The 60948-nt window shown below is 42.0% G+C and overlaps 4 protein-coding genes across 6 annotated transcripts in view; 2 read left to right on the top strand and 2 right to left on the bottom strand.

The window, feature by feature from the left end:
• Positions 1-608: 608 nt before the first annotated feature.
• Positions 609-42898, top strand: ppp2r5b (protein phosphatase 2, regulatory subunit B', beta). Its single transcript, XM_073474546.1, has 13 exons — positions 609-2098; positions 21817-22013; positions 23655-23756; positions 25074-25166; positions 25824-25954; positions 27455-27514; positions 30830-30938; positions 34805-34858; positions 35881-35931; positions 36141-36260; positions 36518-36645; positions 37616-37717; positions 38082-42898. Exons 1-13 carry the CDS (start codon positions 1906-1908, stop codon positions 38317-38319), a joined length of 1578 nt encoding a protein of 525 aa, XP_073330647.1. The 5' UTR covers positions 609-1905; the 3' UTR covers positions 38320-42898.
• A 73-nt stretch (positions 42899-42971) lies between these two features.
• On the top strand, positions 42972-46932 carry LOC141003250 (glycoprotein hormone beta-5-like). 2 transcript variants are annotated; one of them, XM_073474548.1, is made up of 3 exons: positions 42972-44933; positions 45782-45989; positions 46671-46932. In XM_073474548.1, the coding sequence occupies exons 2-3, from the start codon at positions 45783-45785 to the stop codon at positions 46857-46859; spliced, it is 396 nt and encodes a 131-aa protein (XP_073330649.1). In that variant the 5' UTR covers positions 42972-44933; position 45782; the 3' UTR covers positions 46860-46932. The 2 variants fall into 2 exon arrangements, with proteins under 2 accessions (XP_073330649.1, XP_073330648.1); XM_073474547.1 differs by having other exon boundaries at positions 42972-45989.
• A 2409-nt stretch (positions 46933-49341) lies between these two features.
• gpha2 (glycoprotein hormone subunit alpha 2) lies at positions 49342-50242 on the bottom strand. The gene is made up of 3 exons (XM_073474496.1): positions 50122-50242; positions 49535-49719; positions 49342-49446 (listed from the first exon to the last, which is right to left on the bottom strand). Exons 1-3 carry the CDS (start codon positions 50240-50242, stop codon positions 49342-49344), a joined length of 411 nt encoding a protein of 136 aa, XP_073330597.1.
• A 7151-nt stretch (positions 50243-57393) lies between these two features.
• Positions 57394-60948, bottom strand: part of LOC141003278 (membrane-anchored junction protein) — a 9197-nt gene continuing 5642 nt past the window's right edge. For both annotated transcript variants that reach the window (XM_073474588.1, XM_073474589.1), the window contains exons 8-10: positions 59841-59904; positions 58210-58376; positions 57394-57677 (exon numbers count right to left, since the gene is read on the bottom strand). In XM_073474588.1, coding sequence (XP_073330689.1) covers positions 57638-57677; positions 58210-58376; positions 59841-59904 — 271 coding nt within the window. In that variant the 3' untranslated portion in view covers positions 57394-57637. The remainder of the gene's footprint in view (positions 57678-58209; positions 58377-59840; positions 59905-60948) is intronic.

Below are 60948 nucleotides of genomic sequence, written 5' to 3'. Positions count from 1 at the left end.
GCCTCAGTGGCTCTTACTGGGCTCAGGGGCTGTGTGCTTTGTGCTAACTGGGTTAGCTTGGCTCAGGGGCTGTGTGGTTTTTGCCACTTGGCTAGCATCTGAACAGTAGCCTGGTTCCTTGGCTCAGGGGCTGTGTACTTAGTGCTACTAGGTTAGCAAGCTGCTGAATAACAGGCTCAGGGGCTTTATACTTCGAGTTCTGTGCATTGTTGTCATCGCTAACCATATTCAACTACCTCATGTCTCACTCACATATAAGAAAACACCAAACATTATCATAATGAACGTAAACAACAAACATGGCTATTGTTAGTAGCTACTCACCGATGTCAAGCCAGCATGTTAGCACTGGGAATTTCTGGCTGCACTTCTCCTTCATTCCTGTGAAACCATCTCACAAATAGCTTTAGCAATATATGTGAGATTTTCCACAAATATAACAAAACTGCTTCTAGAATAACCAACCTGAGCGTTTATGACTCAATATTCGCTCCTTGCCTCGTTTTATTTTGAAAGGCCGGATGCCTCACTTCCTGAATGCTCCTGACTCACAGCGTCCATCTTGACGCAGCTCGCTGAGGCGCTGTAGGACGACCGGATAACGGGATCCGAGAAGGGGGACAGGAGCAAAACGCGTCAGTCTGACAGACATAGACGGGGTGCTATTGTATAACACGGGCCTTCTTCAGTCTTTTTAAACTCCAGGCTGCTGCCAGGAAAGAGCGGCTCCTTTCTTTTTTGTTTCTCCATCTCTCTTCTGCCGCTGCTGCTCTCGCCGCGGAGGTAGAGACGGAGCGGAGCGGCGGGGCTCGGTGTTGCATCGGCCGCTGGCGGAGGACCTGCACATGTCGGCGCGGCGAGGGACCGTTTGTTTCCCCGCCCTGATAACGGTTTGAGGACGGCGGGAGGAGGACGTTGTGTGGAAGGAGGGGGTTCAGACAGCGAGCAGAGAGCAACATCATCCACCATTGAAGAAACATCATTTAAAAAAGCAGGTGCGGCCGTTTGAGCGGTCGAAAGAGGATCCGCTAAAAACCAGCGAGAAGGACAAGAGTGATGCGGCAGCCGAGGTGGGCCCAGATAGATGATTTTATGATATCATCATCCGCCGCCAGGACCGATCACTGATTTTATTGATAAGGAGCAACCATCGAGGAGAATACGCTGTAAACTGACCTGGGGTCCGTGTGTTTTGTTTTTGATCTGGATAAACAGGAGGAGCTTCAGTCGGTGCATTGATTGCATTGATCTGTCCACATAAGGAGCTGACCAGAAATACATACACAGATCTAGGCCCATGACTTAGTGTGCGCGTGTGTCTGTGTGTGTGACGCCAATAGCAGCAGAGAGGTGTGTGTGCCTGTGCGTGCGTGCGTGTGTGTGTGTGTGTGTGAGGAGACGCGCCTGTCTGAGCATCATCTGGTAGCTGTGCAGGCTACTCCTCCACGGGGATGATACACAAGCGATTTTTCATCTGCGCGTGAAACACGGAAGAGTCAGGGATGATGCTGCTGCTGCTGCCATTTCCCGTCCGGCTCTGATAGAGACCGCGAGGCGCACAGCACGGGACTGGACATCCAGAGATTCTCTCTCCTCACCTCTCCTCCGCCTTTGCACCTTCTCTTCCCCTCTTTATCTCCCCCTCCCCTCCTCCTCTTCCTCCTCCTCCTCCTCCTCCTCCTCCTCCACACCCCCCCGGGGAGCCTATTCATTCTGATCAATTGATAATCCATCTGTGATTCAGAAAAGCCACCCACTCCTCCATCCATCCATCCATCCTTCCATCCATCCCTCCTCTCCTCTCCTCCATTCACCCGTGCATCCTCTCTCAAGCACCGCTTTACGCACTCACACGCGCAAACGCACGCACGCACGCAAGCACCACCCGCCATCTATACAGCCATCATGGAGACGACCAAGCTGCCTCCGTCCAGCCCGTCCTCGCCGACCACCAGCTTCTCGGTGCCGTCCGCGGAGAAGGTGGACGGCTTCCCGAGGAGGTCGATGCGCAGAGCCCGGCAGAGGAGGTCCCACAGCTCGTCCCAGTTCCGCTACCAGAGCTCCCAGGTGGAGCTCACCCCGCTGCCCCTGCTCAAAGGTGAGACACTGCTCCACTGTGGCACACATATAGTCCAGTGACAGGACTGAAAGTTCAATAAAGTTTTCACTCTGTATATGATGAAACACCTCCAGATGAGAGTGATGCCATCTCATGACTCATAGGGCACTTATTGATCAGGACTGTGGAGATCTATTGATGATCTATTGATGTAGTCCCTGCCCTTGTACTTTTCTAACTGACAGAGGTGATGGCTTTGATTTATTGTCTGATAAGAGCATGTCTGCTTTTGGCAAAAGAAATGTTGCAGTATTTCTGATTTGGGGCTGCAACGAATCATTTTTGTCAATTAATTAGCACGCACACCCCAAGAAATTCAGTTCACAGTGATTTAAAACATCAAATCTTCATGTTAGAGAGCTGAAATCAGAACATTTATGGCACCTCTGTTAGAAAAATTAGTTCCATATACATTTTCTGTCACTGCTGTCAGATCTATTCTAATATTTAGGTAATATTAAAGGGGCACAATGTGGTTTTGGAGGATAAATTCAAACTCAGAATTTTAATATTTACAATATTAATGAGGTAATAATACAAACTTTTCCCATAACTGAATAAACAAGCTGTTCTCAGATTGAAATAAGGTCCCCAGAACTCTGTTTGAAGCTAGAAAGGTGGCAGGGTCCGCCACATATAAACACAATTGTGTTGTCCTTTAAGGTGAGTTTGTTTATTCACTTCATGCAGTCATGAAAACAATTTTTTAGGCATAAAAATAAATCAGTCAATGAATTTCTTCCCCCAAAATACATAGTGCATCCCTAAGATTTGATTCTTGGTGAAGCAGATGATCAAAGGGAGTTTAATTTGAAGATGACCCTGTAGGAGGGAAAAAGCCATGAGTAAGAAATTACAAATTGTCCTTCCAATTATCCTCAATTTCAGCAAAAATCATCAACTCTGCAACTTAATGTTCACTCCAACGCGTCTCAGAGTTCAGATTTCACAGAGGATGTAATCTATTTGATTATGAAAGTTAGAAAAGATGTTTTGTTTGTTGAAACGTTCAAGTTCACAGAGTCACTGAGCTGGATGTTGACCACTTACACACTCATCAAAACACAGTCCCATCAAACATCTGCCTGCCTCCTCGATTGGTTGATGGGGAAATGGGAGAAGCGTCTCTCCATTATGAGTCAGACAGAACAGTGTTGAGAAAAATAACTGCTTCTTAATTGCCTCGTTAGAGAAACCTCAAGCAAAAGCACATAAAATACAAGACATACTTGTACAAATTGTGGTCGTGTAAAGATCTTGACATTCAGGCTGGTGTCATAAAGGCAGTCAGAGCTGCGGTATTTGCAGATCTGTTGTTGCCATAGCTCTAACCCCAGAGCTGCTGTTAATACACCGTGGCCACTTTGATCTATGTGAGCCTGCTCTGTATCCTCACAGAATGCAAACACAGAGTTAGGCTTTTATTTTATACTGCTGTCTATGTTTCCCTTTGACCAACCGGCTCGGTGTGCAGACAGGTCTGGCTGAGGTTTAGTGTGATACATAGCCAGGAAAGGAAAAGCTAAATGATAAACAAGAACTGAAATGATTCATTAATTAATCAGTGAGTCACCTAAGAAAACTAATTGTTTCATTTATTAAGTCGAAAAAGCAATTTATTTGAGGTCCAGTGTGGAGGTTTTAGTGGCATCTAGTGGTAAGGTTGCGTATTGCGACCAACAAAATACCCCTCACCTCGTCTGATTCACCAATTAAGACTGTTGGTTACTTTTTTCAAAATCCCCATAGATACGGGAAACGACAACAGCTTTCAAGCAAGCGAAATACAGGCTTAAACTGCTCACGCTAACCTGGCGGCTAATGGTATGAACCTGAAGAAGCTAGCTTAACTTTTCTTTTGCCGGGATTTAGCCATTTTCACGCCGCGCCTTGCCTTCCCACATTCAAATCAAGTTCCTCCTGGCACTATTTTGCAGTGGCACGGTTGCTGCGTCCTGGAATTAGCGCCGCCCACGATGATTGTGACCCAGTCGCCAGAATAAACATTATCTAAGTACGTTTTTACAAAACCACAGATAAGCTAAAGCCAAATGTTTCTTAATGTTGCTACTTTACGTTTCTTTAGATTCAATTTCCCACTTCTCTCTATTCACAACGCTAGCATAAAAACCACTTGGTTAGGGTTAGGAAAACAACATGGTTTGGTTTAAAATACTTCGCCTGTTTCGGTTGCAACAAAAATGGCTGGAAATGTGGCTTGTAATAATAAATTGCATTTCTCTCTGTTCTCACTTTGTCATATCAGGTGGCGTTGGCTGCAACTTAACTCTGCTTAAAACAGATAAAAGCAGGAAAAGACGCAGAAGCTACTACCACAGTGTGTGTGGCTAAAATCATGTTGGAGTAGCTGATGGACGAGAGCTTAATGCTATACATATAGTGCGGGTAGATGTTTTGATAGCATCATTATTGTGAATGCTTTTGGCCATGATAATCGCGTATTGAAAATCTGATATCATGACAGCCCTCATACAACCATAGCAGACTTTGTGGAAGACGTCCCGCTCCCCTCGTAGACATAAAAAGCACATTCTAAAAATACAACACTTTTATATTCCTTTTTGCCAGCAGATCCTCTTAAATCCCTCTAAATCCTACACACTGGACTTTTAAGTAAAAAAGCCAAACATTTTTGGTTCCAGCTTCTCAAATATGAGGATTTAATAGCTGTAAATTGAATATCTTTGGGTTTTGGACAGTAAAACTTTAAGACACAACACGTTCTTGCTCCTACAAATGAAGAGTTTAATTCATTAGAAATATCGTGCACCCAAACTGAATTCAGTTCAGTGAGAGGTTTTGCTGCTGTCCTGTATGACCAGTAGCTTTCAGTGACTAATGTTGGCATACTCAAGCTTGATGTTCTTGAATGAGTTCACTGCCATTATGGCTCTTGTATACATGTGCTACTGTTAAGCTATGTTTCAGAATTCACCACACAGTTGCTTTAAGCCCTAAAAGATATTTTCATGCTAGACTTTATGTTTAGACAGCCAGCAAACATCAGAGATGTCCAAGTCAATATTTTTGTACCTTTTCTTTTGCTTCGCACAGTAAACAAGACCTGTGCCTTCACGTTCGTTCACCTTTTTTTATATTTGCTTTCTAAAGACCTATTCCATCTCTATCTATTTACCCGCGCCTCGTCCTCGCCTTGCATATCCTCTTTCTCTTTCTTTCTAACTCGTGTGTGCAGCACAAGGGCATGCTGTAAATCCTCATATATGCCTCTGACCTCTCTTTATAAGGTTACTCCCTCATTCATGTAGCCTGCAATCTCTTCCCATTAACCCTCTACAAGGAGAAGACCTTTCTGCTTAAAGATATGGTAGGAGGTGTGCGTGGCTGTGCGCTCTCATGTGTCTTTACACCTCATTTACCTGGCTTCCACTTCCTCTCAGGCACGTGAGCGAGGGGTGTGTGCAGCATGATGATGGAGACTTTTCATTGCATCTTTACAGCAAATTCAGTTCAGATCTCTGCGTGCAAATGTGCTGTAGGCGACAGCATGTATGCAGCCTTCATAGACTGAAGTCCCAGTTAGCACATTGCTGCTGCACCGCTGCGGCACTGTTTCTGGATCCCCAGGAGGAACTGATAGTAAGATCCTGCAGCACCGGTACAGGAGAAAAGCCTGGCGTGGGGAAGTCTGTAATGGGCAGTATGTAGGCCAAGTGTAGACAGACTTGTGGGTGTTTTGCCCTCCAGGGAATCACATTCCCATTGTTAATTTGAACTCCTCCTCCTGTTAACAATGGCACATCTCTTTCGTTTTAAGCCCTGAGCAAATCTTCATTCAGGCTCACAGTTTCAAGATGAATATTAGACACGATAGACGCGGAAATACATGGACTGTAACAATAAAGATGTGACTAAAGAACAAGCTGGAGCGTGGTATGAAAGGTAAAATCCCCCTTGAAACATTTGAACAATGTCAAGAAACAGCTTCAACATTGCTTTCTTTTGGATCAATTTTGTTGATGCTGTATTATAGACATAGCCCAAAAAATATACATTGTCAGCACAGCTACAAAGGTGTGACTGCAGGGAATGCCTAGAATTGCCACAAGTGAACATGGAGTTTGAAATATTGGTCTCAGATCAGGAGCCTCAATATTTTGGATCAATGTCAACAGTCAGAAAAGGAAGAAATCCGTCATAGAGGCAGCAGACATACTGATCCTCAAAAGATTATAATTCAGTGCAGCCACAGCTTGCATCTTTGCAGATCTGTCATCAGTGGTGTGAAACATTGTCCTTAAAAAAGATTTTTTCTTTTTAATTGGAGCACCAGAGGTTTTTCTCTGTTGGCTCTCATTCTTTTAGACCTCAAATACTACTAAAATTTTGGAAAGTTGTGACATGATGCAACATTTTATCACAGATTCTAGACTGGAACGCACTAAACATTATAAATTGTTATCTAACCAAGTATCTGAAGCTGGATTTACCTTCAATGTCACCAACTCAGGGCATGGCTGTTTTTTTTCAGTTGATCAGTTCTGGTCTAACCTTGCGAGGCAAGCTGAGAGATCACATGGTCACGTGATCCGTCTTGCCAAGCTTCAAGCTATGTGCTTGTGGCCGAAGACACTGGGGTTGAACCAATCAGCATCCCATGTGGATCCACTGGCAGCTAGAGACGACTTCTACGGGCATGGTTTTGATGTGTTGACCAGCGAGAGAAGCAAATGTTTATCTGAATACACCAATGGCGGCTCATGTAGCAGCTTCTCAAGAGGTTAGCCTAGTTGCTATAGCATCAGTTATATCAGAACTGGAGAGTGTATTTAATCGAAAGAAGGACAAAGAAAGGCTTTTCTCCATGTGTTCGCTCTTCTCGATTGCTCAAATTCGAACGGGCTCAGACAGTTTGGCTGAAATCTGCCAGTAATTAAAGGTGTAAGACAGATGTTTCATCCAATCACCTGCCAAGTATTTTTTGAAAGTGTCTCCCCTTTTCCAAGACAGTTTCTAGCTGCACCTTTCCAGGTGGTTCTTTGTAAACAACCATCTGGTGCGTCAGATTAATTCTGGGCTTGAAACAGGTCAATTCATTGGTCAGTTCCTCTGCAGAGGTTTTGTAAATGTATAACGGTGTTGTATTGTAAGATGTCAGTATAGTTCATCTAGTTGATGCCTGATCTATGAGATACTTATTTCCCCATCGACAGCGGCCTCAATTGATCGGCGTGCAATGCTGTCTCAGCTCGCATCCTTGCAGGTCTGTCATCAGCATGGTGTGAAGTGTATCAAAATATCTTTATTGGAATTGGAATGACAAGACATGTTGTAGTTTGAGTGTGTCAGGCAGGTTTATAGCAGTTTGGACGAACAAAAACAAGTCAATTCATCCAGTAAGGAACCATCTACCTTGCTCGTATGTCAGAGAACCAGGCAGTGACCTTCCTTCCAGTTTCTGGGCTGATGTTCTGTACCTGACCCTGACCTCTGAACCTCTCAAGAGTTTCTCTGAAGGGGGTTTAGTGTCACATCATAATAACATGAGTGTTTATAAGTTGATCTTAAGGTGAGATGACTACACTATGCTTGTGATGCTCCAGTAAACGGTGAACTGATCTGGAACACTAAGGCCACCAAGGCAGCCAATGAATCCAAAGGTGAAGGGTGAAGGATACAGGGTCCCTTTAATCCCTTTTACAGTGTATTCATGTTTGGCTACAGGCCTGCAGCAAACACATGCAGATGCACAGGCATTTCGGCCCCTTCCCGGACATTGTGTTCTTGGACCAGTGCTACACTTCAAATTGGTTGCCATGTGTTGCAGTGGATGGGTTCTGTCTATATACCAATGGATACTTGTTTTAACACAGAATTTATGGCGAGTTTTCCTTCAAGGTCTTTTAATGAAGTGTAGCTGCCTTCTAAAGGCTCTTTGAATGTGGAAACAGTCTTCTATCAACTGCCCGTCATACCTTGGCTTTAGGGATTTGTGTTCTTTACAGAACCACAAACTCTAAATTGAGATTGATCACTCTCTTTATCATTATAAGCAGTTAAGTGTTTTCTCTTTTTTAACGCTTTAAATGTGCCTGTTAAAAATGGAGCGGTAATGTAAGTAACGCTGCAATTGAAAATGAAACAGACAGGGCCCCAAATGAAGTGATGATTAAGTCACAGCGAGGCACCGGTTCTCAATCAACTTAGTGTTTCTGTGGGACCAAGGCAAATTAAAATCTTTAATATCTGCTATCACACTGATACAGAGTCACCAGATGGGCATCAAACATGTTTTCAGACATTTTCAGTCAAAGCATTGCCCTGGTTTCCTGTCTCTCTACACTTTAATCATCATATTAAATAATACAATACTTGAGAATGGTGTCCAGTAAAGATGGTGGTGGGAGTTAATGGTTCTGGAAACTAGCCCAGTAGAGCTAACTGGTTGCTATCCTTTGGCTACTGTTTCCATTTCTTCAGATGATGATGCTCACATCAGATTTTACAGTTCAAGCTAATTGTTTGCACAAGCAAGTAGATTATATTCAGTAAAACATGTATAAGTTGTGCTTTGGTAGTGTTGATAAAATTCAGCCATGATGTTAGCCTCACTTTCATAGTGGCACAAATTTGCCAAACAGATGTATTTATACATCTATAATGGGTCATAGCTTATAATATAAGATGTTCATTGTTGCAGATTTATCAGAGTTGATTATTGAGTTGGTCCTTGGCTCTCTCCTAGTCGTCCTTTATGTCTACAGTTACACTGCAGCTCTCTGTCTAACTAGAGAGCAGGCTCTTAGCTCAGCGCTCCTCCCCAGCTGCGATGCTCTCCCCTGGGGCTCCAGACACCAGTCAGGCTTCCCGGTCACGGGTCTTGTGCTGTCGCTGGCAGGCTAACTAGGCTAAGGTCACATTCCTGCCCAACATCTCGTCAGCAGATAAACAAATTCTGATAAAGATCTATGCCTTGCTGGCACACCAAAAACAGTTTGCACAAAAGTGTGTGTGTGTGTTCAAGATGAGTTTTTATTTAAAAACAAGAAGATTATTGAACCAACTGTCTCTGATCCTGCTAGCAAACAAGGCAGCACTGGATTCCTTGCTTTTGACCTTGAGATATGCTCGGTTTCAGATGCCTCTGTAGTTAATTATTCAATTTTCCACCTCTTCCTCTGCTGTTCACTTCCTACTCTGGGGCATCTGATGATGAGAAAAACACACATTAGTACACCTTATATATGTACTCATCAGTACATCACAAGCAGAATGTGATCAGCTCTGTCAGGCCAGTCATCCAGGTGAAAATACATTGTACACAGTGTGGCTGTATCTGTGACACTGTATCCACTCGAGGGATAAAACATGTTACATAGCCAGGATAGAAATTACCTCAACACTACATTGTTATTAAATGTAAATGTCATGAGAGCAGGTAGAAACATTAATACCACAGTGACACCATAGTAGAAGCATCTAGGAATGTATAAATATAACAATGATCAATCAGAGTAAGTAGAGATGTAATTACATCACTGCTAATAGAAAAACACTTTCACTGCAGGTGGACATATTATCATGGTGCATAGAAATATAATTACCAATGAATATGTGACTCAGATGTTGTAGGTTGAGGCACCAAGTAGATATGATGGCCTGAGTGTGTGTTTGCAGGGTGATCATGGGATCTTTTCTGGTATATCTCGAGATCTTGTGGAACAGTGCTGCAGCCAGCAGCTACCTCAGCAGGGGCTCCAAGTCAAAAAGCACAAAAACAGACTTTCTGCTCAGCTCGGCCCAGCGGCACATTCTGCCACCCTTCGCCGCTGAATAGTTCTACCAAGCTCACGTTGAATTTTTCGACTGTAAATGTAAATGGCACATAGACCTAGTCTGACACGACAGGTGGCCTAATATGTGAGAAAGATCATGGTGTGCCGTTTAATAGGAAAGACATCCTTCACAATGGGCCTCATTTTCTAAATTTAAAATGAGGGCATTATAACATGTATCTGTATTTGGAAGTCACAAGATGATCACACTAAAGCTATTCCTGTAAGCTTTCTGTCACTTGATTTGTCGTCCTCATTAAATGAAAAGCTAAAATTTGTCCGATCAGGAAAACATCGGCAGATCAAGCCAAAACTTTTTATCGTCCAATTTTTACCACAGCTGTTTCTTACAGTCAAATATGGTGTTGGATTTCTTCTCATCAAAGATTGATAGCTAGTTGTTTATTATTATCTCCCACACCAATGATAAAGCAGCAGAACAGCAGCAGGCTTAATTGCTGTTTGGAAAATAAATCAACACGTTTAGCTCCAGTGTGCTTATCTGGGTGCTGAATCCTCAAAAAATTTGAACATAAAAATCATTAATAGAAAAGCACTCACATGAAGTAATTAATAGATGTTGCATGCAAACACCCTTCAGTGTGCAAAATAGCGCCAGCATGTCCAATTGATACTTTAACCATGCAGAAGAAATATCCATACGACAAAGTAGCCATGCATGATGCCTTTCTGTTCCTGACGTTTCCATCAGTGGCTGCCAGCTGTAGTGGCTTTCCAAGAAGCTGCTGAGTGGCTTCAAATAACTACGTCAGGCCCTAAAGGATGTGGTGTGAGCATAGAGTGTTGAATCTCTTGTACCTGCACGTAACCAATCATGCTTGTTGCCGTTAGCATGTAAGCATCCATAAAAGCCACCCTGCAGATGTACGATGAGAACTACAGACAATGTAATTGAATCAGGCTTTGTTGCACAGACAAACAGATGGTGAGTCGAACCAGTGTGAGATAACAGGAAGAATTATTTTGGGTGAAGTAATTTGACCTTTCAGTTTATATGCCCGTACTCCCCGGTAAAATCAGAAATAATGATCCCTATTGCAGGCCGACAAGCAGTCAATCGTTTTGAAACGAGGGTTTCTTACAGTATTGTATCTAAACATTAATCAGCCCACTGGATGCTGTTTAACAGGTCAACATGTTCTTTTGCAATCATTTGATTCTCTGACGTAATCGGAAATGCATTTAAAATGCTCCCACTGCTGTCTGACAAAGAATAAAAATACACAGCCTCTTGTGTTTCATAATGTACTAAAAAATGGGCCATTTTCACCGCTAACAATGAAAGGATTAGAAGGGAAACATGCCATTAGACATACGTGTTATGAAATCTTAAAGACCACCAAAATGTAGCAGAGTGAAGGAAGAGTATCGTTTCAAGGACATGCTGTCCTTAAAATGGCTTTGTAGCATTATAAAGGCGCAAAAAGAGTGTAAAGTAAGCTTTTAGATGTAAACATCTGTATTTTAAGTGGAAACAACAGGACAGGGTTGACTTTTTTGGATGCTTGTTGCACAAATGTCTGACAACTTCTGGCTTTCTTACCTTAACTGCTATAAGAACATTTATATTAAATTCCATAAAATTTTCAAAGCAACAAAACTGCCTGTGCAGAGTTTCTGTCACTACCCGGTCTGAGTAGCACATGTGTGAGCCCATCCAGCATCTTGGATAGCTATGTACGGCAACACCACGAGGACAAACCACATGGATAAGCGCAATAAAACCAGAAATTTAATTAGTTATTAAGTTAGTTTATGATTATGATTACATTTGCTTATTTACTTCAGATGGTTGCGTTGTGTTTTTTGCAAAAAGGGACCCGAACGCAAGACACACAGAGGCATGAAGGTAAAAGAACAAAAAAGCAAGCTTTAATAATAAGCTGATATCCAAAGTCCAAACTCAAAAATGCAAACTGCACAAAAAGCAACAAGGAGAATCTAAGAAAAGTAAGTAATACAAAAAAAGGAGGACACTTAATGGGCTAATGAACAAATGAAACACAGGTGTACACAGAAAAAGGGCGGAGAAAGACAAAGACAGGAAGTGGAAAGTCACTAGACACATGAGAATGAATACTACAAAATAAAACAGGAAATGACGAACCAAAAATCCAAACCTTGACAGTGTGGTGGTTTGTCAATAAAGCCCCTTTGAATTGAGTTGATTGAAGAAATGCTAGCTGTTAACGCTAGCTGTTCTTAGCTAGTGCACAAACTGGCAACCACTTGAGGGAGCAGATGATTCAAACAACAGTGGTGTTGTGATGTGAATGCAATGGAAGGGGGGAGATGGAGTGGCTGAATGTTATCAATAACACCTTTAAATCAAAAATATGTAAATTTGCCTGAAAGAGAAGTCAGCAAAGTGATCCAGTAATGTGTATTACACAGAAATATTCAAAGAATCTAAAGTTTAATAAGATTAGCTAACATTAACCACCAAATGTAGCACATAAACTCCAGCGTGTGTGGAAGTGAACAATGCTTTATTGCTGATGAACTAAACCCTCTACTTTCAAGAGGAGGACATTATTTCTTCTTTTTAAAGTGACACAAACTGGCTTTAATACCAAAACCTCTTACTTAGAACACTGTGTAACAATGTCCAAATAGAAAAGTAGTAGTATACGGTATGTTGCCTCAGAGGAACACTGCAGACATGACTGATTTGGTAACAACTGCACAAGTAGCTTCTTCTGACCGGCATATCTTGGCTGTATTTCCCTGGTCCCATGTCATTTCTATTGTTTCTTTAGGCCATGATGTCATACTGTATTTGTCAAAAATGACATGCAACATGTAACATAACCTCACATAATTTAGGTTGTTCGTTAACCTGCACGGGAGGATATATTTGTCTGTGTTTTCCTATTTGTTTGTCCACATTATAATAATAAATATACGGCCAGCTCTGTTCTAATATGTGCTGTTTACTGTAAAACAGTCACCTTCTCACACAGATTGTAAGTGGGAGATTGAATGACTCTGTGTGTGTGTGTATGTGTGTGTGTGTGTGTGTGTGTGTGTGTGTGTGTGTGTGTGTGTGTGTGTGTAAGGGAGAGGCCAGCTGGATGGGCCTGGCATTGGGTTACAGAAGGCATGGAGTAGTTTTTGCTCTGACTGTCTCAGATCAATTAAGAGGGAGAGTGGGGGAGAAAGTGATGGGGGTGATGAAAGAAATGGAGTAGATGAGGAAAGAGGAAATGACTGAACATTAAGTTGACAGGTGGAGGGGGGACAGTGGGAGGAGGAGAGACAGAGAGATAAAACATGAAAAAAAAGGGAGGCAGAGGATATTGCAGGGGGAGAGGATGTAATGAAATGGCTAGCGATGCAATAAACACAACTGCTGCTGTGTCACTGAAGAAAGAGTTTGTTCTTAAAGGAATCAGCCCATGCTCGGGCAAATAAGCTCTCTGCTTGAATCACTCCAAGCTTCACCTTCGCAGGTCCTCGCTCTTAAATATGCTCTTGTGTTTTTGAGGCAGTGCATAGCTAAGCAAACAAAGAAAATCAAATACAGGACATGCAGAGGTGACGTGTTGTGAATCACTCTCGAAGGAAATCATTTTTTTTTTTTTTTAGACGGGATGAGATGCTGAAAGCAGAAAATATGCGCAAATGCATGCAATGAATCACAGCTGGCTTTAAAATAATACGTAGAGGCTTAATCAAGGGGCGAGAAAAATGTGAGATTTATTTTTTCATCTATCACATTTCCCTGTGTGTGACAAGCAGCAGCACCGTAATTGATGTATACGCTGCACAGCAAACACAGCAGATTATTATTCAACAAGTGAGGGTTACAAAGCTGCAAATCAAATGTTGAGGATGTCTCCAGCTGGGACAACCGTCTACCATTTTTGTTTACTAAATTTCTGCAACTTGTGTTTACATTTTGCTAAAAAAGGAGTCAGGTCCAGTAGCCCCAACAAAAACTGTGATGTGATTTAACTGATACTAATTGAAATCCATTTACAGATTGTGATTCATATGATTAAAGGGAACGTAAGCGACAAAAAATTAGGCAACAGAGAACAGATACAGTATGAACTCCAGCCTGTGATACCCAGCTGCTCTCCCTTCATTATGCTGTGTGTTGGAAATGTGTATTATTAGAATCATTGGATTATTTAAAGATGGGCTTAGCGCGCCACTTAATCTTTTGCCATGACTTAGCCTTCCCTCACTTCCTTTGTTAAAGAGAGAATGGGTCTTTTCTTTCTGAAATCCACTGCCATCGAAACACAATGCAAAGGTCTTCAGATACAGTAGCTGTCACTTTGATTGTCAGTCAGTAATGAGCTTCGCTTCAATCATTGATATTTTATAGGTGATAGCCATCTCAATTCGTGTAGGATCATAACCATCATTATAATTATACTTGTTTTATGCTCAGAATTTCATTGTGTTTTATAACCTAGAAGATAGACAGAAAAGATGATAGTCAATTACTATCTATTAGAAGCCTGCCAGTAACCACAAACCTCCATCAACTGTGAGTCTAAGGATATCATTCTTGTAATTATAGGTGAAAGAGATTTTGACCCTCAAGCTCCCGTAGGATTTGGAATTCAGTTGGTATAGCGAGTTTGCTGTTTTGTAGTACCGTCCGATAGTTTAGTGGGAATTATCAAAAGCTATGTATCAGAGCAAGCATTATATACCATCATGCATTGTGCTGGAGGGGGAAAAAAAGACTCATGGTGTCTAAAGGTGTTTTTTCATTTGACATTTTCAATGAGCTCACGATATAGTCCTCTATATAGGACGTCCTAGGTAGTGACTGAGTGGTTGATTTGGGACACGACCTCTACCTTTAACGAAATTATCTATAAAAGATGAATGCAGTTCAAGGTTAATTTTTTTTGTACTTCCCACAGTTTTCATTAGCAAAGTGGCAGATGTCACATACATTGTCAAGTGCAGAAGGATTTCAATTCATTGACGAAGACTGTCAGATACAGTGAGTGTGTTTGAGCTGAATTAATGTTTTTTTTTTCTGTAGAACAAACTGTAGACACAACATTGACACGTATGGTTGTCGTAGCTAACGTACACATCCAGCAGACACAGAACAACATTAGCCTTCATCTTGTTTCTGTCCACCGAGCAAATATAAGTCCCATGCTGACTCTTTTTTTGCTCCGTTTTTGTTCTCCACCAACTCATCAGAGAAATATATGGCTCTTAAGTTGTTCATCAGTTTCTCGCTAAATTTGTCTGTCTGCTGTTTGATGCTGGGCAGGCACAGGAGCTAGTGTGATAAATCTGTGTGGGGTTGTCACTATGAGCGAAACCTTGAGAAAGAAATAGATACTGTCACTTTTCCAAAAAAAATATCATAGCCACAGAGCACAGACTTCCATCAACACTGCACACCAAAAACACCATAACTGTCATTTTAGGTGAGATTGAATTTTTCGACCCTGAAAACATTTGGAAGCTGCTCTCACCTTTTGTGATTCTAGTCGTGGAAATGCCAGATCTAAATAAAAATCTAAATATAACGAATTGTTACTTGGCTCCAGACCAATCAGTCCACCAAATGTCATGGATAATTGTTCTAAAATTGGTGCGATCTCCTGCTGACAGACACAACATCCTCAGCAGAGAGAAAACCTGTACAAAAATGTGCTTGTTTTTATTCCTACTTCTGTCATGTATCGTCTTGATTACCAGTAGCAGACTGTATATACAGCTCTATTAAGGTTATATTCTAATACCCGGTCTCATTACCTATTTCTCGGTACCATCGGCGAGTGACAACTTCCAAGTATTTACTGCTCTAAATGAAAGCAGCAGGATGATTTGTCCTGTCCTTTCTCTGCAGGTAAATGGCTGTTAACTCAAAAATCTGAAGATGGTTGATGAGAGGGTTATCAATCACATGTGATAACATCCCTCAGGCTGTATATTAGCAGGATAATGGTTAATGTGTCGTATATGTTTCCCAGACATGGTGTTTGTCATGTCGTGGACGTGCTATCAGGAGGATCAGGAGGATTAGATTATTTAGAGATGCACCTAAACCCCTTAAGGTGATATTTATACTGCCCTGACTTCGCTGCATGGTGCTTCACTTTTGATAGCTGCTGTGGCTGCCTTCGACTATTTATAACAGTCTTTTTTTTTACTTGCTTTCCTTCTTTATCTACCTCGATCATCCCTTCTGTCTCCTTCTCCCCTTTCCCCTCCCTCCCCGTCCTCTCTTCCTTTCTGCGTCACCGTATCTGTGCATTGAGCATGAGTGTGTGTGCCTAATGACAGAGATGCAGAGGCGGCTTGCATGGAAACTAAAACAGAAGCTGTCCTCCTTCTCATTCTGCCTCTCTCTGTCACACACACACAGACACACACACACACACAGCCCCAAACAGAATAACTGTTATTTAAAGACCAGAGCTGTACTTGCTCATTTGTGGGGGGAAAAAAAGAAGAAGAAGAAGATGAAGAAGAAGCCTTGGAGAGATTGATGGGTGGAGTAGACGAAGGGAAAGATGGAGGGAGTGAAGAGAGGGGAGGTGGAGAAGGGAGGTACCTAGTGATGGAAAGATGAGAAAGAAGCAGGGGGCGGACGAAAGGGGATGATGTCATCTTTTAACCCTCTCCCGCTCCCCTCTCTCCTCCCTCCTGTTTCCTCCCCAGACTCTTCCTCCTCTCCTCTCCTCTCCTCTCCTCTCCTCTCCTCTCCTCTCCTCTCCTCTCCTCTCCTCTCCTCTCCTCTCCTCCCCGTGTCTCTCTCTCCAGCAGGACTATATTTAGATTTGTGCAGCTGTGTGTGTGTGTGTGTGTTTGTGTTTTGATGTCGTTGCAGGCTGGTTGGCACTGCTCAGTCTTATACGTTACTGCTCATTTTACCAAATGCATCCACCCCTCTCCCTCCTCTCACTGCCAACATCTTCTCTACGTCACATGCTGTCTTTTCTCTCTCGGTGTGTGTCAGATCTTTTTTTTTTTATCAGCCTCTTCCTCCTAGGCGTACTTATTCCCTGTTTTCTCATATTGATCATCAATAAATTAATGCTACTAACGTATATCGTCTGTGTCGCCAAATCCTGATCAGTCCTTTCACTTTATTCCATTATTATTCCATATATACACCGCCCTGCTGCAAAGACTCGCTTGTGCACCAAATGTGTTTCAATAGTCCCCAACAGAAGCACTATTTCCTCATGTTTCCAAAAAAACTACAGTGCCCAGCTGTTTTAGGTAATGACTTGCACTAAAAAAAAAACCTCCTGTCTCTTTAAGGCCCGCCCTCCCGACAAACCCAGTCTCCACTGATTGGTCAGCTCGCGCCCGACCCAGCACAGCTAACAACAACAGATCAGCTGTGCTAAATGAATTACGTACCAAACTTATGCAAATGTGTGACTCTGTGATGTAGTGTGATGTCACAAAGTCACAGAATTAAAGGTGAGACTGCTGACGAGGCGTTTCAGGAGCAGTGATTTCAGTGGGAGACAGGAGCTTCTGTTGGTGCACTTGAACTATCCAGTATGGTTCATCTTGTGTACTGGATAATGTCCCATGCGCATAAAGACAAATCCAGTAACTCTTGCTCTTGCCTGTAAGCGGTACAAACATTTTTCTTTAACACAACAACTAATATAAAAGGAAGCTGAAGAGGCAGAGCCAGCCCATTTTTGTTATTTTGGTTTCATTTTCATGATACAGGCGTCTTAGTCTAGTAGCTACTGAGCAGATGTCTCCCTCCCTTGGGTTTCTGCTGAGGAATTTTAATCACCTTTGAATATTTATGACACATCGAATCAAGTTATTTGATATTTTAAAAGATGAGTAGGCTGCTAACCTGATCCAGCTCATGCTAGTTAAGAGAATTTTTAATTAGATTCGACCAAATGTCTGGCATTTTAATATCCCCTCATTTGTGAGTATTATTATTTATTTGATATCATACAGCACCTCTCAGTATCTGCAGTATTTAAACTGATCCAGGTTTTCTAGACTGTATGGAATGTGACCTGTCTCTACCTGTCTACTTTTTTTTTTACTTGTCACAGTATGAAATATTTGGATTGGACTTTCTGCTATTGTGGAAACTTTCTCCACAATAGCAGAACTTTTTTTTTCTCTTTCAACCACCTACAGCTTCTATTGCAGCCTCTCCATGTGTGGAATAGGGAAATCTCTCATTGAGTTTCCTCACCAGAGGTTTCTCACATTACTTTTCCTCCTGCAGCAAAGCATCTTTTACTCTTCTATGACAGCTACAAGGCAGCGGTGTTGATGTGCACATTTAAAACCCCATTATACATTGTAGTTATGTGATGTTTTGCTTTAAATGTAAGTTGACATGCATGATTTTGCTGACAGATCAGAAGTCTTTCGTTTTTGGCCTTCATCAGTGGTTTCTGCTGTAAAACTGTTTCTTAAAGGCTCAGTTATTTTAAAGGATCAGTAATTTTATTTTAGCCTCTTGGGGGCAGTGCTACAAGCTTGGATCCAGTGTTGATATGGAAATATTTATTAGCGTAGTTTTAAAAAGAAAAATAAGTAGAACTGTAAGTTCCTTAGATAATGAATGAAGGGGTGTTAAATTAGAGAATTAATAGCAATACAAAGCTGGAAGCATTTTGTATTAGTACTCATAGCTAACTGTTTATAAAAAAAATGAATTAAGAGTGTAATTGCTTAAGCTGCATTGTGTTTTCAAGGCTTGCTGTTCTTACTGTTTGTTTTCCATGCTTTTATAATTGGTAATACAACTTTGGTAATGGTGTGCCGTGTTAACGATATGGGTTTTTAACCTCGAGGGACTTTCCTGATGAAATAAACATAGATGTTAAAATGTAATGTTGCATTTTGGATTTTATAACCGCAGCAAGGCTTGTTGGTTACGAGAACCAATTTAGATTGTCAGAAACGTGAAAATTGCTCAGTCATAAATGCCTCACCGCCTGTGATTAAGATCTTAGTTAAAATTATAATCACTTCACTGACATGATATTAAAAGCCGCTTTGAATGAATGAGTCTAGAGCGACCTGTGTTGACTGAATAATAGCACAGTCGAAGGAAAGATAAAATTCACTCGCCTCACTGCCTTGTTGTACACTGAGTTTGTGTTTCTTTCTTCCAGTTGTGAGCATTTTCTACCCTGTAAGATGACTAGTGGCAACACTGACAACCAATAAACAGCTTTAGCCCATTTGATTTGCCTTTGAATATGTACCGTGACTCTGTCTGTGCCTGTCATCTCCCTACACTTCCTGTCTTTTTTTTTTGCCCTTTCATTTTCTTTTCATCCGCTCTCTCTCTCTCTCCCACACTTGCTCTCACATGACCCACTAAGTCTCTTCATTCCCTTCATCTTCCCTCTGTTTTTCTCACCTCCTATCTCACTCGCTGTCTTCCAAACACACATAACATGCCTTTTTCCTTCCCATCGTCTTTTCGCCTCGCTCTGTTCTTTTTTTTTCTCGGTCCCAGCACAGCACATCTTCATACAATTACTCTCCATTAAAAATGGATTAGATTTCACCTTCACAGTCTGTCTAAAGAGGAAGAACAAGAGGTAGGGATAACAAAAAAAGAGAAAAGGAACGAAGGAGGAAGAGATAGAAAGGAAATCAAGGGAAAGGAAAATATATTGGTCGAGAAAGAAAGGAAAGGAGGAAATGGTGATAAAGGGTTAGGAAGATGAAAAGAATCAAGCTGCGGTTATCTCAGACCAGCCAAGAACCTCAAATACAGAAGTGATTTGCAGTTGCCTTGCAGATTTAGACTTGCATTATTTCTCAAAGTGAAGTGAGAAGAAATAGTTCCCCCTCTCAAACTTTTCACACTTTTCGTTTTTTCTGTCACAGATAGTCAGAAAACTGTGTGAACTCGACTGTCACACGTTTGTCCAGTCACTGAGATATGGCTGCCGTTCAAGAACAAACTGACTGCTCAGTACAGCTCAGCGGACAGACTCACAGATGTCAACACCAGATGTAAAACGGGCAAAAGGGAGAGTTGCGGAAAAGTCAGAGAAAGTTGATGCAGGTCACGTCATCAACGTTCAACGGACTGAAAAACAGGAAGAAGAACAGTTCTGGTATTCTGAGGCTTTATGCACAAACAACACACAGTCGTCGACATATAACAAGGAAACGTTCTGAGACTTTTGCCTGAATAGAAATGTAATATTAGGATTTCAATTTAAACTAAATATACATAATATCCTTAAAATTAGGAATCACAATCTTGCATTTAAGTTTTGTAGCAGGAACTTAGACTTTAGACTTTGAATAAATACTCTGGTGAATAATGACACTTAACATCTTAAGTATAGAAAGCACAGTTGATCATAATTGCTAGAATAAAAGGCCTCTTTCATTGTCTTGTGCCTTGACACATCAAGCAAAGGGCAGTCCTCCTATTGTTGTGCAGCTCCATGCCAAATGAAGCAGATGGTCCTGGTGTGCCCACAAGAGGTGAGGGGGTTCTGGGGGTTGGAAGCGCTCCAGTCAGCCCCCCTTAACCCTCCTGTGTTTCCCACCTGGGGGTTAAGAAGGGTTAAATCTAATCTGCTCCTGCTGTGTGTGTGTGTGTGTGTGTGTGTGTGAGCCTTGGATCATCCTCTTTCCAACTGCACAGTTACTGTAGTCTAGACTGCTTCCCAGCCATTGGTGAAGCTGTATTGTTCTCTTCTGACAGAGGGGAGATTATTTGTTCAACTTTAAGTAACCGGTAAATGTGGTACGCCTACATAAGGGGCCAGGCTGAGACCACTATTCTCTTTGGGGCGGCACAGAAGTCGGTGTCTTGTTCATTTTTTTTTCTTTCAGCGTGGCATGGCTCCCTAAGCTTACTAGTCTCTATTTTTGTTCACCCACTCTTTTATTTATTCACTCAGGCACCAGTGACGACTAAATAAACACCAAGCTTACAAGTATACTATTAGGAATTGTGTATAATGGGCTGCCTCTTTTTAGCCACACTGTTAGCGTGGGGTCTAGGGATGGAGATATCAGACTGTCGGTCGGTCTACCACTTTGTACCAGACTGAAATATCTCAACAACTATTGGGTGAATTGCCATAAAATCTCATATTGACATTTCTTGTTTCCAGAGGATGAATCCCATGAGCTTCAGTTGAACTTTGCATTTATTGGTAATTAGCAAAGTTCACATGCAGGCACGCTAAACTAAGATGGGGACATTTTACCTGATAAACATTAACATTATTATTAAATTTCATGATCTTTACACGCACAAGAACATAGACAACAGGGGAAAAAAAAACAAAAAGCACAATAGGTCTACTTTTATGAAAATAAACTAGAAAACATGCATAAACCTTTGTAAAGAAGACCAGATTTTATCTGTGATATGCACAGTATTTTATTTACCCCCCCCAGGGAATCAATTTAAACTATGTCTACGGTAATCCACGGGTATCAGCCGTATTCTCTACATCTGTGAAAAGTGGTGTTTTTGGAGGTACAGGGTTTTAATCCGACGGCCGGCAGCAGGTTGTTTCATTGTGACGAACAGGTCTTGAGAACGAATCTGACAGGTAATAGGACTGAGATACAACACAGCCCTCTGGAGGGAGGTGTGTGTGGACGTGTGTGTGTGGGTGTGTGTACAAATGTGTTTGTAGAGTAATAGTCTGCTCTCTTTCCCTCATTACCTTTGAGAGAAGATGTAGCATGTTGAATACATCTCTGTATCCTCCAACTCTCCCACCTCGTCAGACGATTCACCACCGAACACAAAGCGCCTTTCAGAAAACGCCATCAGATTAGGCTGAGCTGCATCACCTTTTTTTTTGTCCTTTAACCTCTGTGGCTAACATTTCTCCTCTCTCTCTCTTTCTTTCTCCCTACCTGTCAATGATGCAGACGCCCCGGTGGCAGAGTTACATGACCTGTTCTGTAAGAAGCTGCAGCAGTGCTGCGTGCTGTTTGATTTCCTCGACTGCGTTGCTGACCTGAAGGGGAAGGAGATCAAACGTGCAGCCCTCAACGAGCTGGTGGAGAGCGTGGCCACAAGCAGAGGAGTCCTCATAGAGCCTCTGTACCCAGAGGCTATAAAGATGGTAGGAGGGGAGGCGGAGAGGGGAGGTTAGGGGCTGGATGGATTGATGAAAGGAAAGAAATGAAAGACAGATATCAAAATGTCAGAAAATGTAACCTGGAAGCTCAAGAATATAGTCTCGGAAAGATGGTTGAAGGAGGAAAAAACAGAAGGTAGACATTGTGAAATCCAGCTGAGGACCTCTGGAGAGACTATGAACAAAAAGGTGGTGAGGAAGGAAGAGAGGGATGGATAGATGAGGCGAGGAAAGGAAAGGAAAGATATTTACAAAGGGTGCTAAGTAGCAATAGGCTGCACAGATGGCGAAGGAAGAGAGGGAGGAATAAGAAAGATAAAGTGGAGTGTAGTGGAAAATGTGTGGACACCATCGCAGAGCACCAGAGGTCCCAGAGGAGATGAAGAGGAGGAAAGGGAAGAGGGGATTGAGGACAGAAGGTAAAGCGAGGGGAGGATATAGCTTATGTTATGGAATCGCTATGCCCAGAGGAGGATGGGAAAATGCTGATAGGACAGAGGGACGGGATGAAAGGAAAGTGAGCGAAAGCTTTAATGTGTGGCCACCAAAAAAAGATAATAAGAGTCCACAGCAGTGCTCCGAGCTAAATGCTAACATCAGCATGCTAACATGCTCACGATGACAATACTAACATGCTGAATGTAAACAGATATAATGGTTACCATGTTCATCATCTTAATTCAGCGTATTAGCATGACATGACATGGCATGACAATTCAGCGTATTTCAAAATCTGAGTGAGGTTTACATGGTGATGTGAAAGGAAGAGATACAAATTTACCAACGCAAACAGGAGTACGGATAGGAGGATAGAATGGAAAAGAAAATAATGCTGAATAGGAGCGTTGGGATTTACCACAGTTGCTTTTTGCAATATAGTTTAAGCACTAAATGGCCAGTGGAGATGCATTTGCTGAATAAATCATGACATAGCGAGCAGTCAGGTTGCACGGCTTAATACCTGATTCTCAAACAGCAGAATTAAACATGTTGTCAAGTAAGTCAAGACCATAATTACCGTTATTTTCCCCTAATTATTGACAGTTGTCATCAGGTAAAGTAGAGCAATACTGCCAACTGTTTTACCTACTTTATAAGCTTGATTTAGTAACTTAGTTTTAGTTTTTATAACACCAGCTATTCATCCTGGATCTATCCGGAGAGCTAATTTTGTGTGTAGTGACACAAATCTGTGATGTGCATCATGTTGAAAAATTAGCACAATGAAGTCTAGAAATGAGTCAAAGGATGTTTTCGCTCTGTCATGACTATGACTGAACTGCACCAGGACAGTTACGAAACAAGATTTCAATCAGCCAAATTGAAACTATTACTGTACATCCCCCAGTTTTCTTTCAGTCCTGAAATAAAGCCCTGGATATCCACCACATTAACAGGAATGTACCGTATGTCATGTAGTTCTTTCTAATCTCTCTTTCTACCCGTCCACCTCCTTCCCTTTCCATTTCACTTCTCTCTGACCTGCTTTTCCCCTCATCTCTCTTTATCCCCTTCTTGTATCCACTTCCCTTTTTCATCTTTTCCACTTCCTATTTCCTTCCTCACGTTCCTCCTCCTATTCCCATTTCCCTTTTCCCCTCATCGTCCTTGTTTGCTGTTTTCCAGATCTCGGTAAATATCTTCAGGACTCTCCCACCCAGCGAGAATCCTGAGTTTGACCCTGAGGAAGACGAGCCGACACTCGAAGCCTCCTGGCCGCATCTGCAGGTACATCAAACATGCAAAAATGCATGTTGTGGTAAAATAATGACCATATTCTCAAGATTTACATAATTACATGCAGAGGGCAAAGGGAGGAAAGGGCAATTTTTTCAGCAAAATGTGTTGAATTTGTAATCTTTCTGCCAAAAAAAATGTTGTTTTGTGGTGCACATGCTTTGTTATTAAAGTAAAACACATACAGTGCCAGTAAGTACCATGAAAAATGAGCCTGACTATATATTATATACTGTGTTGGGGGGGAGCAATGCCATAATGCACACATCTCCCACCAGGTGTTGGTGTTAATGCAGCATTCAGCACTTATCTGCACATAAACATACTGTACCTGAGCCTGAAGTCTGTTAGATCGGTTAAATCCGCTGTTTAAAGCATAAAAATGTACGACCTGTCATGTACCTACCTGTACTTTTATCAGCCTGAATCACAAACTGTGAAGCCCTAACAAAGAAGGAAGTCACATCTCATAAATAAACTTGTGATGTTTGCCCAGATGACATTTGGGCGTGGTAATACAGTCACTTTTGCACCTTCAGGAAGAGATGAGTCAAAACGTAAGCGTGAAGTCCAAACTGGCTCATGAAACAACATCTTTTTCTCCCTTTCCTGCTCAGTTGGTATAAAGCGTTACTGTCTAAGCATACGAGCAAGTTTTCTGATGTCAACTTTTTGAGACTTCTGGGCTCAGACTTTTCCAACAACTCACCTCCTTCTGCCTTTTGATGAAATTATTATGCCAGCAACTTTAAAAGAAATAGTTTGCAATAGTACATCCTCTCCCTTCTTGCTGAGACTTAGATGAGAAGATTGATACCACTCTAATATGTGTCCAGGCAGTATTAATCCACAGCCTGCAGCCTGTTAGCTTCGTTTAGCATGAAGATGTATTTTCATGTGTTTAGTCCGTATCAACAACAAAACTGCATAAAAACAGCGCTCCTTTTTCTAAGCTTGGCTAACCACATCTTACTAGCTGGAGGCTACAACTCCAGTTTCACACTTGACACACAGAGATTGATTGTTGTGCTAAACCAGGATCATATATTCATGCTGTTGAATAGGAATGAAAAGGTAAAAAGGTAGCACACAAACAATTTATTCAAGAAACATGCCAACGTTTTGGTGTTTGTGCTACTTTACCAGTTGGGAGTGTACAAAACAAATGACAGAACTTGACTTGACAGTCTTGTTTGCTTTCTTTTCATCCTTGTGATGCTGTCTGGGTTGTGAACTAACAGTCTTTAGCTAAATAGCTCTAAATATATTAAATGACGTCTAATTACTTGCTGTTTGTGTCTCCGTTAGCTGGTGTACGAGTTCTTTCTGCGTTTCCTGGAGAGCCCGGACTTCCAGCCCTCCATGGCCAAACGCTACGTCGACCAGAAGTTTGTCCTGCAGGTAATTCTCTCTCTCTCCTCCGAAGATGCCTTTTGTTAAAATTCAAGGGATTTAGTTGAACTTCTCTGTTGTCCTGGACTCCATTTCTAAACAGACGTTAGCTACGGTTGCTCTCTGTTAGCGGAGCGTAGAGATGCACTGAGGCACTCGAGAGCGTGCATAAAGTCACATCTTTTGGACCGAGTTCTTCACAAAGAAATCCACAGTCCAGCAGCATTAAACAAATTATCCACAGGCTTGTATAGGCAACTGAGACAGATGGGGGAAGTCCCAATTTTTCACATCACGTCACAATCTGCTCACATATGGCCATAAAAAAGTGATTAATATGTGTAAATTGCTACAGATAGTTACACAGAGCCCCTTTAAGACGTTTAAGACAAATTTATGAAGCTCCTCTTTGAAACATCCTGCTTTATTTAGGAAATGAATGAGGAAAAAACAGACAAATACACCAGAACTTATTTTGGTAGGCTTTATTGTATGGTAAGGGATCAGGTGTAGGAGTGAAAATACAGTAGTTAGCATGAATGTAAGATTGGATTTGGGTGTAGGGTTGAGAAGGTTAACCTATGATTGCAGTAAGAAAAGGTCCTCACAGGAGCCACATTACAAGCATGCTCTACTTGTGTGTGTAATTATCATATGTGTGTGTAGCTCCTGGAGCTGTTCGACAGCGAGGACCCCAGGGAGAGGGAGTACCTAAAGACCATCCTGCACCGTGTCTATGGAAAACTACTGGGCCTCAGAGCCTACATCCGCAAACAGATCAACAACATCTTCCTCAGGTACAGGCTGCCTTTCACCAATCCAATGCACAGGGTTTGAAGGCACTATTTATAGCATTTCAACATCGATAAATCAAACATTAGCCAACAAAGACCATCAGCGGGGGGAACAGCTGTGTTTATGGCCTGTGCAGTGCATTTTGTTTTTTAGCTCGGTGCGTCACTGGAACAAATAAAGATGATTTTACAACACAAAACAGGAACATTTGTTTGCAACTTTAAACAAGAAGTCAGGAGGCATATTTATTGCTATCAAGAGCACTCACATATCATTTGGTTACCCTCTTGAAGTAAGACCAGATTGAAGAAAATTAAAGCTAAATCAGCTATTTCGTTTGAATTGGGGCAGCATGTCACCAGGGAAACCGCTAACTGCTGCCAACTGTAGCTGCTATGAGCTGGTTAGCTCAGTCCAGACTGGTTGCTTGGAGCGCCAGGGGAGCGTTGGTGTTTACACTGCTAGCATAAGAACTATGCTTTGCTATCTGGTTAGCATGATAACTTCAGTAGATATCCCTGCAACACAATACATAGACAACTTCAAAACTTAAAATTCTTACATATTGCACCTTTAACACATGAAACCAGGCACGAACAGCGTAAAGATTCTCTTTCATTAGCTGCATTTATATGAGTGTTAATACTGTATTTTTCTCCATATGTAACTGCCTCTGGTTTTGGCTTTCCTGCTACAAATTTGTTGATGCTTCTGTAGTTCTTTGGCTGACTCTGAGTTACCCCTGGCGGGCTGACATTAATAGTTTTCCCACATAGCTGCTTGTAATTACGGCCTGTGCGATATGATGTGAATAGGGCACGAACAACAACACAGAGGAGAGTGGGAGACAAGTGGCGGCGTTGTTTTGTATTGTGACAAGTGGCATCATGGTTTAAGAGACATTTCAAAATTTTGAGAAGCACAAAATGTTCCAGCTCTTAATTTTCTGACTCAGTCGCAGTGGTACTCTGCCACAAACAAACAGGCACAAGGTGTACACAAACATGACTGTGCGCATTTGCAGTCACAACACTCACTGAATCAGCCATCCTGCGTCTGTCCTCAGAGTTTGATAAATCATTGTGTAGTGACACAAATCTCCTCAAATGATTGGTTAAGCAGCTCTGACTAACAAGAGTTCACGTTTCATCTTTTCCCTTCACCAAGTGTGGCTGAATTGTTGTGTTTGCAATATTATTCAAGCACGGTAGAGCTGCAGTGCTGCAACACACTCCGTTTCCAGTGTTTTGACAGCTAAAAGATACAGTACGAGCATAAATCTGCTTAACTGGTGTTGTGCGCCATTTCTCTCTCGCATGATATCATCACAGAGTTGTATTTCAGACTTGGTACATCATGATATTGATCTATTCCCAGTTCCTGCCAGGGCGTTTGATGCATGGGTTTCTAGAATTGCAGTCGTTTTTTTTGTTACTTCTACTTGTGTTAAACTAGAAACTTGCTTAAATCATTACAAGTAATGTGTTGTATCTGATCTGCAGGTTCATATATGAAACTGAGCACTTCAACGGAGTCGCGGAGCTTCTGGAAATCCTCGGCAGGTTTGTACCAACAATCACGCAGAGACACTTAGCATACGCTGCTGTTCTGGAGGAAAGCACACTTTGTAGTACATCACGGCTGATGAATGCATTTGGAGAACACACACACACACACGTACACATGCACACACTTACATATACACATACTGTACTTGGCCAGCTGTTCCAATTTACAAGACAGCTGGTAACCCATCGAATTAAGCAACCAAGAAAATTTGCAACAAAGCGTAACCACTACTGCAACTGCTAAACACTAAAACCAATATGAATTTATTTTGCGTTTATCGCTCCGTCTTTCTTATCAGGCAAACACAACTGCTGGTAAAGCCCAGCGGAGTGAGAAATGAGTTATAAGGCAGAGGGAAAATTAGTTAAGGTGGGGGGGCGGCAGAAACAAGAGGAGGGAGGTAAAGACGTAAATGAGAAATGATTCAGAGGTTTGCGTAGTTTGTTGTTTTGTCTCTGAGGCCCAGTAAGTGAAATATGAGGAAGATGGAAATGAAGAGAGAGCAAGGAAGGAAGCCAAACTGATAAACAAACATGTCTTGCTCTCTGCTTGTGCTCGTACACAAATCAATGAGAAGAAGAACGGAAAGATGACAGAAATAGAGAGAGAAAAGGGAGAGGGAAAATGGAGGATAAGTACGAACAAGATATTATCTCATTTGTATTCCTCACTTCCTCTGTACAAAGAAGGAATATTTGGTAATAGTTCAACATTTTGGGGGATGCGTTTAGTTTCTTTGTGAGATAAAAAAAAAAAAATCAATATCAACCTCATCTCTGTGCATTACCGAGCTGCAGTCAGGGTGTGGCTAGCTTAGCTTCGCATAGAGACTGGAGGAAGGGTATACTTAACAACACCCTTAAACCTGTCTAGTTTTCACACGTCATGCTTCTCTATCTTATTTGATTAAACCATTCATGAGAAGGCTGACAAGCTAGGCTGGGTTGTGAGCTTGGATTATTCGCATCAAGTATTAGCATTGTTAGCTAGCTGCTGTGGCCTGTTTTATTTGTCTTTTTCTGAAGAACATTTGATAAATTAACCTGCTACATTGTGCAGCTAATACTGGCGCTTCACCTTGAGGCTGAGTAATAATTCAAGCTCACAACACAGCATAGCTACAGTAGTTAGCTGGCTAAGTAGCTTGTAGCAGCCTTCAGAAACTTTCTATTGACTATATTATACACAAAGAAGTGGATAAGACTTGAAAAGAAGGCTGGATTTAAATAGACAGACTGCAGTAGCTCGGATTATTAGCCAACTCAGCATTGAAGTGAAGAGCAAGTCTCAACAGTGTTAGCCAGCTCTCGTTAGCTAGCGTTGCCGCTAAGTCTTCTGCTAATCTCAGAGTTATGTGTCTTTCTCTGAGTAACATTTTAAAAACCCAAAACACTGCTGAGGTAACTAACCAACAAGCCTCTGCTGTTCACTTTGACGCTGAGTGATAGTCCAAGCTAATGCTTCATGACAACCTAGCTGGTTAGCTGTTAGCCGTTGTCATGCTATCCTACTTAATTAGGGCAAGTAAATGTGTTTCCCATTTAAGAAGCAGGCTAGACACTCTACAGAGCTCTGTCACTTTGTACTGTCTGAGAGAGAAGCTAACGAGGACATTTTACATTAACGTAGCCTGTTTCTGTTAGATAAACAGATATAATAGTGTTGACAGACTGAGACATAACTGGAGATGGAAGGAGAAAGGGGATAAACAAGAGAAGATGGAAGATGAGAACTCACAACAAACAAATCAGTATTAGAGTCAATAAATATTTATTTTCCTCAAAGGCACTCTGGTGGCTGGATTCCAGCTCGTGCCCTCCGTCTTTGTCTTGCGTTATTCGACACAAATAAGACAGAGGTGCCTTTAAATAATCTTTATTGATGTTAAACATAGAAGAAAGTAAAAAGACTTCAAAAGAGGGGCTGGATTCAAAGAGATTTAGAGAGGCTGGGGTGTTTTGTCACAATGTTGGTTAAGTGCTAGAAGATTTTTTTCCCAACATGAAGGATAAAGAGGCTCACACACTATCCGAAACCTTTCCTCTCACCCATAACCACTATTTCACCTGAAATCAAAAGTGAATGATGACTTTTGAGGCGTGGGAACTGTGGGTTAGTGTAGAGAAAAAGCGAGAAGAAGATACAGCAGAGGATGAAACCAAGGTGAGAAGAAAGGGGGGATGAATGGAGATGGAGGGAGGATGAGCGAGTGAACGGTGAGTCAGAAGTGGAGGAAGGAGGAGGGAGAGCAGGAGAGGAGAGAGAGGTTTGTATTCTTGTTGGTGGTAACAGAGGTATTTATAGCTCCGCCCACACATAGAGACGGATAGAGAGAGATGGGCGAGGGAGGATGCATTGTACAGAAAGACAGAGAGAGAGAGAGAGAGAGAGAGGGGAAGAAGACGGAGAGGTGAGAAGGAAGAAGAGAGAAAGATTAGAGGAACAGCAGGAGGGAGACATCACTGAAGGAATGTTCTTTTTAGACAAAGATGCTATTAGAAAATGAAGGCAGGCAGACAGACAGACAGACAGACAGGCAGGCAGGTAGACTGACTGACTGCCACAGAGACAAACAGATAAATAGCTCATGCGAGCTGACAAACAGCTCAGAGCGCTTCTAAATAAGTGTTTCCAAGTTTAGTTCCCACTCCTCCTCTGCTCGTGCTCTTCCCTCCGTAGGCTGAACTACCTCTGTCAGTCAGTGTAACAGTGAGCGGAGCAGAACCACGCACTCGTCCAGTCACTCGGAAATGGACGCAGCACAAGAATAGACTGCGACTTGCACAGACGGATGAGCACGCTAACACAGACGTCGAATGGTAGATGTTAAGAGAGCGATATGTGACGTGTTTATTGTTTCAGTGCCGTGACCTGTGAGAGTACAGAGCGATGGTACGTCCTCACAGGATGATGGTTTATTCTGCTACTGTGGATCACCTGTAACATCTAATCTAGTGCTGAAGCAGCGGGGCAAATACATTTATAGATCCTGAAGATGTCAACAATCTACTTTTCAGGCAAATTGTAGAGGTCGCAGCCTTTAATTTCCCCCCACTTTCATTGACAAACGTAGCATAAACTCATTGACGAGCGTATCTGCGTGTACGAGAACAAACCAAGTGAGCGATGTAGCGAGATATATGGCTATGGTGATTGGACAAATGACTTCATGTGGCTCTTCCGTGGGTGACGTTTTGTAAATAATGCAATGTCTGTAATGCAAGGTTGTGTTTTAATGGTGGAAATGGAGAAATTCATAAGCTATTTCTATTTAAGTGTATCTCTAACTGTCTTCTTCTCTTCTCCAGCATCATAAATGGCTTCGCCCTGCCCCTGAAGGCTGAACACAAGCAGTTCCTGGTTCGGGTTCTCATCCCGCTACACACGGCAAAGTCCCTTTCTATCTTCCACGCACAGGTCAGTGACTGTTGAGCAATGTTTAAATTGTTTGTATAATAGACTGCTAAGCTATCGTTTGCCTTTGATTACTTTGGCAATCTTTATGTAACACCACAGACGTGCAGCAGCAGGGGACAGGTGTTTATTTGATTGTCTGTTGTACCTCACGCCAACACTGAAGCTGTTTCTTGAAATTTAGTGGCAATGTTTTAGACATCATTTTCAGAATTTTCATGCAGATATCAAACACAAAACACTGCATGTTTTCCATCCTGTAAAATCCACTGAAACTTAGATCTTGCTAAGCAAAGACTATTAACTGAAACCCCAAAACTTCTTTTCTCCTGACCGAGGTTATACTTGCTGTTATTATCAGTCAGGCAAACGTTTGATTGGTTTCTTGAGTTTTATGCGACAGTGAGCAGTGTGTACATAGATTTGACTTGAATGTATTCACATATAAGAACAAAACCCATGAAGAAGAGAGTCAGGTCTTTCTCTCACCTCAAAAAAACAACACATTAATTCTCTCAAGACTCCTGCAGTGTGTCAAATACTCCACTAGGAGGCTCAGTTGAGTCACAGATGATACTGCAGAGAGACGCTCTCACCTTTGAATCACACAGAGTGTGTGTGTGTGTGTGTGTGTGTGTGTGTGTGTGTGCGTGTGTGTGTGTGTGAGCCTCTGGTGTCTTTGGTCTGTCTCTGAGTGTGCGTGTGTTTGGGTTATCATAATATTTGATGACACAGATGGCAGCCGGTCTACTGTGTGTTTGTATCTGTGCTTTTTATTTGTGTCTCACATTATTTGATTATGCAGAAGGTACAGTTTGTTCTCCACAAAGTGGTCTGAGATGTGTGTGTGTGTGTGTGTTTGTGTGTGTGTGTTCTGGGTATGAGCATCAGCGTGCCCTACATTTCTCCTCCCCGACTCTTTCCCCCCGTTGGTTCACACACATACATAATTCACACACTCGAACACACACTCGGTTTGACAGGGTCACGGGGGACACAGTGCTAGTGGACAGCAGTTTTGTGCTCAGTAGGTGTGGCTGTGAAGGAGTGACCCAGTTCTGGATCTAAATACCCAAATATAATATCGAACCAGCACCTTTTACTCATCTTCAAGGTTTCTCAACGCTGTGAAATACATTTGAATCATCCTTCCTGTCGCCTGTAAAGGGATTTCTCATATTACATTCATGTCTCTGAGTTGTAATAACAGCTGTTAGAGCTATATTGTGTAGTGATGTAATGTAATGGTTACACATCATGGGCCCAAATGCATAAAAAGCTAATGCAGTGTTTATATATTTTAAGCTCAAAACAGACTCTCTTGTTTTATGAACTGAAAGTTTGATCTTATTTTCTGCTGCGATGCAGTTTTTGTTCAGACTGACACTCGTAATGTGATTTGTGCAGTATTTGTGTGGGCAAACACTAAAAATAGCTCCTAATATCACTTCAGTTCCAGCAGGCACACTGGTAGTTAATGGTGTTAGCTGCTGCCTAGTCCCATCTGAGATATGAACGTGCTACTGCGTGACTGCTGAGGTCACAGGACAACTCGTTGCTTTGAGTTTTGGGAGTCTAAGTCACTGACCCATGAAAGACAGACAGCTCGTGCTAGCTGGACCCCCCCCCCCCCCCCCCCCATTTGCAAAATGTGGAACAAACACGACACTGAGTGTGCAGGAGCTTCAAAACGACTCAGCAGGTGTTGAAACAACATCAGCAAAAAGTGACTTCTAGTGGGAATCACTCATAACAATAGCAAGCTAACCAAACTAGCTTTCCATGTGAAAGTTTGTTTGCCTAGCTTGCTACCTCCCCGTTTGAGTGAAATACAAACCTAAAGGGGCATTATGTAGTTTTGGAGAGAAAATTCAAATTCAGAATTTTAATATTTACAATATTAATGAGGTAATAATACAAACTCAGAAATGTTTATTTTTTCCATAAGTGAATAAACAAGCTATTCTCAGAGGAAAATAAGGACCCAGAACACTGTTTGAAGCTGGAAAGGTGGCAGGGTCCGCCACATATAAACAAAGTAAAACAGTATGAAACTGTGTTGTCCTTTGGGGTAAACAACACCGTATATTAATGTTCAGAAGCTACACGGGGGTCTGATGCACTCTGGTCAGTGTCACACCATCATTCCAACGGACAATTATTCAGAAACGCTAATCGTCTGAAAAGTGTCCCATTGGATTGAAAGGCAATTTTTTTGGACAGCCTGTTATCCCAAAAACAAATGCCCATTTCTCAGCAGGCCCATTACTCTGATATACACACTCTCACACACTCTCACACTCTGCAGTTGTTAGTTCAGTCACTGCCAGCCCTTTCCATAGTGCTGAGTCGGAGGAGGTTTGTTTGCCCTTAATATCTTTCTGGCCTCACACCAAAGGGCATACGCTGAGCCTAGCCCTAACCCTAACACAGCACTAAGATATTAGGGGAACAATACTCCAGGGTGAAAAATGTAAAAGGTACAAGGTACTGCATAAACTCCCTCATGCTACACAAATTAAAGAACGCAATGTTTATATCTGACAGTGTAATAAAAAGAACTGTAAAAGCCTGGACAGGTTATTTTCTCATGTGCAGGTCACGACAACGTTAAAGGCGAGAAGCCAGCATTAGAGCTCTCTGGAATGATCCCCCAAAAATAGACCCTAATGTGACCTGTCACCTTGACGAATCAATATTGGTAAAATCTCCGCCTTAAAAAGACTACAATGTCCATAATCCTAAACCTAACAACGGCCTCCTGCACCCACAAAAGCCTGGCCTGACAACATATTTACCCCAGGCAGTTACTCTAATGCTTCGCTAATACTCCAAATAGTTTGACTGATCAGCACCTTTATTTTAATCCGCCTCTTTTTCCAGCTTTTCTTTTTATTCAAGCTTGACATCCCTGCTTTCACCGGTGTCTTTTTTTCTCTCTCCGTAACCATGTTGTGGTGAGGGACAGGCAAGTTAGGGATGGAGCACGAGGAGAAGACAAACAAGAAAGGTACAGTAAGAAGGAAAAGGGATTAGATGGGAGAAAAAGATTAAAGCTGTGGAAGATGTGAAAGCCAGACAGACAATGGAGCCACGGGTCAGGAGTGAGATAAAGAAAGAAAGAACGAAAAAAGACGAAAGACAGTAAAAACTGATCGTCCTACAAAAAGTTATAGAGCAGCCATCAACGATATGACAGTACACAACCTCGATTGTCTATTACTATAAAATTGGACAATCCAGCATACTTTTATTTCAATGATTTGAAATTTGGTACTTACGTACCTAAAAGTCATGAAGTGGAGCGCTAAAGTAATAATCTGAACAAGGCAAAGGTACAAGTAGGACAGAAGAGGAAAGACAGAGAGGCTGAGACAAGAGGTCTAAACTCTATCTCACATTGCCCTTAAGGGACTTCATGTGTGTGTGACATCACTCCTTCCGAAGTAAACACAAAGTCTCTGTCGCCACGGTGCCCACTCGCCACGGCAACCGGCCGGGGTGGAAGGGGGCAACCGCAAAACACACACATGCACACGCGCACGTACGCACATACTCGCCGAATAATGGGAAATGATTGCAGAACATATAAGAGAGAAGAGCTGACACACATGCACACACACGCACGCACACACACACACACACACACACACACACACACACACACACACACATCTCCCCTTGGAAAACTTGTCTTTCCGATCTATAGCAGTGTGTAATCCTGAGGGATAAGTGCTAAGATCCCCCTTGTCTCCTTGACAGCTTCAGGGAACGTTTGTGTGTGTTTTATTGTGTGTGTGTGTGTATGTGTGTGTGTGTGTGTGTGTGAGATTATGTGTGTTTTAACCATGTCTCCCCTGTCCCCACAGCTGGCCTACTGTGTGGTGCAGTTTATGGAGAAAGATGCTACAGTGACTGAATATGTAAGTTCATATCTGTATGTTTTTTTTTTTTCATTTCTCTCCTGTACTCACTTCATCACACCTGCTCACAGTGGCAGAAGAAGTACTCAGATATTTGACTTCACCACAGAGCGGAAACACTCTGTTACGGGTAAAAGCTAGTTGGCTCAGTTAGCCATGCAGCTAGCAGTTCGGACCGAGAGCTCGGGTCCAGGAATGTGTTAGGTTTGCAATGCTAGTAGTTCCCCTCAGCTTTTAAGCGTCTTTCAGCTCATTTCTTTTGGTTTAATTACCTGCAACTTTAATGTTTTGATTCACCTTTCCAGAAGCAGCACATTGGTGTTATAAGCAAAAAAAAAGCTGTGTGACTACCTGCCTATCATCAAAACAACAGACGAACAAAGTCACAAGGTCATAGCATTTAGGAGCTGAAGAAGCAGACATTACCTTTAGGAGTTGGTGGAGACCAAACACAGAGTTAAAAAGGAGAGAGAATATCTTCAGGTGGTCAGAAACAAGACTTCAAATGAATGCTAATGTTGCTCTCTATGTCTCGGTGATGTGTTAAGAATTTGCTGGCACGTTTGGTATAGCTAACTAGTAAGCTAGCTAGCTATGGTTGTAGCTATGGATGTACTTAAAGGTTAAACAGGAATATTTTTACCCAAACTCTCTGTTGTAAACGTCATTACAAACACCTCAGCATTGACTTTAGTGAGTACAACACTATCGTAACTGATGCAAATTATTGACAAAACTACAAAACGAAGGCTAATGTAGTAATAAACTTTTCTTATGCCTTTCACGTGACCATCAAACATTATACCGATGTTAATCTTGTAGTGGCTGTAACCTACTTCTTCATTCACTAACATCAATGCGGTAAAAACGAGACTGAGTACAAAGTGAAGGACATATTTCTTAATGCACTAGCCAGAGTGTGAGTTAATGGAGATGGCACAGGTGGACGCCAGCCAGCTACCCTGCTGAGCTAATGGCTGCGGTGTTTATTTATATAATTGTGCTTCGCATTTTCTCTGCAGATCATCAGAGGGCTGCTCAAGTACTGGCCAAAAACCTGCACGCAGAAAGAGGTGAGAGATAAAAAAGACACCGATGCTTCTCAGCTGCTCTCATTAGTCACTTCTGAAACATTCTCTCATGTGACACTGTGATTACTTAAATATCCGTTGTCCCTGCAGGACGTCTGTGTTAATTATCAGCGTTTTAACATTGTGAATCACGTGAATGTCTTTTCCGCCCTTTATTTATCAATCGTACAACTGTGTGCGTGGGTATCCAGGTGATGTTCCTGGGAGAGATTGAGGAGATCCTGGATGTGATCGAGCCGTCTCAGTTCATCCGGGTGCAGGAGCCGCTCTTTAAACAGATCGCGGCCTGTATCTCCAGCCCTCACTTCCAGGTAAACACCAACCCCTCGCTTCATTCAAAATGATTGTCCAAAGACATGAAGAGAGACACAAATCAGCCCTCACTTTCTGTTAAAACAAAACATTTTGGGGAGTAATAAGCCTGCTAACAATAATTCTCCGCAGATTTAATCACAATCCACTCAAGAAGATTGTAGAAAAAAATTCAGTTACTCGGATAACTTCATAAACTGTGTACGCAGACATCAGTCAAATGAAAGTCAACTTTTCTCTGTGTGTTTCGTTTCAGGTAGCGGAGCGGGCTCTTTACTTCTGGAACAACGAATACATCCTCAGTCTGATAGAGGAGAACTGTCAAGTCATCCTGCCGCTGGTGTTCGCAACCCTCTACAGAGTCTCCAAGGAGCACTGGAACCAGTCAGTGTCTCACACATTAACACAAACACACAAGATAACACACCACGTTCTTCACAGCTTTTTGTATTAGATTCCGGTCACCCAATTTGGGTGTAACCTCGAGCTCTATTACTGTTTGGATGGTAAGAAAAAATCCATATTAGACACTCCTAGTTTGTCTTCAATCTAATCAGAGAGTGAAACGTGGTATGAATAATAAAATAGTCGCACAGCTTTCTTCTTTCATTCAGGTTTTCTTAGTCAAAGAAAGAATCAGCTAGGTCTGTGTGGCACCAGTGTTATTATAACATAGGATATTGAGCTTCACGTGTCAATTTAATAGCAATGAAGCCCTTGTTGTGTAGAAACAATCACTTTGCAGACACAACAACGAGTGCTATTTTCATTTTTCCTGATAAAATGAAGCCACGCCTCGGAGTGTTCTTTCCTCTCTGCCATGACGCCTTCTTGTTGCTAGTTACCGGCAGTGTAGACTCATGAGTTTGACCTTATTGCTTTGTGATGCACAACTCAAAACATGTCAGCATCGATTAAAGGAATCGATAAGCTCAGAGGCTTACGAATCTGTTGGACTGGACAATTTGGAGCCAGTTCTCAACCTGGAGCCAGTACTCGCTTCCCATCCCTAGTCCCATTGCAACTTGCTCATGTACAGTATCCTCAATACAAGTACTTCAAAATTCAAACTAAATGTACTTATAAAGAAGATTTAGCTTCACAGTGGTCATAAGCTCTAAGTCCCGAACACTGAGGTAAATGTAAAAGCCTCCCATCTACTAATGGGGGATGCTAAAGATGCTAAAGCAGTAGACACATGAATGTCCCCACATGTTATTATTTAGCCAACACATCTGGTTGCCAGTGGGCCAGGCTTTTCCTTTAGCCTCTATCTCATGACCCATAATCCCATGTGACTGATGACCAGTCAGATTCATTATCTTCTCATTCCTCCCACCCCCCCCACCCACAGGACCATCGTGTCTCTGATCTACAACGTGCTGAAGACCTTCATGGAGATGAACAGCAAGTTGTTTGATGACCTCACTGCCTCCTACAAAGTGGAGAAACAGAAGTGAGTATGACTCACTCTCTTTGTGTGTTTGTGTCACTGGATACGACAGTGACAACACGAGGAAGAAACAGAAGAGTCTTAAGTCATGTTTTAGACGGGTTTTGTTCCATTATCCATCACATTATATTTCACATTGTGAGTGTGTATCGCTTAGGTCATCGTTTGAACACGGATCACATCATGATTCCACTTATTCATTATTCTCCTTCGAACTCAAGATAGTGGATACTTTCGGGAAACAAAACTTAAAGGAGTAGTTCAACATTTTTGCTTTTTTTCGCAAGACCAAAGATGAAAAGATCAATATCTTGCGTATGTAAGTTCACAACCTCACCTTCCTTGCCTCCCCAACCTGCCTCTCCAGGGAGATGAAGCGAGAGAGGGAGCGTGCAGATCTCTGGCGAGGCCTGGAGGAGCACCAGGAGCGCCGGATGCAGATGCTCACCGAGGCCGCCAGGAACCAGCGCAACCTCCAGGAGCGAGGCGAGAGAGGGGACCCGCCCACCCCTTCGTCCCCGCAGACGGCTCACTCCGACCAGCCCGAGCCCAAGCCCAGCGGGGCCTCTTCTTCCTCCTCTGGAGGAGGAGAGAGCGCCACCTAGGTGCTGCTCCACAGATGTTGGCTAACACGGGGGGTTAGGGGACAGGGAGAAGACTTGAGGTTGATGGTGAAAGTGTTGGGAGAGGTCAGACAGAAAAGGTACAAAACAAATCCACTGTCGTTTTTATCTTGCATCATCGAGGGAGTGGCTTTTTGTGAAAAAGCGTTCGATCTCAGTGATCCGAGGTAAAGACCGTACCTTTTTTCTGACAGAGTTGTGTGAAACTGGTTCACCTTTTGCTGTACACACATCATGTTGCAGATCAGAAGATGAATATTGTCCAAAAGTGCTGACTGTCATTTTAATCCACGGCTGGTTTATTAAACTGCAGGTCAGTACCTAAAATTGGTAGCTGGCCTGCTTTAAATCAGCCTCAAAATAAGAGATGAAATGTCTCTTTTGGTGCAACACTAACCAAGTTTAACATGTGTCTAACTTGTCTTGATATTTAACCAACCAGAGTCGGAGTCTGTACTGTGGCCTCGTATTTATCTTTTGGTCAGAGATGCTTATTTCATGCGTGGATAGCACAATGCATTAATAAACAAAAGAAGCAATTTCACACAAATGTCCCAAAACTATTGCCGCACAGACCAGACACACAAACCCTCACACACACACACAGACGCACACACACACACACACAGACGCAGGTACATATTTACTGTAAATATGAGAAGACAGAGTTAGAAAGAAAGTGTATCCAGGTCAGACAAATGTCACACACCAACACCAACAATCGATTGATGCACCGAGATAATTCACAGTTTCTTTCTGACACACACACACACACACACACACACACACATAAACACACACACACACACAGCTGGTTCTGGCGCTAACTCCTCTCCCATTCTGTCGGGTTCCACCAAAGTACGAGCCTAAAGTCCCTTAAAGGTTAAATAACCACTGATGAAGATGATGATAATGATATAAAGTACAATACTGTTCCTTCTTCTTACTTGTTACTCTACTACTACTACTCTACTCTACTCTAAGTACTACTGATGATGATGATGATGATGATGATGATAATGTTTTTATATATATACATATGTCTCTGGATATTTCTGTAGTGTATTATGGGAGAAACACTAGTGTAGCAGATACCATAAAGGGGAAGGCCGGCTCGAATTCTGAATTCACATCACATGTTAACTGTACGAGGCCATAATGTGAGTGCTGAAATTCAGCGGCGTTCCCCTTTAACAGACCTTAAAGAGGGGAGGAATGAACTGGATTGGCGGTGGCTGTTTTTCTTTTCTTTTGAAATTTCGGATGTTTTGTGGTGCGGGGGTGTATTTTAAAGGGGAATCTCACAAAAAATCCCAAAACATTCCATGTTTAAAGACCGTTTGTGTGTTTTTTCCCCGTTTATTTAAAGGTGCTCTGTGGAGGAACAAGGTTATGTTTACATTTAGTGTTACTCACCAAAATGCATTGTGTGTCCTCGAGGCTTGACGAATGTGCTGAATGCATCTCTTTCCTCATTAAACATTGTTCAAGCCAATTGAAAAAAAAAATATTTTAACTCTTGCATTGTTTACATCCATGTTTACTAATATTCTTCTTCTACCCTGCCTTTGTTGGCGTATTGTTACGTTTCTTTTGCACATTACCGCCACCAACAGGTGATCAGTGGAATAGCATGCCACCTATGCGTTACACAAACATAATGGGGACTTGCCTGCTCATAAAGATATTGCTCTATAGCACCACCAGTGGTGACAAACTCCACAGGGCACCTTTAATTTTGATGTTACGGCACACAATGATTATTTTTTAATTAAAAGTTTTACAACTTTACTCTAAATTTACAAAGTTGAAGTCTTAGAAACCCCAACGTTGTACCAAAAATGGAGTCCAAGCGGACTAGTAAACCCCCACCCGACACAGAGGTCACTGGAGGATAAATAAAGCGCACCACAAGCGTTTCAGACCAAAAGAAAAACACAGTGATCCAGTTGGATTTCTGAACCCGGAGCGTCTGTTCCTTGAGGCTCAGCAGACCTGACGCTGCTAGATGGCGACCATGACGATGATTGAACGTTTTTCGGTGTGAACCAACAAAAACCTGTTTATTCTTGTCTGATCATTACGATAGAGATGATGGGATAAAGAGAGGGGGGAAAAAACAGAAAAAAATTATTTTAGCAATATTTTCATTCTTTCAGGATAATCTGTGTGTTTTTAGGGGGTTAAACAGGAAGTGGGTGTCGCACTCAAATGTTTACCCCCCACTCTTGTTTTTACTCCTGTTGCGTCCTTGATATTCACATTGTCTTAAAGGTACTTTTTTGTGTAAATTTATTTGATGAAAAATGATTTTCTGCTTTGTAATTATGTTGTTTTTTTCTTGGTTTTTGTATGATATTGTTCATTTTGTGGAAAACTGATACTGATGCTATTTATTTTCTATTTGATCAGGAAATGTAACCTTATTTGAAGACGATGGTCAGGTTGTGTATGTGTGCGCGCGTGTGTGCGTATGTCGGTGTGCATCCAGTGAGTGAATCGGCGAGCAGGAGATGTGCGTAGACAGAGTGATAGAGAACGAGAGAAAACTGCTCTCTCTTTGTTTCTGTTTCTCTCTCTCTCCTTCTCTCCTTCCTGAGGGACAGGGTTTGAATCCGAATGTATCGCGAAACAAATCGATTGATTGTTTTTTTTGATGCTTGAGACGCAGAGCTACCTGTCGGCTGCTTCGTAACCAAACGCTCAGAAACCCTTCAGACCAGCAGTTTTTTCAAACTTCGAATCATGCCTGAGTCAACAATGTTTTGAAATCCATTTGACTTGCAGCTCTCAAATTGGCATTTCAGAGCTTAAATCTTACAGCGGTGCACGTCTGCTCTCAAATTTCCAGGTTTTTTATGGTCGACTTGTTTGGATCTACAGTCCTGTAGAGATCAGCCGTTGCTCCTTTGTTCTAGAGGATGTTGCTTTCAAATGTTGACGCTGGAGCTTTGAATTTAATTTGACATTAACATCCAACTTCCAACATGTTTGTCAGTCAAAACAAACACCAACAGCCTATGCCTGAAAAGAGTTGATTCTGAAAATTAATTCAACGTCCACTTACTCGCTTTTTCTGGAGCTTACAATCACACGTCAGGGTCTCCATCTGGAACTTCAGTCAAGTGGCGACAGGTGTTCGAAATGTACATGATGGCACCTGAGCCATCGCCATGAAAACTGAGCAAAATCTCAGTCTGAGATACAATTTAAAGCTCCGGAAAAAGCTAGGAGTTAGGATTGTTACACACTATGCTAGTGGTTCCCAACCTTTTGTCCCGACTGCGAGCAGTTAAACCAAAGAGTGTTTTTTCCTCCTCAATTATATGATTGTAGGGACGCAATTACAAATTAGCAAACAAACAAAAGAGCAAAGATTGGAGAAAAATCAGACAAATAAAATCCTTTTGCGTAAAAGAAAAGAGGTTATATTTTCTTTTCTTGTCCTTTTAATTACCTCGTGACCATTCCGATCTATCTGAGGACCCCTTAAGGGGCCTCTACCCCGAGGTTGGGAACCACTGACATACCCTCATCTTCTACATCAACTTACCACAATGCAGTTAATTTTTTTCATGTTTGGCTCCATCGCAGCCACAGAATGCACTGATTGATTAAGTGTAGTAGCTTCACACTACCTGCACTTGCAGACACCACCTAGCACCCTGGCACTCTGGGCAGGCGTGAGAAACAAATGCTCCCATTCGATTTCAAACGTTTTGATTCAGGCAAAAAAAAAAAAAAACTCCCAAAAAACACACCTGAAAAGAGACAAAACTTTGACCTCACTGTCATAAAACTTAGCTTACTTTATGATTTTTGTTTTTGGCTAGCTTACTCACAAACCCTCTTGATTGTTATCGTCAGTCGGTCAGCTTACTCGGGGAAAAATGGAACCTCAGCTCCCACTGTCCTCGAATTCTCGATTAAAATGATGAAGAGTAATATTCCGCTTTCTAGAACTGCTCCAGAACGGGAAGCGAGAGAAGAGAGTGTTCGTAGAGAGCTCTGGTATCGCCTCACAGACAGCCATCAGACGCTGGTTTCATTCGCCGTCACGTTTCCTCTCCGCAGGCCATTTTTCACGTGGCCCGAGTCGAAACAAATGCTTTAAATCCGAGGGGCGGTGTGAACGGACTGGATGAAAGCAGCCAGTGAAGATAAAGAAAAATCAGAGGAGGAGAAAGACAGAGGAAAGAAAAGACATAGAGTTAGACACAATAGAATGGCAATAAGTCAGAGCAACAGTAACAGAATGAGAATATGATGTTACCGAAACCTACAACCGCATTACGTAGCAATTTCACTGAATTTCTAGATTTGCACTGTCTGCCCAATGGTCTGTGTTTGTTGTGTTGAAGAAAAACCTTAGAGAAGATGATTAAGACGATGCAGGAGAAGAAGAAGAAGAAGAAGAAAAAGATGTATATTTTGGGGACCAACACAGCGGTGGGGGGGTTTGAATGTAGAGAGGCTTACTGCTGTACGTAACATTACAGGGGGGTGTAGAATGGAGAAAAAAAACTATGTGCTAAAAATGAAACTTCACTTTGAGAAAACACTCCTGGAGTCCGTGTTTTTTTTTTGTGCGTGTGTTTTACCTCGTCTGTCTCTTCAATTATAGTCACATATTAAAGGGGCTCTATGTAACAATTTGTTGCAATTTACATGTATTAATCACTTTTTTATTGGACATACGTGAGCGGATTGTACCTCTCTCGGTTGCCTGTACAAGCCTGTGCACGATGTGCTTGAGTTGTTTAATGCTTCAGGAGTCCGCTACCATAAACTGTTGCTTCCAGCACAACAAGTTCCACAGAGCCCCTTTAATATTCAGTTATAATAATTCATCTTCCTTTTGTAGATAATTTGATCTACTGGCATAATGTGTTGAAAAAAAAAACGTGTAGTTGCCAAGGGTGCGTTCCTAAACCCAATCTGACACTGCTGGGTCGATTGTAGAGTATGTTAATGTTTGACAGTTAACATCAATAATGTAAGCCAGTTAACGCCATATTTACTCGAAGTGTTACAGTTTTATCCAAGAGTGTTACATTAAAACCTGGATACAGCGTTGTAGGCAGGGCCCCATTCATTCCTATGAAAGCAGTTCAGTGGCACATGAAGCCAAAAACGCTCGACTTCCTGGCTAACGTTAACCGGATCATCCCTTCTTCTAGAGACTTACGCCAACTGAGCCGGCTAACTTCCGGTCTAGGGCCTGGCTAACAGTATCCGCCGTTTTACAACTGCTTCTTTCACAATGTAAGCTTATGGGAAAAAGTATTTTTGGAACCAAGTGCGTCACGTGACGTTGTAATTACTCGTTTTGGCCGCCACTGAAGTTGGCTTCAAAGCCTAGCTCTCTTCCTGGAGGCTTGGTCTTTATCTTCAATATTTACCTAAAACGTAACTCAAAGAAATTGGCTAAATGTCTGCTTGTCTAATATAAAGTTAGCTAAATAATGCTAACATTTCAACGCATTAACAGCAAGCAATATCTCTAAGCTACCTGCTACCTCTGATTTGTATCCAAGCATGCGTCTGTAACCCAACTCTGCATTTCTGTTAGCTTAATGGAAACTTTAGCCTCTAGCTTATTGTTTTGCGGTGGTGGTGCTGTTCTACCTGCCAAGCGCCAAAGAGCAGACAAAGCTAGCACCTAGCTAGTGGAGCAATTAGCAGCTAAGCGCCGGATATTTTCCAAAGCAGCGCTAAAAGAAAAGTAAGTACTGGACTGAAACATGACTGAAAATGATGCTAATGTTGCTGTTTGTGCGTCTGCTGAAGGTGTAAATAATGAACTGTTAGCTAACGTTAATACATTAGCCCCACCAACTGCATATGGTGATAATGTAGCCTAGTCTGGCATAAAAGTGCTGCTTCAATCTGCAAAAGAAGCTTATTTTAAAGACATGAAGGTTTAAACATTTACATTTGTAAATATAACTGATGTGGTCTTTACATTTTTGCTGACCATTTTCAAAATTCAAGCTACATTCTGTCAGCTGTTTCAGGCGACCATAGATTCCCATTAACTTCCATCCCACAAGGTGTCAAAATCAAGCAGCAGCCTCAAAACTTTCTTGAGCTGTAATCCATCAAACTAGCCTCAAAATGACCGAACTGTTGCTTTGAGATGCAGTTTATCTGAATATTTGGAATATTTCACTGCGTATGATGGAACAACGGACTGGAAACCAATTCATTTCAGACATTCACTTCCCCAGTAAGAGTTTCATCCTTTGTATTCATGTTACTAATCCTTTGTCACAGTGAGTGACTATCCTCACATCACTGAAGTTGGATGAAGGACTGCATGCGCGCACACACGCAGCCACACGGAGAGATACAGGCGGAGGTTAACAAAACATAGACAAGCATCAGTATTTTCCAGGGAGTCTCCATTATTTCTGGCTTGGGGTCTCTAATGGTATTTCATTGTAATTGCTATGATGTCAGAGTGTCCGTCCGCCCTAATGGGCTTCTAATAACAACAACAAGGGCAGATTGGTTCCATTCACTGGTTGTTGTCCGGGGCAGAGACACACAGGAGTCCAGCAGCTCAAACCTCTGCAAGATCTTCAGCTGAAAAGGTGAGAAGTGCTTTTCTTAAACATCCATTAAGTGATGTAGGACAGGCATGTAGCATTAAATTGATTTTTAAGAGACATTAAACTACTAAAGGGACAAAAAAAAGTGTACATAATTATGTTAGCAGGCTGCTTTACACCATATTTAATGTAGCTTTATAGCCTAGATGGAGCCATTGTGCTGACTGTGAACACAGTGTGGTGTGGTCTCAGTGCTTATAAAAGTACTCTACATCATGCTGTTCATGCAGAAAGTATTTTTATTTCAGTGTAATATTTCAGGCGAGGCATTCTCTGCAGAGTTGTTTCAACACATGTCAAGTGGTTTGCTTGAAAACGTGCAAAGTAATTAAACAGATGTCTCCAATAGCATTCAGGAAATTACTCTCGGTTTTGCAAGTGAAACTAAGCATCTATATGTCACATTTTCACTTAGAATAGCAATAAAGAATGTGTTTTTTTTTGGTTTAAAAGTTGATTTTTTTCCCATTGACATATATATTTTACTGTGTATGGCTCACGGATACTAGTGAGTGCAGAAGCCGTAATGAACACTGGAGGGAGTTGTGAGTCCTGCTGATTGTCACAGTGTACTGCTCTGAAAGTTTTGTCATCCCTCCCTCTAGATAAATAGTTAAAATACTGGCAAGACAACCTTTACCAATTAATAATTTATTTTCTATGAAAGGCCAAAACTAAATATTTAGTCTTTTCTTTGTTTTTAAAAGGAATAAAGTTACTTTCAGGCCCTCCAGTGAACCTTATCCCACCCAGGTTTAAGGAACAATGGACACAAATAGTTTAATAAAACTCTGTTTCTTTATTTTTCTTTCTCTACCCATCATTCCCAGCATGCATCTCCATCTCCGTCCCCTGCCCCTCTCTTTCCTCCTCCTCCTGGTTGCCGGGACAGCTGTGGTGTGCGTCGCCGTGACGAGCACACTTCACGGTTTCCGAGGCTGCGCGGTGCGAGAGTTCACCTTCGTGGCCCAGAAGCCCGGCTGCAAGGCTCTGCGTATCACCACGGAGGCCTGCTGGGGGCGCTGTCACACCTGGGAGGTAACATTCACATACAAACACACAGTGAAGTGACAGAGCATCGGTCCCATTCTCTTCTGTTGCTATTTCTGAAAGCTTGTGTAATACTGCAATTGTGAAACATGAAATAAATGATGAATGACCCAGGACTCAACCCAAACCACAAGAAGGCCGACAACCCATTCTCGGCTCTTACCCATCTGCCATTGTCATAAGAAATGCTCACATCCTTCCAAGCAGGGACTTTTACTGAACTCATTCTAGTTTGCAGGGATTATAAATTTCAGCTCTGCGTAATTGGAAAACCAAATTTAAAGAGTCGGGAACTCAGTCAGATTGAAACCCCTTAGAGGAGAAGTAGCTCTGAATCAGCAATAATAGAGCCGACTGTCACACTGGTGGAGGGTCAATAATGGAGTTTAAACTCCACATCTTTACTCAAGGACCGCTTAGTGCTCTTTTTTAGGGCTTTCATGGTGGTACTCCTGAATGGAAGGAGGCTTAGTAAGGAGAGGTTTCAGTTCCTTCCTCAAGTTTTTCACATCCTTCCACAGAAGACAGTGAGACCTGGTTGAAAGCTCAGGGCAGAGCTAGGACGTGGACCTTGAGCTAATACTTTTGTTGTATTTTTGTCAAACTACAACAAAAGTATAAACCCTAACTCCTGACCCTAACCTGTGTCCATCTCTGTGAACCCTGCAGAAACCTGTGCCAGACCCCCCCTACATCCACCGCCACCACCGTGTGTGTACGTACAGCCGGACCCGCCACATGACGGCCCGCCTGCCGGGCTGCCAGCCCAACATCTCCTCTCTCTACCACTACCCCATGGCTCTGCAGTGCCACTGCGCCGTCTGCTCCACGCAGGACACAGAGTGTGAGACCTTCTGATGCTGCTTTCAGCAACGCTATCAACAGTTTTACTGACATGAACGACTTTGAATAAAATGATGAAATCAAAACATTTGAGTGAGTGTGACAGTTTCTGAGGAGTAGAAGCACTGTTAGCAAGAGGTATTATATTAATAACAGATACTTAATAAAAGGACATTTGATATATAGTAATCAATACATTTTAATTGTAAATAAGCCTCTAAAAGAAAGGAGAAATAACAGAGCAAGCATTACATTTCAAAATAAGAGTTCTGTGCAACATACAGATAAGGCAGTTGTTGAAATTTATGTTTAAATGAATGTAGTTGCCGTTAGCTAGTAAGCTCAATTAGCCCTGCAGCTAGCAGTAGTATCAACTGACTCTGTCCGAACAGGGAGCTCTGAGCGTTGAAGGATTGTTAGTGTTGTTTACTATTGGACTACCATCTCCTGCAGTACACTGTAGCTAGGGGCTAGCTGGTTAGCATGCTAACTTCAGTAGATATTTCTCCAACATCAAAAATGTAATTCTTTCATATTCTATTGATAATTTTAGCAGTTTTTTTTATGTTTTTAACTGAAATTATTACATAGCACACTGTTAACTGTATGAATAACTATTATAATCTACAATCAGAGAGGTAAGCATTGCACACGTTCTGTGTTTGAGCTGTTGTACTACATCTGTGTATCAAGGTAGGATTACCAACCAAGCAAAGCAGGCAACTGCCCCTGAGCCCCAGATTTACTTTACTTGTGTGTAAAGTGTATTGTAATAAGATAACATGGATTTTGGTTTATGGATATTCAGTATTAAATAATAATTGCAACTGAATTTGAAAAAACAAGGCCTGAAATTCATCTTGAGGCTTAAGATTAGCTTTATTATTTTACCTATGTGTATCAATGTCCTCATTATTGCAGTTCATTTTGCACTGATATGGTTCATATTCCTATATACTGTCAACCTGTTTAATTCGATTACTTGAGGTGGTACTGAATGATACATAGGCTACACATTTTAAAGAAAAAAAGTCCCCACATTGTATATCATTAAAGTTAAGGTTGGGGTTAGCATGTAGTGGTCCTAGTTAAGGTCACCAGAAAATGAATGTAAGTCAACGCAATTACCCGACTCAATGGTGCAATATGTGAGAATTTCAGTTTAAAACAATAAAAAAATTTAAATTATCAACAGAAAGTGAAGCAATAAAAGCTTTGACATCTCTGTATTCTGCTGCAGGGATATCTACTGAAGTTAGCATGCAAACCAGCTAGCCCCTAGCTACATCGTACCTTAGGAGATGGTGGTCCAGTAGTAAACAACACTAACAATCCCCCTGGACCGTTAGCTGCACTGCTTAATGAGCTTATTACATAATGGCAACTACATTTAGCAGCAGTTAGCGGTTATACTGGTGATATGCTGCCCCCTATATGTTTGGAGTATGAATTTGACAGCTGGCCAGACCCTACATGCTGCATGTTGAAGTGATGGAAGAGAAAGGGCCACATGAACGACTTTACAGTTGCAGAATAGAGATTTATTGAAATACAGTTTCATCACAAACTATACAGTGCATTCTTTCGCTTTTTCATTTCATGAACATTTCCAACATTCTTTGGTTTCATCAATAGATATTATTTACAAAAATGTCCTTTAGTTCAAATTCATAAATATAAATAAAATTTTGTACATTCTTTGGTCTCATGTCTGTGTTTAGTGGTTATTGCAAATAATGAAACTACTTGTATAAATTGTTGATCCCAATGGTTGACACTGTACTGACTTTTTGGTTTAATCCAACGAAGAGACGATGTAACTGTCTTAAATGTGATGTTCTCGTTCATTTGTGGCGTACTCCAAAAAGAAATCAGTGTTTTTGGGTCATGAGTTTGATTACATTTTGATCCTGAAGTGTCTGTCTACTTTCACTTGCTGCTGATTCAAGTGCGAAGCCTAGTGTGACTATTTTTTTTCATTTGTAGCTACTTAGAAAGTCAAGTGTCTGCCAAGCCTCAAAGCAAAAAAAAAGAAAAAAAGAAAGTGTGATTGACAGAATGGTTTACACAGCCTTTAACACAATTGTGTGTCAATCAAGTTTTCTAAAAAAAAAAACCTCCCTTACATCACATTTTACACAAGCACACAGAAAGAAATAGCAAACGCACACGCTCGGACACAAACGGCACGTCTTTATAAACATTAAAAAGTGTGAATCTCTATGATCGATGTTGCCTGAATGAATCTCTCTTGATTTTAGGAGACAAGAAAGGAAACCCTGGTTTTGACAGTAACCTGATAGACGTCTGATTCTTTTCCCAGTAAATAAGTTAAAGTGGATTTTTTTCAACGTTCAAAACAAGCTGGCATAGACAGAAAAAGGATAGTTACTGGTGCATTCTTGTATTTCAGCCACAAAGACTGTACCGCTCGCTGACTAAACTGTAATGTGGTTCTGATCCCGGTGTACGCTGGTGTGCAGTATGTCTTGATGGGTCAGTAGCGGGACTTGCGGCACATGTCGCAGCGACACGCCTTCGCCGTCAGGATCTCTATTTCGTCGTGGTGTCGACCTCGGGGGCAGTCCAGGCGCACTTTGACCTGAAGGAAGACAAGTCAGAGGACGTGAACAACTAGCAAAAAACACCAAAAACTAGTGGTTGTTACCACTGCACCTCCCTCCCCTCACCTTGGCATCCTTGCTGATGGTGCAGCATCGTGAAGCGGAGGTGATGTTGTGGGTGAAGTTGGAGGCCACCAGCACAGAGTACCTGGATGGAAAGGCGCTGGACTCGCAGTAGCCCACGCAGGCGTAGACCAGGTGGGTTCCCTTGCATGTGCCCCGACGGTCACTGCGGATGGTCACGTTGAAGGCTGGAGAGGGGAGAGAAGATGGAGGGATGAGCGAGGGTGGAGGAGGTCTAGTGCGTTATGTTGTGTGTGTGAGTGTTTGTGGTGCAGCATTTCGGGAAATCAGAACAATGTTAAATAAAACAAGTCGCCAGAATAAATGTTGTCATTGTAGGTATCTGCAAACCATGGATATGATGAAACTTTTGTTTCTCTACATTGCAATTTTCCATTTAAGATGCGACAAGGCTTGAAAATGACCTGACGTCTGGTTAAAAAATACCTGGTTTCGTGGCCACAAACACGGCTGGGAAATGTCTGAACGCCTTGGTAAAGACACCCGTTTTTTTGAGACTGATAACAAAGGTTAGTTCTCATCTGTCGGTGCTCCTCTCCTCATGACCATATTCTGTGTGTGCCACTTACGGTGAAGGTGACACCCCGGCGTGAGGCTCTCGTAGCTCCAGCCGAAAGGAGAGAAGAGCAGCAGCAGTGACATCACTGGTAGGACCAGCAGGCAGCAGTGTGAGGTCATGCACGGCGACATCTGGATGGCAGCCTGGAGGGTCCAATCAGAACATCAGAGTTTAGTGTGAAATATTCTTTTGACAACTTATTACATAACTGCTCACACAATCAAATGTAGGTTTATTAAATGCTTTCAATCCATCCGTGCCAATGGCGTCTGGTAAACGTGAAAGACTACACGACACTGTGTTTATTTCTTCGGCTGAACTCGTTTTGTTTTTGAGCTGAAGAGACCGAAGACGCTGCTGCCTTATCAAACATCTGACTTCTGACTCAACCTGAGGTGATCTTCTCCTCCTGAGCCTTCCCATTAACTCGAAGCGTCGCCCTGAGCCGCCTCCTTCATCCGCCAAGGTGATTTCCCATCTTGCCCGTCTGCCGGTGTGTCACTCAGCTGAGTAGCAGCTAATGTGAATAAAAATAATGCTGTCTTTCTCTTTACACTATGCCTCATTTAACAGCTACCTGCTGACACACGCACGTACACAATTTTAGCTCCTATACGTACACGTAGCTGCACACATGACAGCACGAGTTAAAGCCTTTCTTTAGCATGCATGATCTTGAGTGTCCTCAGGTGCACGTGCTCAGGACCCCCTCACACACACCCTCCAACACGTGTGTAAACAATAAAGTCATGTTTTCCTGGGAATTTGGTGATCCTGACCTTTGCCCTCTAAAATGGCACTTCTTTCCAGCTCCGCTTCCCTCCGACCGGAGCGTTGGGTGATGGTGGAACGGCCCAGGGGACGCCATTAACGCTGCTGCTACGACCAAATTAACGGGTCGGGGCTGTGTGTGTGTGTGTGAGAGAGACTGTGTGTGAGGCCATTAACCCCGCAGGGCAGGGGAAATGCCCGGCTTTTTCCTCTTGTGTGGGGTTTCCACGCCTGAAGGTTTGGTTTGTGTTTGAGGAAAGTGGGTTGGGAAGTGATAGTGGGAGGGCGAGTGCCTCCGGACCACCAATACAGCCTGAACAACATATACCTGGAAAAGTTAACATCCTTATAGTGTTTGTACCGATAACAAAAGTCATACTTAGAGATGTGCAAGATATGATTATGGTGTTGAAATATTACTTTGGTCAAAGTGAAGTCCTAAAGTATCTGATATTAGATGTACTCAAGTATAAAAAGTAATTTTCTGGCAATGAAAGTATCAAACGTAAAGTCAGTTAAACATATATTTACATGTATGTATAAATTGTATACTTATAGTGTGGACTTATTGGATCTGATATCCAGTGTTTTTCTGATTCATCTTATTGATGATAAATTCATTTTAAAGGATGCTGCTTTAGCTCTGACGCAGCATGTAATCTGTAAAGTAACTAGCAACTATAGTCATCACATGAATGTACTGCAGCCCATCCTCACATCAGTTATGTGTCAATGCTGCAACTTTTGCCAACTGCCAACAAATTCTCCTTTAAAACTAAGTCTGAACTTCTGATCGTTCTCCTGGAAAAAAACGATCAACAGTATACGGACGTTCGGCGAGTGAGAGGAGGAAATATTTCACTGACGATCACCAAAATGATCCAACTTACATTGTTTGAAATGTTCAGTCTGGATCAGGAGCTGAGCTACAAGTTGTAGTCGATATAGTCGTTATATATATAAGCTGGGGACCATCTGCATCATTACACACAGGCACCAGAGACCTCTTCAAATCCTACTTCATACTGAACAATGCCAATAGGAAGTCATTCAATACAGTTTCTTTACACATGTATATACCACGAACTGACAGAAGACACATTTAGTGTCATCTTCTGTTTCTTTATGTGATGTTCCAGTATTATTACATAACAGTTATGCTTAGTTTTATGATAATACATGTTGTTTTGAAAGAAAAGGCAGCTAAGTACTGAGAAACTTCAAAATAAAACACTCCAAACATGACAAAACTAGAATTAATTTCTTTTAGGTAAATATTCTTCACAGCTCTCAAAGCTGACTTTACTTTTAAAAAGTCTGAAAACCGATCACCTCAGAATTACCAAGAAGGCTATTCAATTCAAGTTGTACTAACAAAAAAGTTTTAACAACCTAAAAAGTCTCAAATCTGACAAACTGAGGAAACCAATTACCTCAAAATAACAAGTAGACAAATAATTTTAAGTTGTTAAAACTTTAAACCTCGCACAACTTAAATGTAATATTCTACTTTACTCGGTGATTCTGAGGTCATCAGTTTAATGACTTCTTAAAAAAAATGAAGCCAACTTTTAAAATTTACAGTGTAGAACTTTCTTAATATAGAAAAAGCCTAAAAAACAGTGACGATCTTAAGATGAATCACCGGATTTAAAGGTCTGTTCCACCAACATACACACTGATGCACTAAACTGAAATCCAGGTGTAAAAAGGAGCTCGGTCTTACCTGAGGACGTAGAGCACGACTTCTGGAGTGGAGTGGCAGGTGAGTCGACTGACAGGTGTGTGTGAGTGTGTCTGTCCTGAGCTTCATGCGGGGATATAAGTAACACAGGTAAGAGCGGAGGCACTTATAGCTGTGGACACACCCACAATTAGACAGCTGACAGTGTGTTTTTTTTCTTTTCTACAGGTTGTCTTTCTTCTCCGCTCGTCACTCTTTCTACCTGCACAAAAAACATAAAATTCCCTAATTTTTTTTTTACTAAAACCGCCTTAAACTTCTTTCTTGAACGTCTTTCTCCTGGAGAGTGTTACATCTCTCTGTCCCTCCGCCCTCCCCCTCCTGGCTCTCCGTTTTAAACCTTTAGGGGGACCGCTGCTGTGACACAGAGGAAAACTAGATAGGTTTTCCATCAACGCACCACCACAACAGTGAGAACACACACAGCTTCACCCCACGCGCACACACACACACACACACACATACATAGGTACCTACACAGAAAATGTGCATGCACTCAACATCACACAAAAAACTGTACTGTAGCTGATACACACCATGACAGAACTAATACCTCACACACACACAAAGTCGGCCTGGGTTTCCCATTTGTGGCTGCAGGAGGAAGGGCAGGGTCGGGTCAGAAGATATTGTGGGTTTGGGTCAATTGTGTGTGTGTGTGTGGCACATGATGGGTGTACTGCGGGGAACGCCTGGCTCTGCTTCTCGTCTTCGTCTTGAGCGGAGGAAATCAGCTTAGCAACCAGCCTGTCCAAACTCCAGCGGGTAAAGTCATTCTTTTAATAGACTCTTAGATTATTTCGCAGCAGTATCCGGACACTCTGAGCGACGTGTCACCAAGGTCACAAACTGCCGCATCAGACCACAGATGACTGTGTGTAGTTGTTTAAGTGTCCACAAGAAACTGGGTTTCAGGGTGAAGGAACAAATGTTTAACTTGCTGGAAGAGCAAGAATCAGAATCAGATTCTCTGAGGTTACTTCAGTGATTTTGGCTTTTCAATGAGTGTTTCCATGTCTTCCTAGACAGTTTGGGCTGGGTTAGGAACAAATGCTGTTTTGGGTCTTTGAGAGAAATTGATTCAAGAAGTCAAGGAACTCACTAAATGATAAAAATCTCATAAAAGGAAAAACATTAGCTGAAGCTGAACGAGCTAGCTTTGGATGTATCCCAGATGCAATAATCCTCATTGTTTCAGCTCGACGTCAGTCCTGCACCCTTCAGAAATACAGGCTGCGGATGGTCGTTACGACCTTTCATCATCTGAAATGACAAAAGCTGAACCATCAGTCATCCTGCAGGAACAGAGATGTAATAAGTCACTCATCCAGGAAACAATAGGACCTGATTGATGCATTTGAGCTTGTTTTTCCACTGCAGAAATCTACTCGTCAAGTCAATTCGTTCTGCGTTTAAGTCCTATAACCTAATTTTCTTAAAACAAGTGAAAAACCTTTCAGTGCAGTAAGATTATTCCAAACTGCTTCCAATGAAATCAAACTGTTTCGACGTGAGTGAGAATAATGAGAAAAAGGCGAGTCGGTGCAGGTTAGGAACAAATCTACTCGACTTGATTTGCTTTGGAAAAAGGTTGGATTACTCGAAGTGTGCTGACAGACCTTTTTCAATTGTTGTAAGAAAACCAAAGTTTTAAGACCGAATTACAAGAATTTACTGTCATCAGATTCCATTAAGATAACCAACCATACAATGAATTATTCCTCCTAACTGATATTGCCTTTTAGCTACAGCCATGTTCATTCATTAAAATGACCACACACAGTCATTTAAATGGACTAAATACAACATACAGCGTCCTGCAGGAAACCCTTAAGGAAGCACCAAATTTGTATTAAAGGAGAGGTTCAGTCATTAACTAATCACCCTCGTGCTGATGGAAAACAGGATACAATTTTGTGGTCATCAGTTTTTTTTTTTTTAAATTTTAAAACAAGTCTCCATCTGCTTCAGTTGTTTAGGAGAATGCTACAACGCTGTTTTGCTGTGAAGCTCCAGAAATGTTTTGTGGACCACTGAAACTTCACCTGACTTTCCATCAGCATGAGGGCGAGTAGATAATGACTGAATCTTTTATTTTTTGGTGGACTTTTCCTTTAATCTACCACTGAAAATAGTTCCCAAAAATGCTCTATTTACTGGTGCTTGAGTTATGTTTGTTGAAAACTACAGGTACCAGGTGTTTCAGGACCTGTTTTTAAAGGTTTATGTCCTTCTGTAGGAGCAAGTTCGGGATCTTTTAACAATCTGTTGACAGTAAGAAAAATATAGAGTAATGCTCATCTTTAAACCCTTAAACCTTCTTTCTGCACTCATACTAGTGCTTTCTGGTTCACCTGTCTGATGTCTTGAACGCTCATAAATGCATTTTTGTAGGTAACGTCTACTTCAAACCATATCTCAGGTTGTAGCGTTCACATAATTACTCCTTCAGGAAAGATGCTGGCACACACTCACGCACACATCCTCGCTCTCACACACTCACGCACACATCCTCGCTCTCACACACTCATGCCTCCTAAAGGAAAACACAATTATCATCTTATGGCCCCTCTACCCCAAACATTCCCAATCCAGTTATGTCAATGGAAAACGGAATGTGTGACATCATCACCTAACCCCCCCTCACCACCACCTACACACACATAAACACACTAAACTATTAGTGCGTTGACTGTGAGTTGCACGGATGGCCGCAGTGTGTTTCTTCTGATTCCATGCCAACCAGGGAGAGAGAGAGGGGGGATAGAGAGACTATAAATGTGAATGGCCTGCAGCACCTCATCAGGAGGGTTAGACATGAATGAACTTTGTTAAACTGGAGACTCTCTTGTCGCACACACACACACACACACACACACACTTGTCCAGTGTGACTCAGCGGGGTGACTGATGTTTGTATCGCTCAGTGGCACCGTCGCTCTCGGCTGCCGTGGAAACCGTGGCGTCTTGAATGACTATAATATCATTAATGTGTCCGCTTCCACTTCTGCCCTGTTATTTTAATCTGTGTGTATGTGTGTGTGTGTGCGTACATGCGCATCTATGTGTGTGTGTGTGTGTGAATTAAAGTATATGATGTATGTGTGTTATTTTATATGAGTGTGTTTCATTATGTCTGACAGGATATTGTGTGTGTGGTCAAGTGTAAGTGTAAGATAAATCATGTGTGTGTTATTTTGGGCTCTATGACAATATAAGGAGAGGATTAGGCAAAGTTTTCCTGTTTCTAAGATGATGTTTCAGTCCAGTTGACACAGTTACCCCCGTATATAAACACACACACACACACACACACACACACACACAAAAGGATGGACACGTGCATGCGGACACACACAAAAACACACGTCACTTTTAAAGGTGCACTTTGTTTGTTTTCATGACCGAATAAACTAAATAAACAAACTTGATTTCATACTGTTTTACTTTGTTTATATGTGGCGGACCCTGCCACCTTTCTAGCTTCAAACAGTGTTCTGGGGACCTTATTTTCCTCTGAGAACAGCTTGTTTATTCACCTATGGAAAAGATAAATATTTCTAAGTTTGTATCATTACCTCATTAATATTGTGAATATGAAAAAATCTGACCTTGAATTTCTTCTACAAAAACTACGCAGTGCACCTTTAAAGTGATAAATAACTTTTTAAAAAATTTCTTTTGACATATTTACGGCAGATAACAAACATCTGCTCTGAATGCAAAACACACACACACACACACACACACACACACACACACACACACACACACACACAGATAGAACACTTAGCTAATTTAGATTGACAGGAGGAAAGTGGAGTTTCCACAAGGTGATACTCACTGGAGCTCAAGGTGTGCACTTATGACACACACACACACGCAGAGCGGAGTGGAAATGTTCAGAAGGAGCCGGCGTCGTCTCCAACGTTTACCAGAATAAAGCCCTGGAATGTGTTCCTGTGAATCCACCTGACAGTCGGCACAATGAGGAGCGATGTGTAACCGTTTGGACTGAAACTGGTTCCTGCTTACTCACATTTTACATAACAGACCCCAAAAACTGCATCAAAATATACATAAAACATGATTAATGTAGAGCGATTATACAACTAGTGCCCTGCCAAGACGTGGGATGTATAAATGGAATCAACTACTGTTTAGCATTTGCATGAATTATACAAACTAAAAGCTGTTTTTTAATACTTGCTGTTGATGCCAAACTGGTTTGACTGGAGAAAAGCTGAGGTGGCCAAGTGATTTAAGAAAAAGGGAACTGAAAACAGAATTTAAAGCTGCAATTTGTAAAAAATATTTGTTTAAAACATTTAAAAATTAACTGAAATTCTCAACAGAATGTGAAGAAATAACAGTGTTAGCAGCTAACCAGCTAGCCTTGGGCCTGAAAACCTCTTTCTCCTGTTCCAGCGGTGTAAACACCAACACTCCGGCTAGCTGCACGGCTAACTGAGCTAACAAGCTAACAGTAGCTCCAGTGATAAACAGGATATAGTTAGCAGCTGTTAGTTACTCTGGTGATATGCTGCCCACATTTGCTGTGAGTATGAGTTCAACGGGTGGCCAGTTCTTACATATTGCACCTTTATGAAGTGCGGATGGGGTCAGAGATCATGAAAGCAAAGCGAAATGTAGCAGAATTTAAGATAAGAAACCGAGGAATGAGAAGGAAAAGTTCATGATTATTTACAATTATGACAATATTTATTTGCTTATGGTACCAATAAAGAGCTACAACAGAACGCTGATATAAAACAGACCCTCTAACTCTGTGGAAATAGTTAATATTTTATGAATAAATTATAAATCAATTATAAATTAATGTAATGAAACAACAAAACAACAAAAACAGATCAGATGAGACCATGAGGAAACCAAAAACACTTGGTTTCTTGTTGTTGTTTGCAGTTCAGAACTTTAACCAAACAAACCCCAGTTAGTTTTCCACCACTGGAACCAGTAAAACCTCCTGTCTGTCTGTCAGCCACGTCTCTCAGGGGCCTCTGAAGAGCAGGGAGAAGGGGAAGACGTTTCTGCAAAGACAAAGACAGACTTTATTAGTTTGCTCTTGTTAACGAACTGCACACATGATTAACACAACGACCATAAGGCTGCTACTGTATATCATTACTACCATAAAGAGATTGTGATCGTGCTCTTTCTACATGGAGATGTCTTTGTCAGTCTTTGAAGTGCCTGAGGTGTCTCAGCTTGTCTCAACAGACATTTCACAGGAACACTGTGATTTCTGCCTTTATGATAGCTGGATTTCCCCTGATACTTTTTAAATCTGTGATAACTTTATTCTAACAGATGTACAGCACCAATTAGCTCCTGTTTCTCCTGTGGGCGTAAAAGTCAATCAAATCCACAAATAAGACGATGACATCACTGTCATCTCCGCGGGTAGGAATCTTGCTGTGTTCAGACTGATCTGCTGCTTAAGTCTTCAGCTTCTGCTTGTCGCACGGTAGCAGGATACCGTTTACAGCTGGCGCAGGTGCTCTGAATCGGACCTCAGATTAAGTGCATGCTCCTTACTGCCCAGCGTGCCGTCAAACCAACCTGGCCAGTCGAGTTAAAATCCCTGGCTTCGCTGAATCTGCATTTTCCCCCTCCTCTTCGTCCATGTCCTGTACCGTCCCAGGATGCGCTTCACCTGGAGTCCCACTTCCTCTCAGCGTGTTGACACCTGATTTCCGCTGGGGTTTGTTGTTATATTCTGTTTTATTCTGAAAATAAAACAGAATATGAATTCTTTTTTTTACTGTAATACAGATTTCACTGTGACCAAGTGACCATTCGCTGACTTCACCCACCAAACAGCAATTGTTTCACATGTTGGAGCGGTGTGCATGAGGCTGTAATTAAAGTGATCCTCAATATGAAAAGAGTTTGGAGAGTAAGGAAAGAAAAGGAAGAAAAATGTAAGGAAGGGAGTGTTTTTGCGGCCGTAATGTAAGCCGCTAACGTTAGCATGCCAGCGAACTAACTACAGTAAACTTCCAAGGAGCTGTACTTCCAAGGAACAGGGTTAGCATATGGTTAGCTTACTACATTATAATTCAACACACATGCTTGGATATGAAGCTAATTTGTTTGAGTCCAGTTGCAGGTTAAGGTCACGGATTACGAACACGCCCTTAGTTAGCTAGCTAACCACAGCTGTCAGTTAAGCCAGTTCTACAGACGCTCGCCGAGAAGCCTGCTTCCGTCAACCTCCGTCTGAAGTCGAGGGCCCGTCGTTAGCATGAATTATAAGTGGTAAATCCGCCATTTACCAAATCATAAACTGCATACCTGCTGTGCTTGAATGGAAACGTGATAGGCGTAGCAGCAGTCAAGATGAGTGGTGGGGCTTAGTGGTTTAACGGTTAATTGGATTCTTCCATTCGCCTCAGCGTCAAAGTGTCTTCATGAGCTTGATTTTGAATGGGATTCTTTCATGAAAATGTCAGATAACATTTTAATGTGATAACCACATTTCTTTTTTGGGGGGTCATTTGACTCCACTTGTCCCGAGTTTGTTTGTGCAGTAAGAACATACAGAATGCTTAATGATCACCTTCATTGTTCAAACGTAATCCTTTTCTGAGCTTGTCGACTCGAGTTGGCACCTCCGTCTCAGAAAAATAAGAACTCAATGGGCTGACATAATGAGTTTAAATTCATTTTTTCCACTTGAAACAAATGTGAGGGGGAAAAACAACGCTGGAGACGGAAGTCAGAGTGGACATGACAGGATCCGATGAGATGAAGGGCCAAAGAGGGAAAAAGAGCGGGGTGGAGGGTAATTTTGGGACTTTGTTGCTAATCAAACTGAAGCACATTACCAGAAACACACACCCTTCTCACACACACACACATAGAAACTTGACAGTCTCTGCCTGATGTAATGCTATTATTAACCTTAATCACACTCGTTATCCTACCTGTCTGCGCTAACGTTCGCCTGGGGCTACAATAAAGACAGAAATGCTACAAGTGTGTGTGTTTATATATGTGGTGGTGAGGAAACAAAAGTGTCTGATGATTGAAAATTGGAAGATTGGTTCCAATTATTGGAACCAATTAATTCTTAACAACTGTGGGCTGAGATCACTTCTTCATTTGACATTTAAGGGTGTGACACATCATTTAACCAGTTAAATCTGATGAGTCAAAGACTGAAATGAACTAATAAATGATCAGATCACCTTGTCAGCATGTCCTGGATCATCCTCGACCTCTTCTTCTGTGTGTGGATTGTCCACGTGCAGCCTGTTGAAAGTCGGACACAACCATGTTTATCATTACATTAACAGAACGATGGTTTACTAATGAACACAAGACACCATTTTATACAAGTCGGAACATCCTTTTTTCCTCTTCTGTTCCCGACTTCTTTGTTCTTGCAGAAAACCAGAATAACCCTGTTTTATTTATTCTGACTGCTAGACTAGTCTGAGAGCTAATACTTAGATGAATTACACATTAAAGTCACGAGGCTGCTCTGCTTGAGATGAAAGGATAACATCAGATACAGAAAGAGAATAGGGTCTGTTGCAGAATGAATGCTCAATAAGGTCCAGCTGGACCCAAAAGCCCCGTTCCATGACCAACATATAACATAATCAAGTGAATATCACCTACACGACCATCTTCATTGTATCTCAGCTGCTGGCTGGTTGCTGAGGTAGTTTGTGCTGTTTGTCACACAGTATTGGATGTTGTGAGACAAAATTAATAAAGTTTTCTTCCATTTTGACCTGGACATCAGCTGAAACAAGTGTTCTGGCTGCTCGGTGTGAATAAAAGCAGCGAGAATATCAAATATCAAACACAAGAGCTGACATCACTTGGGGCACAGAAAATGATCGCACCTACAATGTTTAGGAGCCGAAGCCCGTTAACTGCAATTCTCCCCCAAAACCGTTTCCCCCATGTTTGAGCAACAGCTGCGGACTGGCAAGAAAATTCAGCAGCAGGCTTTCAGCCCTCAGAGCCTCAGCAGTGCTCCACACATTTAAAATTCATAGAGAGGCAGACCATCAGGCTGAAGGCCTGTGAGAGGGAAAACTGAGCACAACTGAACCAAATACTCCACAGAAAAGGGCCCCGAGCACCACGGCGGAGACAAACATGAGACAAGGGTTTGCAGCTTCGGTTTCTGCAGGAGAGGCTTTCCCCAAAGTGAAACAATGAAGCAAACAATATTAAAGGAGACAGAGGAGAGTTTTCTGTCTCAACTGGAGGCAGAAAGTGCAGACAAGCATGGCTTCCCTGACCCAGACCGGGCCACAGCTGTCTCCTCGGGGCTCCACA

Source organism: Pagrus major, chromosome 10, assembly GCF_040436345.1.
Source record: "Pagrus major chromosome 10, Pma_NU_1.0".
Classification (NCBI taxonomy): Eukaryota; Metazoa; Chordata; class Actinopteri; order Spariformes; family Sparidae; genus Pagrus; species Pagrus major.
This window is presented reverse-complemented; position numbering and strand designations above follow the sequence as displayed.

Coding starts and splice junctions, on each gene's coding strand:
- ppp2r5b (XM_073474546.1), top strand. CDS start 1,906: ATGGAGACGACCAAGCTGCCTCCGTCCAGCCCGTCCTCGCCGACCACC. Junction 34,859..35,880: donor ATGCTACAGTGACTGAATAT/GTAAGTTCATAT, acceptor TTTTCTCTGCAG/ATCATCAGAGGGCTGCTCAA. Junction 35,932..36,140: donor AAACCTGCACGCAGAAAGAG/GTGAGAGATAAA, acceptor GTGGGTATCCAG/GTGATGTTCCTGGGAGAGAT.
- LOC141003250 (XM_073474547.1), top strand. CDS start 45,717: ATGGACACAAATAGTTTAATAAAACTCTGTTTCTTTATTTTTCTTTCT. Junction 45,990..46,670: donor GGCGCTGTCACACCTGGGAG/GTAACATTCACA, acceptor TGAACCCTGCAG/AAACCTGTGCCAGACCCCCC.
- gpha2 (XM_073474496.1), bottom strand. CDS start 50,242: ATGTCGCCGTGCATGACCTCACACTGCTGCCTGCTGGTCCTACCAGTG. Junction 49,720..50,121: donor GCCGGGGTGTCACCTTCACC/GTAAGTGGCACA, acceptor TCCCCTCTCCAG/CCTTCAACGTGACCATCCGC. Junction 49,447..49,534: donor CCATCAGCAAGGATGCCAAG/GTGAGGGGAGGG, acceptor GTCTTCCTTCAG/GTCAAAGTGCGCCTGGACTG.